This window comes from Myotis yumanensis, unplaced genomic scaffold (assembly GCF_028538775.1).
Source record: "Myotis yumanensis isolate MYYU_CA2020_CCGP unplaced genomic scaffold, mMyoYum1.0.hap1 SCAF_15, whole genome shotgun sequence".
Taxonomy (NCBI): domain Eukaryota; kingdom Metazoa; phylum Chordata; class Mammalia; order Chiroptera; family Vespertilionidae; genus Myotis; species Myotis yumanensis.
The window spans coordinates 19,673,963-19,746,051 of NW_027223766.1; the positions used below are offsets into that span (position 1 = coordinate 19,673,963).

At 40.5% G+C, this 72,089-nt stretch overlaps 1 protein-coding gene across 1 annotated transcript; it reads right to left on the reverse strand.

Moving 5' to 3' along the window:
- Positions 1 to 4,893: 4,893 nt before the first annotated feature.
- Positions 4,894 to 42,215, reverse strand: DNAJC5B (DnaJ heat shock protein family (Hsp40) member C5 beta). Its single transcript, XM_070392332.1, has 5 exons — positions 42,189 to 42,215; positions 37,344 to 37,471; positions 16,516 to 16,729; positions 13,121 to 13,292; positions 4,894 to 4,988 (listed from the first exon to the last, which is right to left on the reverse strand). The coding sequence occupies exons 2-5, from the start codon at positions 37,460 to 37,462 to the stop codon at positions 4,894 to 4,896; spliced, it is 600 nt and encodes a 199-aa protein (XP_070248433.1). The 5' UTR covers positions 37,463 to 37,471; positions 42,189 to 42,215.
- Between the last annotated feature and the right edge of the window lie 29,874 nt (positions 42,216 to 72,089).

Genomic DNA, 72,089 nt, shown 5'->3' on the forward strand with positions numbered 1-72,089 from the left:
CTCCAAGTGAGTTTCAAGCCCCTAATCTTGCCTCAGTCTGTTGTTTTTCGTGTGTGGTTTTTTTCCTGAGGTCTCAGTGTCCAACTGGACCTGGAGGAGCCAGATGTTGGCACAGGAATCTTTCATTTGACTGCAAGGCCATGGCTTAATTTTGTCACCCAGGCATCCAAGTGTTACCTCATCATAGAGGCTCTCCCCTGTAGAGACACAAGTGTGGGCTACTCTGGGAACACACACACACCCGCCAAAACTCCCAAACCCATCTTTAATCTAGAGGCCGTTCATGATGAGGGTATTTCTCTTCCTCAAATATCAGTACACACCTTTCTAATAGACCTTCTAACAAACCAAGCTCCCAAACAAGAGACTGCGTATTGTTTTCCAGGTGTCTGGCTACCTTTTTTTAAAACCTCTAACGCTGTGGTAACAAGAGAGTGACTTTTAAAGATGAAACTCACTAGTAGAACCCTTATTCCTTTGACTCTGCTAAAGCACTAAAGATAAAAAAAACAACAATAATGTTTCAATAAATTACCTTTCTATACATTCAAATAATGAATGTGGTCATTATAAATTATTTCTATTGGTCAGTACACTCAGAGAATTGTTTGAAAAGTAATTTTGTTCTTGCTTTCCCTATTAGCATTGTGATTATTTGTGCTTGAAGTTAGGGGGGGAAAGACATTTCTTTAAGAATATTCCATTACCCAGACTATTTCCAATCTCTTCCTCCCCCACCAGTTGTGTTATATTTATAATAGTTCGGTTTATCTAAAAGACCAGTAAATGCCTTTGAGACAGCATGGAGAGACCTAGAGAGTATCATGCTCAGTGAAATTAGTCAAAGAAAGACAAGTATCACATGATCTCACTCATATGTGGAATCTAAGTAACAAAATAAACTGATGAATGTAATGGATCCAGAGACATGGAAGCATGGAACAGAGTGTGGAATCTCAGAGGGAAGGTGGGGGAGGATGGATGAGTGGGAGGTAATCAACCAAGGACCTTGTATGCATATATGTATGGCCCATGGACACAGGCAATGGAGTGGTGAGGGCCTGGGGCAGGGGGTCGGGGCGGGCTGCAGGAGGTCAATGGGGGGGGGTGGGGAAGGGGATATATGTAATAGTTTCAACAATAAAGAATTATTAAAAATAAATAAATAAAAGACCAGTAAATGTTAAGGTGGAGAGTTGACAGTGGTGAGCAGAGAGATTAGGAGATAAAAAAGAGAAATGTTTAGGGGACAATGGGGGGGATAAAGACACATTTGTAATACCTTAATCCAGCGTTTCTCAACCTGTGGGTTGAGACCCCTTTGGCGGTTGAATGACCCTTTCACAGGGGTCGCCTAAGACCATCCTGCATATCAGATATTTACATTACGATTCATAACAGTGGCAACATTACAGTTATGAAGTAGCAACGAAAATAATTTTATGGTTGGGTCACAACATGAGGAACTGTATTTAAAGGGCCAGAAGGTTGAGAACCAATAAAAAATAAAAAGAGAAATGAAGGTCAAATGGAAAAAAGGTAGAAATGGGAGAAGGAGAGGGACAGGGAAGGGGATAGAGTACTGAGAAATGGGGAGGAGAAGGGGCAAGGAGACAAAGAAGAAACAAGTGAGGAGCACTGATCCATTACTAAACTTCTGAAGGTCAGAAGTTTGACAGTGTCACTGGGCTAAAATCAAGGTGGTAACAGGGTTGTGTTTCTTTCTGGAGGCTCTAGAGGAGGATCCATTTCCTTGACTTTTTCAGCTTTTAGAGCTGCCTGTATACCTTGACTCATGGCCCCATCCTCTTTCCCCTTGAAATCATATCTCTGACCATTCTCTGATCTTCAAGTGCATTTTTTTGACCACTCCTCTATAGTCACCTCTCTCCCTCTCCATAGCCAGGAAAGGATCTCCATTTTTAAGGACCCATGAGATTAGATTGAGCCTGCTTTCATAACCCAGGATAATCACCCCACCTCAAGGTTCTTAATAATCACATTTGCAAGGTTCTTTTTACCATGAGAGGTGATATATTCACAGGTTCTGGGAATTAGGACATGCGTATTTTGGGAGGCCATTATTGTGCCTACCACAGAGATCATGTAGCCTTCACTGGAACTCTCTGTAGGTCAGATGATCTTGTATATCCAGGCTAGGCCATACCAACTGTGTTTTAGCCTGCATGTCATTTGAAATGTAGAAATAGAATGTCATTTATTCTCAAAGAATTAAGAAATGCATATTTTGGTGAAGAAAAAATGCATATTTTTATTATGTTCTAATGTAAGACAGCAAAAATAAATGGATGAACTATAAAACTTCATATGAAATCCCCTAGTCAGGTAGCCTGGAGACCAGGATTAGGTAGTGAGCCACTAAAGTGGGTGGTTCATTTGACCCTGCATGAACCAGGGCCATGCAACCGTTGCTGAGGATCATGGTCAGCCTATCCCTTCTTTCCTCGATGTTTCTCTGCTAAGATGTTTGTGGATTCAGAATAACTGCTGGTGATTCCAGATGGCAGCTGTTGCCCCTTGACTCCCAAAAGATGTTTAAGTGGCCCCTCCTCAGATTAAGAGTTGATGATCCTTGTGTCTGTAGCTAAGGGACATTCTGTGTAATTCATTTCCTCATTCATAGGTATTCATGTGCTTGCATTTGCCACACATCATTGTAACTAGAAACTAGCCTTTGTGAGAAATATTGGTCAGGACCCCTTTAGGAATTTAATTTCACTGTTTGATTCTGATTCTGATTCATGCCCTTTTCTCATCTTAACCATTCTTGTACCAGCTCCCTGGGCAAGCTGGGAGTGGAAGTAAAAAACTCCGTGTGAGAGAGAAAAATGAGGTCTGAGAGAGAAAGAGAAGCCGAGCTTTGTTATGTGCAGGCCTGGTGCATGAAACTCATGCACTCAGGGGGTCCCTCAGTCCGGCCTGCTCCCTCTCGCAGTCCGGGAGCCCTCAGGGAATGTCCAGCTGACAGCTGGCCTAAGCCATCAGTCGGATACCCTTAGCACTGCCGCGGAGGCGGGAGAGGCTCCCACCACCACTGCTGCACTCACCAGCCATGAGCCTGGCTTCTGGCTGAGCAGCACTCCCCCTGTGGGAGCACACTGACCACCAGGGGGCAGCATCTGCCCCCTGGTTGTCAGTGCACATCATAGCAACTGGTCATTCCACCATTTGGTCGATTTGCATATTAGCCTTTTATTATATAGGATAGGCTTGACCTTTGCAGTCCTCAGGAAGAAAATGTAATGACTCAAATTATCCACAGGTAGAGCTATTTATCTCAGAGTTCTGAGCTCATCACTTGGGCTGTTAGTATTTGGTATGTTCATAGGTCTTGTTGAGTGAGAGTTTATATATAGAAGAAATTCACATCACATTTTCCTATGAGTACCAACATATACAAATTTATGCAAGATCACCTTATATTTGTTAAACACTTGACTTGTCAGAGTTCTTTAGCCTCACCTCTATCATCTGGTCTTATGAAGATGACAGCAAATATGAAAACAGAGTCATAGGGAGGTTAGCTATATTATTCTCATCTCACTTGATCAAAGGGATAGTTTATTAGAAATGAGATTAGAAAGTTTCTTTACTTTCAAGCCAGGGCCCTTTCTACTTGATTATGTTGATTTTTTTAAAAAATTCCAGTAACTCAAGAGTTAGAGCAGAGTTTTATTGACATCAGAACTGTAAGAGGTATCACACCAATTCTCACAATGTATATTTAACCTTAATTAACTGTTATTTGGTGGTAGGGGAATAAGAAACAGGAAAAAAAGACATTTCATAATATCATATAAAAACACAACAAGATTTTGAAAATGCAATGTCATAGAAAGATCTAAGAAAGTCCTTGAAAAGCAAACACTTTTGCTGCTGTACTGTTCAGAAATAGTACATAATGAATATCTGGATCAAGTAAGTAAATGTTAAGATGACCTCTAAGTTTAAATGTTTTACATGCACAGAGATAAACATTTTCTCATCAATATAATATAATCCCACCAAAAATGGGATAAGTGATATGCCTTTAAATGTAGGCTATAGAATTTAGAATTCTACCCTTTACCTCATGTGTTGTTGTTTTTCTTTAGTTTATCTAACCTAGGCCAGTTATGCAGAAATAATTTTTACATAAAAATGATCAACACATTGTTTGGGACTGGCTTGAGCTCATAATGATTTTCCAGATCATTTATAACATTGAACCAGGTTGGAGTTTTGTTTTTGTTTTTATGCCAGTCTAAAAGTACACACAAAACCTGTTTCTTCCTGGTTTTATTTGTCAGTTTTCAACAAATTAAAATTTTAAATCTTTCAAAAATGTACTTTAAAATAATATGGTTTGTCTTTTTTACCTAATAATTTCTTTCTGCCTCTTTAAATATTTCTCTAGCCATATTGAATATCGACAGGGGTAAAACCTCCACACATGAAAAATTCCTCCTAAGTTCTCATACATATTTTGCTGATATTTATGGCAAATGTGAATATTGCATTTAGCTAAATAGATGAAAAGTGGCCTTTGTTTCAGAATATTGTTTTAGTCTGTAAGGAGTGAGGTCTGGCTCCCATAAAGGGCAGGCTCCTAAAGCCTGTCCCGTGCCACTGCTTTACCTCATGCAAGGAGCATCAAACAACTCTTCACGTCTTTATTCATTGAAATGGAATGTTTCGTTAGGAATTCTACTCAAAGAGTAAGTCTGCATACTGAGAAAGTTGTGTTGGGAAAGTTATCTTTCCCTAACCTAAAAATAAAATACAAGTGTGGAAAAGTTCACAGCATTTCATGCCCCCTGTCCTCTCCCCATGACCACCTGGAGGCATGGTTGAACCAAGAGGAGGTACTGCAGACCCTCAATGGGCTCAATATTAAGAGTCTGTGCAATAACTTCGAGGTCCTTCTCTGATTAGCTGTGTTTTCTCATTTGCATTTGTAGGCTGAAGAACAACTGGAAAGTCCAAATCTAAAAATAAACAAAGCAAAACAATAAATATCCTCTTATCATGCTATGTTTTCTTTAATGGGGCAAGTGGTGGATATTTTTGTTGAAATGATGATTGGCAAATCAATTCAACTCGTAAGATATTGAGGATGGTTATCATTTAAAGGACTTCAGAAGGGAGGAGACACTGTCCTTACTCTTCTATGAGTTCTATCAATCATAGAAATATAAAACCAAAGCACTGAACCCAGCTTTCAGTTTGAGGCAATTGCTGAACTTGGTTTAGTTTTTACCATCTTATGGGAATGAGGATAGACCCACTACATATCATATAGACTATAATATATATATATATATATATATATATATATATATATATATACATATATATATATATATATATATATATATATAATGAAAAATGCCCCCTAGAGTTGTGCAGTGCACAATAGCATATAAGGCTCTCGTCGGGAGAGAGGCCAAAACCCAGAGTTTGCTTAGATAAAGAGTCTAATAGGAAGCTCCCTACATAAAGCCAATACTCAAAATGGTTATGTGCTCTGTAAATCTCCATACCTCTAAATCTGCAAGGAAATTTGTTAGTCTTGAGTTGTGTTGAGACATTTACTACATTTGCTGTTCAGCATTCACCACGTTTATAAACCAGAAAAAGGGCACCAAGGAAGATATTAAATTCTTCCTCTTTTTCACTGATCCTCACTTCCCTTCCTACTCCCTCTATATGCAAAAAAAAAAAAAAAGTCTCCACCTAAACCTCACACCTTATACAAAAGTGAACTCAAAATGGGAATAGATCTAAATGTTAAACATAAAACTTTTAGAAAACAATGAAGAAAATCATGATATAGGCTTAGGCTAAGAGTTCTTAGACATGACATCAAAAGCATAATCCATTAAAAACATTAATAAATTTTTCATCAAAATTTTTTCTCTGCAAAGCAGCAGGAAAAAAACACACAAACCCAATATGTAGCTATAACATTTTTGTAAAACAAACAAAACCCCCTATAGTTACACAAAATTTTTTTTAAGTTGTGATCCTTGAGGAGCTGGTGCCAGGAGGTTTATATAAACTTGCCTTTCTTTGACTCTGTACCTCCCTGTGGTGGTTAAATTTTTATGAGTATGTCTTACTTTTCATACAAACCTTCCCATCATTGGTAGCTTTCAAATGAGGTTGGGCCTCAGTCTGCTAGAAAAATTGTGGGGAGATGAGGGTTGACACCTTGGACTCCTTCCAATTCTAAAATCTTAGGATTTTATGATTAGATCCAACATAGGATAATAAAAAATCCTCTAAGTGAGAATATGTTTGCTATATTTTATTCTATTTCAGAATCACCAAAATAAAATAAGCAGAGCTCCAATGTCTTACAAGTGCCTTCTAATGGACTCAAATCTTTTTTTTTTTTTTTTTTTTTTTTTATAATAATTTTTATTTCTTAAAGTATTACAAAGAGTGTTACATATGTCTCCTTTTTCCCCCCCATGACATTCCCTCGGCCCCTACCCCCCGCCCCCCCCGTCCCGTGTCTTGTGTCCATTGGTTAATCTTATATGCATGCATATAGGTCCTTCAGTTGGTCTCTTAATCCCCCCCGCAACCCTCCCCAGGCTCCCCATTGTAGTTTAACATTCTGTTCAATGTTGCTCTGCTTCTGTATCTACACCTGTTCATCAGTCCATACTGGTCCCCTTTATTTGTCCCAGCCTCACTGGAGCAGTCTCAACCTCACCAGGGCCGTCAGAGCCTCACCAGGGCCGTTTCAACCTCACCGGGGTCGTCCCTACCTCACGGGGGCCGTTTCAACCTCACCGGGGTTGTCCCTACCACGCCGGGGCCGTTTCGACCTGACTGGGGTCGTCCCTACCTCACGGGGGCCGTTTCAACCTGACCGGGGTTGTCCCTACCACGCCGGGGCCGTTTCGACCTGACTGGGGTCGTCCCTACCTCACGGGGGCTGTTTCAACCTCACCGGGGTCGTCCCTACCTCACGGGGGCCGTTTCAACCTGACCGGGGTTGTCCCTACCACGCCGGGGCCGTTTCGACCTGACTGGGGTCGTCCCTACCTCACGGGGGCCGTTTCAACCTCACCGGGGTTGTCCCTACCACACCGGGGCTGTTTCAACCTGACTGGAGTTGTCCCTACCACACCGGGGCCGTTTCAACCTGACTGGGGTCGTCCCTACCTCACGGGGGCCGTTTCAACCTGACCGGGGTTGTCCCTACCACGCCGGGGCCGTTTCGACCTGACTGGGGTCGTCCCTACCTCGCGGGGGCTGTTTCAACCTCACTGGGGTCGTCCCTACCTCACGGGGGCCGTTTCAACCTGACTGGGGTTGTCCCTACCACGCCGGGGCCGTTTCGACCTGACTGGGGTCGTCCCTACCTCACGGGGGCTGTTTCAACCTCACCGGGGTCGTCCCTACCTCACGGGGGCCGTTTCAACCTGACCGGGGTTGTCCCTACCACGCCGGGGCCGTTTCGACCTGACTGGGGTCGTCCCTACCTCACGGGGGCCGTTTCAACCTCACCGGGGTTGTCCCTACCACACCGGGGCTGTTTCAACCTGACTGGAGTTGTCCCTACCACACCGGGGCCGTTTCAACCTGACTGGGGTCGTCCCTACCTCACGGGGGCCGTTTCAACCTGACCGGGGTTGTCCCTACCACGCCGGGGCCGTTTCGACCTGACTGGGGTCGTCCCTACCTCGCGGGGGCTGTTTCAACCTCACTGGGGTCGTCCCTACCTCACGGGGGCCGTTTCAACCTGACTGGGGTTGTCCCTACCACGCCGGGGCCGTTTCGACCTGACTGGGGTCGTCCCTACCTCACGGGGGCCGTTTCAACCTCACCGGGGTCGTCCCTACCACACCGGGGCCGTTTCGACCTGACTGGGGTCGTCCCTACCTCACGGGGGCTGTTTCAACCTGACCGGGGTTGTCCCTACCACGCCGGGGCCGTTTCGACCTGACTGGGGTCGTCCCTACCTCACGGGGGCCGTTTCAACCTGACCGGGGTTGTCCCTACCACGCCGGGGCCGTTTCAACCTGACTGGGGTTGTCCCTACCACGCCGGGGCCGTTTCGACCTGACTGGGGTCGTCCCTACCTCACGGGGGCCGTTTCAACCTCACCGGGGTCGTCCCTACCACACCGGGGCCGTTTCGACCTGACTGGGGTCGTCCCTACCTCACGGGGGCTGTTTCAACCTCACCGGGGTTGTCCCTACCACGCCGGGGCCGTTTCAACCTGACTGGGGTCGTCCCTACCTCACGGGGGCCGTTTCAACCTGACCGGGGTTGTCCCTACCACGCCGGGGCCGTTTCGACCTGACTGGGGTCGTCCCTACCTCGCGGGGGCTGTTTCAACCTCACTGGGGTCGTCCCTACCTCACGGGGGCCGTTTCAACCTGACTGGGGTTGTCCCTACCACGCCGGGGCCGTTTCGACCTGACTGGGGTCGTCCCTACCTCACGGGGGCCGTTTCAACCTCACCGGGGTCGTCCCTACCACACCGGGGCCGTTTCGACCTGACTGGGGTCGTCCCTACCTCACGGGGGCCGTTTCAACCTCACCGGGGTTGATGGACTCAAATCTTGATGTATGCTGCTTATCATTCGTCACGAGTAACTTGATATCCAAGTGACTAGTAGCTACTTTCAAGTGCCGTTTCGTAAACAACTTTAAGTGGGTCTTCTTTTGCAGAGCGGAAGAGACCATAATCCATTAATAGGATCAGAGTCCAGAAAGTATAGTCTTCACATGGAATCTTCGTTTACATCCTCACAAGCCTTAAATTGCACTAATTTTACCAGTAAACTACATTAAGTCTTTGAATTAGTGGAATAAAAGTGTGAAACTAACTAATGCACTTCACTTCAAATAAGGCATAAATTCTCATAATGAAATGTTAGACTGAGGAGCAGTGGTGGTGGATTTACTGCAGCTAATGAAAGTTAAGCTTCAGGGACCCTAGAAATATGTTCACATTTTTTGTAGATTTGCAAAAGTAAAATGTTTTAATCATAACAAAACACTGTCTCTTTCCACTTTACTTTTCCTCCATCATGCTTTTCTTCTTGATGAGTGGCAACAGAGGGGCTATGGACATTTTGGAGATTCGGTTAAGGGGAGATATAGTTGGGGATAGGTTTCCTTTGGGTTTAGTGAGGTATGATTTTGTGGTTTGCAGCAACTCTGTGTATAATTATTGGTAGCCATACTGGCATAGGGATGGCTTTAGGGATAAGCTTGTAACTCAGTATGCCAATCCACTTGTTGAGGGGGCACGAAGATTCACACCAGAGGTGGTGTCACACAATATCAATGTGTCGGTGGGCTCTGATCCTGGTAGTATTGGGTGATGGAGGGGAAACAAGGTTTGAAATGTGCAGTCAGAAAATGGTGTGTGGAAAATTTTTTCCAAATTTTATGTTATATATGAAATCAACTAATTTTCGCAGATTTGACAACAATCCCTAAAAATTTAGACATTAGCAATAATGAGTTGCAAAACTGTAACTTTTCTCATCTACAATCATAAAAACAAATTGATCAAACATGCTAGAAGAAAGAATTATTTTTCTATTCTTGTTACAGAAAATGATATTATGAAAGTATTGTTCAATGAAGAGGCATGCAAAGAATATGCACCCAGACAGCATAGGGTAAAAGTATTATAGAGATGTGCCAGGCACTTAATTAAACTATTGCTGTTTTTCTAGATTTTGTGATATTTATGTTATCTGTCAGTTTTTTAAAATATATTTTATTGATTTTTTACAGAGAGGAAGGGAGAGAGATAGTTAGAAACATCGATGAGAGAGAAATATCGAACAGCTGCCTCCTGCACACCCCCTACTGGGGATGTGCCCGCAACCAAGGTACATGCCCTTGACCGGAATCGAACCTGGAACCTTTCAGTTCGCAGGCCAACACTCTATCCACTGAGCCAAATCAGCCAGGCCTATCTGTCAGTTTTTAAGCTTTGCAGTTTGTTGTGATTTCTTCTTCTCATTCTAAATAAATATTTACTTTCTGAATTTAATTTTGCGTTCTTTTTCATAAAAAGGACTGTCCCCAAATTGTATAAGTTTAAAGCCCTACAAAACCTGGATTAATTCTGCATTGGAGCTATTAAGTATTTAGGAATGGAATAAAGCTTTTTCCTCCTGTCTAAATCTTCTTTGGGAGGGTGCTCTATTTTATTCGTCAGTTTATTTTGTTCATTATATTCCACTTATAAGTGAGATCATGTGATACTTAGTAATACAGTAAAATGAGATCATAATTTACTTAGTCTAGAATCTGACCTCTGCAATGGAATTGGTAGCTCTGGGGGGCATCAGAACTGAGAACAGTGAGAGACACATAGATTTATCACCAGTCACCCTGCAGGAAGGAAACCTGGGTGGAATTTGGCACCAAGGATGAATTTCTGTTCCAGAAAAGAAATCTGCAAAGAAGGTCCGCTGAAATGACCTTTGGAACTTAGATCTAATTTAAAAGAGGAAAAACTTTGCCTTGGCTGGTGTGTTCAGTAGTGAGAGCACCAGCCCACGCACCACCAAAGATTCGTAGGTTTCATTCCTGGTCAAGGGCATGTACTTGGGTTGCAGATTCCATCCCCAGCCCCAGTCAGAATTTTAAAAATTAAAAGAGGAAAAACTTTGAGGCTTTTCAAAGACATGTGGACACTGGATTTGTGATATCTAAGTTCAATTCACCTAGTTTCGGGTTCCACAGCATAAAAGACAAGTTAAAGTTGCTCTTTACAGTGGATGATGATGACAGTGCTCTCTTCCTATCCTCTGTCAGTGAGTGAGTACTGGGTAGGATTGATGGATATTATGGGAGGGCCTCTGAACAATGGGACCAGAGACCTCTGACATGATCTTTCAACATTTTACCTGCCTCAAAGAGCAGTTGGGATTAATACACTGGGCTCATCATTCTTAAACAAGCTGTGCCAAGGCCATTCACTGGCCCTTTTCTGAAGAGGAGTTTGCATATATGTATCTCTTTTTAACCCATGTATGAGTAATACTGCTTGCTTGTGCTTTTTGGTATTTATGCCTCCATTAAAAGACTTGTTCTTTTATATCCCAAATAAGGCAAAGGAAACTTAGGATCACATTTCACCTTGGGCCCATACTTTGACTCCAGGGGCAGTAATAAAAAATTGTAATAGCAACCCCCATTTGCTGGACTGGTCACCCAGCGGTCCCCATAAGGAGGGGTCACAGGTTACAGGGAAATCCCTTCCATCCTCTCTGACCCCCCCCCCCAATCCTAAAATGGTGTGAGACTAAGCATGATTCACATGATTCAAGACTCCTTCCTTGAAGCTGGAGTCAGGGTGGATAGTAACTAGATCAGCCATGGGCAAACTATGGCCCGCAGGCCGGATCCAGCCCGTTTGAAATGAATAAAACTAAAAAAAAAAAAAAGACCGTACCCTTTTATGTAATGATGTTTACTTTGAATTTATATTAGTTCACACAAACACTCCATCCATGCTTTTGTTCCGGCCCTCCGGTCCAGTTTAAAAACCCATTGTGGCCCTTGAGTCAAAAAGTTTGCCCACCCCTGAACTAGATACTACTTAGCATCACATTTGATTGGGAATAAAAGATGCATACAAGCCTTTAAGCAGTCTGCTGCTTGATGTCATGGAATTTGTTTCATTGTGATGAAAAGAAGCAGAGGATGGCCCTAACTGGTTTGGCTCAGTGGATAGAGCGTCGGCCTGTGGACTCAAGGGTCCCAGGTTCGATTCCAGTCAAGGGCATGTACCTTGGTTGCGGGCACGTACCCAGTGGGGGGTGTGCAGAAGGCAGCTGATCGATGTTTCTAACTCTCTATCCCTAACCCTTCCTCTCTGTAAAAAATCAATAAAATATATTTAAAAAAAAAAAAAGAATCAGAGTATGGTGCAGTCCAAAGTGCACCATTCCCAATTTCAACAGTTCTGACAACACTGGGCCACTGTCTGAATTACCAAGTAATTCTCTTATTTGGCTGTCCAGGGGTCTTTGTGATTTAGTGATAGTCCATAATTCAGAATAATGATGCATTCTACAGGAGAAAATGACAGTAGAATTATGGCTACAAGATAAAGGACAATGGCAGGTTTGACTCCAGCTTGTTTAAACAAAATCATTTTTCAGAGAATGTGAAATATTTCTGGTGTTGTAAATTCTGTGAGATTTTATCATTTGCTACATTTTTTCCTTATCATTTCTGGGCAAAGTGAACTTGAATAATCAAGTAATATTTCATGGATATATACATATATAGACATGTGGGGGTGGTTTAACAAAGGAAATAGCCCTGTTTACATAGGATAATATTCTTGATGCTGGTTTAGGGCAAGCTCTAAAGTGTAGGTTTGGAAGGAAGCTACCTTTCCCGGGAAAAAAGACTATGCTCCCCCAAATCTACCCAAAACTCATTATAAAATAATCAAAAAGAAGAGAAGTGACAGGTTGCTGACTTTTCTTGATGTCCATTCCCTTCTATTTGAATAAAGATCCTAAAGAAACAGGCTGAAATGCTTCTTCTGGGAGAAATTTCTACCTTGGTTCTCCTACCCCTGGGCACTCCCAATCCTCCCTGAACCCAGAGCTCACACTCTTGTAATAAGACCATGAATTATACTACCTTTGCATATTGTACTAGATCAGCATATTTCATGATTTCTTTCTAATGGTGTCAGGCTCTGTTTTTCTCTGTTGCTGCTAAAAGTAACTATTCTTTCATCCTCTGCAAAAGAAGTACCAAAGCTGACAGTCTATGGCAGTGGTTCTCAACCTTCCTAATGCCACGACCCTTTAATACAGTTCCTCATGTTGTGGTGACCCCCAATTTCATTGTTACAAATTGAACATAATTAAAGCATAGTGATTAATTACAAAAACAATATGTAATTATATATGTGTTTTCCGATGGTCTTAGGCGACCCCTGTGAAAGGGTCGTTCGACCCCCAGGTTGAGAACCGCTGGTCTATGGGGTTCTCCCAACTTGGTTGATGAATTTCTCTCACTTTTGTGATGACCATCACCATGGGACCTGGTGCTTGGCCAGGCCTATGAAGGGACACCCACTACCTCTGCTCTCAACTTACGCTACCTTTTTCCATGTCAGTCTTGATCTGCTCCTCAAGATCCTCTGGGGACACATAGAAGTCCTCTTCGGGCTCCGATGATTTGGGCCGGCAGCGTCCACAGCAGCAGTTGCAACAACAGCATAGACAGCAGCAAAAATAGCAGCCGGTCAAGAGGCCGATAATGACAAACAGGGTCTAGGAGAAACAGGAAAAGCAAAACAGGGGTGAGAGGTAGTGGGGTATGTGAGAACTCCAGAAATCAAGTGTGTACTCATGTACCTCCAGAGACCTGAAGACATTGATGTTTACCCTGCACTCTCATCTTTATTGCATGCAATTTTTTTAGTTCCCTTGGAAACAAATTCCACATAGAGGTTTGCCTAGTAAATGTCTTGTAGCCAAAGTAATGATGCATGACATTTTCTTCTTTATTCTTAAGTTATGGTGATCATTATTAAGAGTAAACCAAACAAAACAAACCCAACCAACCGACAAGCAAAAAATCTATAGGTCTCATGATCTAACCAAGAGGACAGAATCATTCTCACCAGAGGAGCTATTGATAGCTTCCCCTCCCCCACCCACATTCCTCTTAGTCTCTGCAGACTTTCTCTCCTCAGTATATCTTACCCTCTCCCCTGTCTCTATCCTGCCTGGCAGGGCTTTAGAACAGGTCCTGTTACCTCTGTTTTGGATGTTTAAGTAACATCGTAACTGGCTTCCCTGCCTCCTAATCCACCCTATGCGTTGCTGCTGGAGCTTCCTGAAATATATATAATCTCATGAACCCATGCAGCTACTCTCTGCCTCTCAGATAAGGCTGGAGCTTCTTGTTATGGTCATCTGGCCTTTGCCAACCCTTCTCCTGCACCAGCCTGACCTGTTCCTGCCATGGCTTTGCTCTCCCTGTGGAATTGTCTGCCTAGATGTACCCACCTAGCCATGTAACAATTACCCACTCCGTGTTTCAGAGTCATCTCAAAGATCCTCTCCCTGACATGTTTTCTGACCTCCCCCCCTTTATACTCCATACAGACTTCCACCACAGTGTTGCTTAAGTGGTTTACACATCTTTGAATCAGAATGCACATTTTTATCTAATAAAAGGAACAAAGAGGATAAAGATCACTGTGTGTGTCTGCAATTCTTCAGTGACTTAAGGTGGAATCTCTTAGGTTGAGGAACCTCACCTGCCCCATCCTGGCTTCCCAGCCCAGCACTCCATCTGACTCTGGCCCCAGTTGTGGGGTGGCTTGGAGTGAGGGAGCTTTAGTTAAACCCTCACACCTACCATCTTTTTGCTCTAAATACTCTACATTTTCATAGACTTAGGTAAATTACTCTAAAAATAAAACTGCAGCCCAGCCGCGTGGCTCCTTGGTTGAACGTCTACCTATGAACCAGGAGATCATGGTTCAATTCCCAGTCAGGGCAATGCCTGGGTTGCGGGTTTGGTCTCCAGTGTGGGGCAAGCAGGAGGCAGCTGATCAATGATTCTCTCTTATCATTGGTGTTTCTATCTCTTTTTCTCTCTCCCTTCTCTGGAATCAATAAAAATATATTTTGAAAAAACAAACCTGCAACACCCTCCCCCTCGACAACTGCCTCTAAGACCCTGCTGTGCAGTACTCTTGAGTCATTGCCCCAACAAGCTCCTCCTTTCATCCTTTAAAAATTTTTTACTGTGCAATTGCCAGATTTTCCTCTTCTCTGGAAATGTTCTTTAATTCACATACTGTTTTGTTCTTTAGTTGTTTCAAACTAGATTGCTTGTCTTGTCTTATCCCTTTCAATGCGTAGCACAGTACTAGGTGCAAGTAGGTGTCCAATGTTTTTAAAATGCATATTTCAATAGTACAGATTTACTCATACAGTGCATACTTAATACATGCTCACTGTGTGCCAGGCCACTCTCATGGGCACTGTGCAATTAGGCTTTGGCACAAGCAGAAGGGGAAGGTAGAATTTTTTGTAGCCCTATTTTTAAAAAGCCACATCAGGAATTACTTTATATACCGCTTATACTACTGGACATCTGCTTGTCTATGAATTTTGATCAATTTTGTCAACTTCCTGAGCAAAGAAACCTATTCTCGTTTTTATGCAGGTGGGCTCCCAGATGCAATCAGGTGCTAGTGTGCAAATAATCTAGAACTACAGATGGGCCTTCCTATGGGAGAAGTGTCATGCCTGGAGGTTAGGTCCCCAGGCAAGCCCACAAAAAGCCCATATTGTTATATGAATGTTTAATCTATCATCAGAAATGACATTGTCAGGAAGTACACTCTCATTCCAAGTTCCAGATCTGCGTGGCAGTTGTCTCCCTCCCAAGTCTTCAACAATAGAGAAAGGGGGTTTTAGTGGGAATCCTAGTTATCCCCAAGAAAAGGAAGTATGGGACTGCAGGAGGCAAATGAGGCTTGAAGTTGCAGACTCTCTCCATGCTTATGTACAAAAACATTCTCTTCCTGCATATATAAAACTCTTCAATTTAGCAATATTTATTTTAGTGGGAGAAAGTGGCAATCAGAATACCACAGAACATGCCTTTTTGGAAATCGGCAGCTTTATAAATTATTAATTACAACTCATGAATGTAAGTTCATATGATTTCACAAAATGTGTGAACTGCTCACATGTATGTGAATTGTCCAATAATATGCTGGTGGGCTATATATATGTTCATATGCAAATACATTTTTATCAGAAGATATTAAAACTCATAAACAAATATAAAACCATCACCAAACATACATATAGTAGGTATTCCTAGGAATCTGCACAAAATTACTGTCAAAAATCAGTTCTGATTGCACTAAGTCCTTAAAAATGTTGTCTTTTCTTGACCAGATATCTTTTTTCTCTCCTTCCCTCTCTCTGTCTCTCCAACTCCCTCTCTTCCACTACTTAATTCCCCCCTTTCTCCCACATTTCCTTCACTACCTCACCACAGGCTCCGCGTGAGCCCATGACATCATTACCACATACTCCCCCAAGTACTGTGTTTGCTGATGCATTCTGTGCTATAAATAGTAAAGTACATGGCTAAATTTGTTAATAATAATTTATTGGACAGTCATCACACTAATAAATTATTTTCCGTTTTGAGCAATGAGTTAGTTCTTAATTAGTCACTATGGAGGAGGAGAAGGCAGTCAGAATCAACCTGAAGCTTCAAATGCAAATATAATTAATGTCTGGAAGTATTTTAAGTCGTGCTGTATATTACAATCATTTGATGAGCTAAAGCAAAAACAATCCTCAAATAACAATTTTCCATCAAAGCTATATCTCCTTTTATTTACACGAGTTTAATAATATATAAGGTTAGGCTTTCTTTGAAATCGAGTCTAAAAGTGTGAATAATATCATGATCTAACAGGAAATTGGTTCTGAAGGGAAAAAAAATATGACTCACCTTTGCCCACCAACTTGACAGCATAAAGTAGGTATTAACATTTTCATCTCCAAATTGCTCGGCCACATACAGCCCCAGTGAGCCGTACTTGTCATAGATGATTCTCTTGGACATGTCGGTCAGTATGGTGTGGGCATTGTTGATTTCCTTAAACTTGTCAGCAGCAGCTGGGTCATCTGGATTCTTGTCTGGATGGTGTTTCAGGGCCAACTTTCTTTTTAAAAAAGTAAGGGAAATGTCATTTGACAAGAATTACAATGGCATTTTAGAAGGGCACTATTCATTTGTACATCCTTTATAGATCTAATACTATGAAATGAGCCCTAGCTGGTGTGGTTCAGTGGAGAGAGCGTCGGTCGGCTTGTGGACTGAAGGGTCCCAGGTTCTATTCTGATGTGTCTCTCTCACATCAATGTTTCTCTCTATCTCTCCCTCTCCCTCCCACTCTCTCTAAAAATCGATGGAAAAAATATCCTTGGGTGAGGATTAAAAAAATAAATTAAAAAATAAATACTGTGAAATGATAATGTTGATTTAACTGAGCAGGTGCTAATTAAATGTCTCTTGTTTCTTTTTTTAAAAATATATATTTTTATTGATTTTTTTACAGAGAGGAAGGGAGAGGGATAGAGAGTTAGAAACATCGATCAGCTGCCTCCTGCATACTCCCTACTGGGGATGTGCCCGCAACCAAGGTACATGCCCTTGACCGGAATTGAACCTGGGACCCTTCAGTCCACAGGCCGACGCTCTATCCACTGAGCCAAACCAGCCAGGGCAATGTCTCTTGCTTCTAATGTGCAGGTACAATAGTATTGTTTCTCCTCTCATATCCTCAAAGGGATTCTCAAAAGCATGGTTGTTGGGGCTGAGACATCTTGATGTTGGCAAATATTTGAAGTTTATTATTACCTAGAAGCTGATAAGTACCCCACCTCAACATGCAAATGCATGGAACTTTAAGAGCAACAGGACCAGTTTACACCAAAAATTTCATTTACAACTAGAAGAATTTTCCAGAATTAACAAATCTACACACCACATATTCTAAAAGTTAAATTCACCTATCAAACATTTTTCTAATTTATATTTCCTTAAATAAATACATTATAACCCCTTCAACGAATCTTCCACAAATCCCTTTTGTTTTTCTGAATAAATACTGTGACTTCCTTTGTATTCAAATGTATACACTTTACCTCTTTTCAAATAGGTCTTTCCACTTCAAATAATCCATAGAAATTTACTTGTGAGTAAAAAACCCTGTCTCTGTGGACCATAAAGTGGTTTGTAAGGGGTGTGATTATGCATTGTGCTGCCTCGTTTGTGTGTGTGTGGGGGGGGGGGGACGGAGGGGGGCTGATTGGGAATATTTTTTTATCTTCAGTTATACTCAAGTACAAATAAAACTATAAAATAGATATAAGAAGTGAGCTTATAATAGTCAGGCTCTGGCTGGTAGCCCTCTCCAGAGAGATTTAAATATTGATTAAAGCCATGTATAGAATTGAGTCTATAGTAGTTTTTCCAATACAAAGTCAATTAATTTTATGACTCTCTACTGGAAAGTCCACATGACTTATTCTCCCTACTGTGCCTATCATGGGTATATGTAGGAATACACCATATGGTTTTGTTTATTTTATCACTTTTAGAGTAAATTGTTTTTATTTTAATGCAATAATAAGGGCAGAAAAGTAAAGTATATCTTATAAAGCAAGCTATACAATAAGTAGGGGAGGGGTCACACCTATTTTATGAATGAAAGTATTGTTGGGTTAGGAAGTAAGGGAATAATAAAGTAGCTCAGTGTTAGGATGCTTAAAAAGTCCCAAAATATTTAAAAGTACAAATCTTGGTATGTAATCCATTCTAGCTTTGACCTCAGGATAAACAAAAAGAATAAAACAATGATGGTTCATTGTAAATTTGATTAACCAAAACATTTTTCATCTTTTTGAGAGATGTTTGGGTTATCTAGAAATTCTTATAGATGGAACCATTGGAGACATTTTTATGTGCAGAATTTATTATGAGATCTTGTGCTAATAGAACAAAATTCCTATTTTGTCATTTTTAAAAACTTTCATATTTACTATATGCCAGCACTATTGTAAGGATGTTATAAATATTAGTTCATTATTATTCACTACACTCTATGAGATAGGTATTATAATTTCATTTAACAAATGAAGAAATTTAGCCAACAAGAAGTTAAGTAACTTACCCAATGTCACACAGCTAACAATTAGAGCCAGGCTTTGAACACAGGCAATCTAACCCTGAGCACATGCTCTTAACCGCCAATATGCTGCCTCCTATATATGTTTAAACTTAGGAAAGTAAGGCACACAGAATGTTATTAGGCCATTGTAAGGACTTTGGCTTTTGGTCTAATTAATGTGGGAAACCATTGGAGTGTTTTGAGAAGGAGGGTGGTATGATCTGATTTTAGTTTCAGAAGAACCATTAAGTCTTGGAGAGGACAAAGGTGAAAGCAGGGAGACTCTTTTAGAAGTTTATAGTGATTCAGACCAGTGTGGTAGTGTAGAGGATGTAATGAGAAATGTTTGGATTCTGGATATATTTTGAAGACTAGCTGGATTGGATGTGAAATGTGAAAGAAAAAGAGGACCTACGGATGAATCAAAAATTTGGCCTGAGCAATGGGAAATTTGGAGTTACTGTTAAAGGGTTGGCAAGGAATTTTTTTGTAGTAGGAAATGGTTTGCTAGGATTTGGAATTCTCTTTTGCACACCTCTGAGATGCCTATTAGACTTCCAAGTGGAGATGGAGGTAGAGAGATCTATGAGCCTGGAGGTCACATGAGAATTATGGGACATGTATGTTTGGGAGTTGTCAGCGGGTAGATAGTATTTAGAGTCATGGAACAGGAAAAGATTCCCAAGAGAGTAGGTCCAACAGAAGTCCAAAGACTGAACTATAGGAAGGAGGAACCAGCAAAGGAGATGACAAAAAGAAAGACTAACTTGTAGAAGGAAAAAATCCAGAGAATATGGGATCTTGGGGTCCAGGTGAGCAAAGGATTTGAAGAAGGTCAGCTGTGTCAAATGCTATTGACAGGTTAGGTATGATGAGGATTAAGAATTGATCACTGGGTTTAGTTATATAGAAATCTTTAGTGACTTTGACATGTACCCCCCACACACACACACATAAACACATGCATCTATACACACACACACAATCTATATCTATATCTATATCCATATATCCATATATCTACATATCTACATATATATATAGATATATATCCATATATCTATATATATAAAAGCTTAAGTGACCAAATGGCCGAATGACTGGTTGACCGTTCGTTATGACATGCACTGACCACCAGGAAACAGATGCTCAACACAGGAGCTGCCCCCTGGTGGTCAGTGAATTCCCACAGCCAACCCCCTGCAGTGGTCCCCCCCCCCCCCCCCAAGATGGCCCTGATCACTGGCCCTGATCACCAGCCAGACCGAGGGACCCACTCATGCACGAATTCATGTACCAGGCCTCTAGTTATGTATATGTCTTTATATAGGGAAAAATAAAGCATAAAAATAGGCTCCTGGGATCTTTTCATTAACTCTGGCTTTCTTAGAAAAGAAAGAAAAATGGAAGGTTATATCTATAAGCACAATTAACTGGGTTTATATATGTACATTGGGATTATAGGCGATTCTGTGTTTTGTTGTTTGTTTTAATAGCTGAAAGTTTAGAGTTTGTTCCCTTAAATGGCTCATGACAAATTAGAAGGGGGGAAAGGAAGAAAAAAAGTCCTCCAACTTCCATGATACAACGTTCATCATCAAAAAACCTCATGTGGATTCTTTAAGCACATTAATTTTAATGGCTCAATATTCCTGGAATTCTCATTCTGTGCCCTGGAATACAATTGCAGCATTTTCCCTACAAGTTCCAGAGATCATGTCCAGACCAGTCAAATGCAAGAGCTGTTAACTTCTGCTTAGAAACAAAGAAATTCCTGGAAAAATGGCTCTTTACGTGCATTTCTTTGTTTCTGGTATTCAGTTGTAGACTGATACACAGGGCCCAAGAGTTGGCCAGAGAAGCCTGGCTTCCTGTCATATTTTAAGCTGCTTGGATCATTGTCAGCTCACAAGGGCAGATGCTCTCAACCATTTATCACATTCCTCTAACAATGGAGTTGGCAAAGTCAGAGAGCTGGAACACCTCCATTTGTAACAAGTCCAATTCTTGGTTGCCAGCAGCATTTTGACTCCTCTTGGCAGATACTCTTGGCTCTGAGGAATCCTCTGGAAATATGGCTAGCAGACACAGCTGCCAAAATTACACAATTGCTCAAGGAGATAGTTGATCAGTGACCCACCCCCTTAGGAATTGTCTATGGAACAAGAAATGTGTAGAATTTAGGGTTGAAAGGAAGTGCTTGGAGTACATTTAAATGTACCTTTACTCACTTGTTTTAAATGTATTTCTTATAATTTCTAATTTTATGCTTAAAAGTGACATAATATTAAATCAGAGCTTGTAATTCTAAATCTCTCTCTCCCATTAGTCACCTGTTAAACTGGTATAGCTATAACTAATATTAGAAGTAGCAACAATGCCTTTAATTTCTACTTCAAAACCCAATGACAGCTATAAACTGAGATGCATAGTGAATTCAGTGAGTTACAGATAAGCCAAATATAAGTTTATAGTTGTGATTTCCTAAGGCCCCTAAGAGCTATCTATTTTGAGGCAGTGGAATAATCCTAAGAATTGTAATGTTCCTCCCAGTTCTCTTCCTTACACCAACTAACACTCAGGTGAGATCTACCTACTACTCTACCAGTTTCTGAGTCACCTAAGACTTGATTCTGACCATGTTGCTCTAGCTCTAGTCCAAATCTATCTCCATGGGATTGGAATGTCAGGTTTTTCCTCTTTGATTTTCTGCAGTTTTTATGTGATGTGCTTGGGTATAATTTTTTTTTTATTCTGCTTGGCTTTTACTGGGCTTCTGATATTTAGGGATTGATATCATTCACAAACCTGCGAAGTTCACATAAATTATGCTTTCAAATGGCGTTCTCCTTAATTCTCTTTCTACTCTCCTTTCAGACTCCAATTGCATTTATCGAAGGCCATGTTAATGGATACTTTAATATATTTTATCTTTCTTGCATTGTTTCCTCTCCTTTTCTGATTCTTTCTGGCTATTTTTTCTGACCTATCTTCCAGTCAGCTCTCTAATCTGTTAAACCGTACCTTTGAGTCCTTGATTTTGGTCATTGTATCTTTTAGTTATAAAATTTATCTGTTTATTTTAAAAATCTGAAATATTTTCATAATTTTCAGTTCTCTCTGAAAATTCTCATTGTTGTAATTTATCTTTCCTGATCCTGGTAGTTATTTTTAAATCTATATCTGATCATTTTAATACCTGAGGTTTCCACAGTTCTGTTTCTGTTTTCTCATTTCTGCTATTCTTGTTCATATTGTCTTGGCTTGAGTACTTGATCATCTCTGTGTGCCAGATATGTATTTTAAAAACTTTTAAAGAAGTATTTGGAGAACTAAGATGTTATCTTATACCAGACAGCATTTTTATTCCCTATTTTCAGATGTCTGGAGGCACATACAAAAATTGGGATCATTTTAATCCAATATTAGGGATTGAGATTTTCTTGGTCAACCAGTGGCTCAAAGTTTGGTTACAACCAATGCAATACTGGTGTTTCCATGATCTGTGTATGTGTAATAAAGCTACAGTAAAATTTAGTAGCTTAGAACAACAAGCATTTTATTTATTTGCCTACAATGTTGTAATTGGGTTGGACTTGGTGGGGACAGTTTCTTGCTGTATCTGGCTTTGGCCAGGACTACTCAGTTGGAGACGAAGGATCTGCTTCCAAGATGGCCTCGGTGACTTGCTGGGAAGTGGTGCTGGCTGCAGCTAGAGTTCAGCTGGGGCAGTGGGCTGGGGACTTGCTTCTCCATGTTGCTTCTCCACATGGCTAGGAGAGATGCCTCACAACACGAAGGTCTCAGGGTAGTCATATTTTTTCAGTGGCTAGCTTAAGCCAGATTGCAAAAGTAGAAGCTGCTAGGCCTTTTAAAGTTTTAGTAAAATATCACTTCTGCCACATCTATTGGTTAAATCAGGTCAGAGAACCAGCCAGATTCAAAAGGACTCCACAAAGACATGAATACCAGGGGACATAGTTTGGGAGGCTCACTAAAGTCATTGTCAACCACAGATGGTTTACTTCCTTGCTGCCCTCTCTCCTGAGGGCACTTGGGAATCTAAGTAGAATTGCAAGATTCCCATTCTTGTTGGGCTAGGGTCCAAAGCTTTTCCCCCTTTGTAGAGTCTTGCTCAGCCTCTCAGCTTCTTTTCTCCCATATTATGACCTAGTCAGCAGTAATTCTTTACTCTCAAATGATTTTAAGATGTATATTTAGAAATAGAACGTTCCTTTTAGTTTTTCTAGTTGTTCTCAGCAGAAGGGAGAACTGATACACATTACCTAGCCAGTGATAACCAGAAACTCCTAATTCAGAAACTTCTGCTTACTTTGTATGTTTATGTTTTCTTCATTCAAATATAAACTGCGCAAAAAGCTTTAAACCACTGTTATATAAATGAGCCAAAGCACCTCTATGTTGACTCCTATGTTGTTCATTTATTTCTTTTTTTAAAAATTGTTTTTAGAGAGGGAGAAAGAGAGAGAGATAGAGAGAAAAACATCAATTGAGAGAGATACATTGATTGGTTGTGGCCCATAGGGGCCCCACCTAGGGATCGAGCCCACAACCTAGATATGTGCACTGACCAGGAATTAAACCTGCAACCTTCAGTGCATGGGACAATGCTCTGACCAACTGAGCCACACTAGCCAGGGCCTCTGTTTACTTCTTTATTGCAGGCTAAGACCCATTAGCTCAAAAGTCTACTGGTGCCAAACTCAAATTTTTATACATTCAAGTATTTTAAAAGTAACCCAAACAAGAAGATTGTTAGCTTTTTAGAGCCTGGCTGCTTTATATATTGCAAGACCTCACCCTACAGCTGCTGGCCATTGATAAGATACAGCCATGTGGTTATAAGACCCAAGCTGCCACGGCCCTTTGGAGCTCTCTGACTCCAAGACTTCTCACTAAGCTTCTGAGTGACATCACCTAGATCAGCGGTTCTCAACCTGTGGGTCGCGACCCCGTTGGGGGTCAAACGACCCTTTCACAGGGGTCGCCTAAGACCATCGGAAAACACATATATAATTACATATTGTTTTTGTGATTAATCACTATGCTTTAATTATGTTCAATTTGTAACAATGAAAATACATCCTGCATATCAGATATTTACATTACAATTCATAACAGTAGCAAAATTACAGTTATAAAGTAGCAACGAAAATACTTTTATGGTTGGGGTCATCACAACATGAACTGTATTAAAGGGTCGCGGCATTAGGAAGGTTGAGAACCACTGGCCTAGACATTGAGCCTCCTTCCCACCTTCTCCCTCTGTTGGAAGTGCCTTTGCCCGTTTCCCATTCTGAGGGTGGCCCCATGCTGTTAGTCTCTGAAAGGTCTCATTCTGTGAGGGGCTTCCCCTCTCCTGTGATCCTGTGGAAACACCATCCAATAAAGCATGTTGTGTGTTACTGGCTTTCTTGGTCACATCTTTTCCCTTGATCAGCCCTCAAGTCTTTCAAACCCCCTACAAACATTTCATGTATTTGTACCCAGTACAGTTTCACTCCCTATAAAAAGCTCTAACAACAACAACAAAAAATGCAATATGCTACTGCGAGCTGAAAGGAGAGTGTTAATGGGACTCAAGGAAGCAGGATCCACTGGTCCAAGATTAGTGTAGAGTCAAGGGACAGAATAGAATTTAAATAGCAAATAATGATGCCAGTACTACCTCTGCTGCAAATTATTTCAGAACACCTGATACCATAATGTACAACTCAAGTAATTGAATCATACCAAAAGCAAAGGGCCCCCTGAAGGCACATTACACAGTCCTATGATTTCTTCAAATTTACAGATGGAATATCTGAGCATCTCACCCCGGAAATTGGGTGTTGTCTGGGATCCACAGTCACATTTGTGATTCAAGACAGATTGCATGAGATAACAATAGGAACCATAAATGGTGATCTCTTTCAGAGAATTCGTCTTTTCCATTATGTAGAAACACATCGAGAGTCAAGTGCTGACCTCTAGTGGCGGTCAAGACAGGGACTCCACTGTACTTCAATGATTCCCTGGCAAATAATCCCAGATTTTTACTTGACTTTATGAGGCATTATGGTTGAGTATGTTTTTAATATGAGAGTTAAAAATACTTAAACTTTTGAAAAGTTAAAATTCCACTTGCTATTATATTTCCCTGATGATTAGTGATATTGAGCACCTCATGTACCAGCTGTATGTCTTCTTTGGAAAACCATGTTTATTCAGATCCTTCACCCATTTTTTAATCAGATGGGTTTTTGGTTTTTTGCTATTGAGTTGTATGTATTATATATATGATATTAAATTATTACCAGACATATAGCTTGCAAATATTTTCTCCCATTCAGTAGGTTGCCTTTTCATTTAGTTGATGGTTTTCTTTGCTTTGCAGAAACATTGTAGTTTGATATAATCCCACTTGTTTATATTTGCTTTAGTTGTCTTTCTTTTGGTGTCAAATACAAAAAAAATCATCGCCAAGACTGATGTCAAGGAGCATGCCACTTACGTTTCCGACTTATAATTTTATGGTTTCAACTCTTACATTCAAGTCTTTAATCCATTTTGAAATAATTTTTGTGTATGATGTAAGATAGTGTTCCAGTTCATTCTTTTGCATGTGGCTGTTCAGTTTATTAAAGAAACTGTCCTTTCCCCATTGTACATTCCTGGCTCCTTTGTCATAAATTAATTGAACTATACAAGCAGATTTATTTCTGGGCTCTCTTCATTGATCTGTATGTCTGTTTTTCTGCTAATACCATACTGTTTTGATTACTGTAGCTTCATAATAAGGTATGAAGTCAAGGATCATGTTGCCTCCAGCTTTGTTCTTCTTTCTCAATATTGCTTTGGTTAGTTAGGGTCTTTTGTGGTTCCATACCTGTTTTAGGATTCTTTGTTCTATTTCTGTGAAAAGTGCTTTTGGAATTTGATAGAGATTGCATTGAATCTGTAGATTGCTTTGGGCAATATGGACGTTTTAACAATATTAATTATTTCAGTCCATGAGCATGTAATATCTTTCTGTTTGTGTCTTCTTCAATTTCTTTCAACAATGTCTTATAGTTGGTTAATTTCCCCTAGATTCTGAAAAGGTTTATTCTGACAGCTTTTTTCAGATATTTGTAGTTTTTGTGGAGGATCAGAAATATGGAGTTCCTAATGCCATCATTTTCACTGACATCACTACCTATCAATAGTTTTAATATCTATATCAATTTCACTAAAATGTATTAAAATTTATAGAAACATATCCCTTTGAAAGTGTACTCTTATTATTTACTAGAGGCCCAATGCGCAAAATTCATGCAAGAGTAGGCCTTCTTTCCCCTGGCTGCCGGCACAGGCTTCCCTCTGGCACCCAGGACTCGGGCTTCCCTCTGGCCGCTGGCAGGCACCCAGGACCCGGGCTTCCCTCGCAGCCCTGGCTTCATCTGGAAGGATGGAAGGATGTCCGGAAGGACATCTGGTCTAATTAGCATATTATGCTTTTATTATTATAGATGCTTTTGGTATGCAATAGGTGTAACAATTTTCATTGAGGTCAAACAGTACTGTATCTTCATATTCTTGCTTTCAAATTTATGTTCACATAATTTCCTTATGAGTGTATTAGATTATTTGATTTGACCCCCATTGCTAAAGCACCCAGGAAGCATTGCTTTTTCTCGCATTTATTCATTTATGCCTTCATACATGCATTTATTCACCAACTAGTTATTAAGCACCTAGTCCATCAGGCATAGCTAAAGGTGTATGGTATATGGCAAGTAACATCTGCTGAGTGAAGCCATGATTTTTTTTAAATCAAAAGATGACTTAAGAAGCAGTTCGGCTCAGTAGTTAGTATTGCCACAAAAGGTGCATTACATTACCTTAGGACCTATAAGGACTCCCTTGTGGATCTAACTATTTTAACCATTAGATATATAATATGAACTTTGCTAGTAGATACCAGAATCCACGTCTATCCCAATGCAAGGAAAGATGTCACATTACCTGGTATGTGCAGTCATTCCCTAGGTGTGCTGAGAGTGAACCCACTGCCTCACACTCTCTGGAACTTAAAGCTTGGTGCTCATTCTGGATCCTTTCTCTACTTCTGTATTTAAATCCCAGTCTGGGACTAAGAACCCTGAATTTCATCTCCAGGCTTCCTTCTCAGACATTGACCTTTGCATCATCCTCCAATATGGCCCATCACTCAGGTTCTGGCCTTTGAATCCTTTGGATTCATGGCAGTTGTTTTAAACTCAGAAATGTTATGGTTAAGAGCAGTGGGCTCTGGAGTAAAGCAACCCAAGTGTCAGACTTGCGTGTGACAGCTACTTAACCTACATTTCTAAACCTGTTTCTTCAAGTGTAAAATGAAGACAATAGAAGTACCTATAATACAGAAATATGAGAATCAAATATAATAATGACTACAAATCACCAAGCATAGTGCCTGGCACATAGTAAGCATTGCATACACTAGTATGTTGGAATGTGATTTGTCCTCTGGCTTTTATTTTATTTCCTTTGATACAAATTGGTGTAAACTGTACTAAAATTAAAACTGTGTTCACTTTCTTGGGGAAGACTTCTCTAATCCCCAGTCCAGATCAGCTGTGTTTCTTATATTCTCTTGTGGAGCCATGCTTTTTCCTCCAGGGCACTGTATCTCATCCATAATTAGGCACTCATTTTTGTCATCATTTGATTAATTTCTGTTTCCTCCACTAGACCTCAAGTTACATGAGATCAGTAACCATGGTTTACTTATAATTGTAATCCCAGAACCTAGCATAGTGCCTGGGACAGGAGTAAATGATGGAATAAAGCATTAACTTTCATTTAAATGATTAATATGAATCCTATGCTCAAGTTAATCTATTGCATCCACAACTGACTCCTTTATTTGGCTTGTCTTTCAGTATGTATCTTTTAAACCTTACTAAATCTAACTTTCTATAAGATAAGCTCTTTAAATGGTACAAACTATAGATATGAATAGGTATAATATGAATAAGTATCCAATACTAAATAGGTATTGAGTAAATTAGTAAAAAAAAAAAAGTCATTGATCATTATGATTCTTGTGCCCAGGAACAATGAAGTTGAAGTTGCATGAAAAAATAAGAAGATCAAGTGGAAAAATTGTTATGGGAGGAGGGAGAGTATGCAAGAGCTGGAAGGTAACTCTGACTTGGCCTCATATTCTTTTGTTCTTAGTGGAAGGTTTTAGAATTCAGGAAACAAATTAGTGCTTGATAAAGATTAATTTCAATTTATCTTGTGAGCTTGAATCATCATCTTGCCTTGTAAATATTTACCATTCTTCTATTAGCTGTGTATTCCCCTGACATTCACACTTTATTCATCATCAGCCTCTGTTATGACCTGTAATTGCTAATAAAGATGGGTAAAAGCACCACTGCTTGGGGTTAATCACTATGGAAATGACACTCCTTCCTGCTCCTTGTGAAAATAACTTTTGACTCACTTTCGTCTACTCTGAGGCAACTCACCTCTTTAGAGATGGAAGATGAATTCCAGAAAGCTCCATGTGAAATTGAATGAAATAGAATAGAAGAATCAATTTAATTACTGCTGCTCTATATCAGGATAGAAATTAAGCTCATCCATGAGGCACAGAGATCCAGGTGCTGATGTATAAAACGAGTTCACTCTGATTTTGTGGTCTCTGATATGTTAAGGAAGAGTTTGATCTCATTCAGAAAGTAGGCCAGCATTTTGTTAGTTTCTTGCACCAAGGGAAAGCAGTCGGTCTCCCTTTTAAGCATCCTAATCTTGTTTTTATCTAACTTCAACAATGTACATATCAGTGTAAATAAAAACTAACATTGAAGTTATACGTGAGATTTTGAATACTCAAGATTCACATTCTCCAAATTGCATAACTGGCTGTATTTTCTACAGTTTTCCCTTCCTTATCCACTACTTCTCACTGGAAGGTCCCACAACTGTACAAAGTGAGCAGGTCCCAGACTGAAACCATTGCCTTTCCTTGCTGGTCTGCCCTCTCTATTTACTGGGTCAGTAAATGACTCCCTACCCAGCGAGGTGACAAAACCTTTGAGAATGATCCTGAAGAAACTGAGAATATAATCAAAGAGAACACACAGAGGCAAAATCTATTTGCTGACCAATTTGTTCTTACATTTGGTAACATTAGCATGGTGCTAGGGCTGGAAGTGAGAGGAAGACAAAGCACCGTGCCTTCCCTCAGAGAACTGATGGAGTGGGAGAGGCAGGAAAGGGAGGAACTAAAACCTCTCTGATGCTCTGATTGGACATCACAGTGGGCCATGGAGCACACGGAGGGCCTCAAAGAAGGCCCCACAGGCCTCCTTCCCCCAACCCCTTGTAATCATTTTGGGTGTAATGTTTGGGTCCCTCCCGCATTCCCTCTCTGATTCTAACTTTTTGCTTATATGCCCCTTAAAATTTTGAGAGACCATTCTCTCCACATTCTAAACTTGGTATCTAATCTTTTTGTTTGTTTATATGTTAATGTTCACCCAAAGATTATTTTTCCCATTGAGTTTTAGAGAGAGAGGGAGGGAGGGAGAGAGAGAGAGAGAAAGAGAGAGAGAGACATCTTTGTGAAAGAGACACATTGATTGGTTTCCTCCCTCCACATGCACCCCAACTGGGGCCAAAAATTGAACCTGCAACCCAGATACATGCCCTTACCTGCAACCCTTCAATGTGTGGGCTGACACTCTAACCACTGAGATACCAGCCAGGACAGTATCTAAATATTTTTATGAGAATAAACAGATGCAAAGAATACAAAATTTTCAGCATAGTACAAACATTGGCATGTTAAAATAAAACAGTTTTAACACCCTTTTAAATGTATGCAAAGGAATTTAAATGTCACAGAAATCTAAAAATACCCTCTTCTCCACCCCCCCCCCCACACACACACATACACATACTCCTAAAACAGTTTCCTTGCACCCAGGCCCTAACTAGTTTGAAGAATGCCATTCTACAGGGCTATTTCTATTACTTCTTGTGTATTTTTTGTATGACTTCTTAAGTATTCTTTGTATCACCCAGTACCCATGTGCCAGACCTTGACTAAACACTTCACATGTATCATCTCACTTAATTCTCAGCAGTCCTCTGAGCTCAGTATATTATCTGTATTTTGAAGAAAGTGAGGCTAAGAGATGGGATTTAAATCCAGATTTTTCTGAATTCATACCCTGTGCTCTTAACTTCTACGTTATACTTAGAATTCACTGCAACCAAGGGATTTTGGTGTTAAAATCTATGTGGAACACCTTGAAGAGAATGTGTAACTTCCAGTACCACTCCCAGCACCTCCTACCTGCTTTGCTTTTCTGCACAGCATTTACAGCATCAGATAGACTGTATGTTTTACTTAATTTACTTATTATTAAGCTTCCCTACTCAGCCAGCCCAGAATATAGGCTTCAGGAGTGCAGGGATTTTATCTTTTTGCCTAGCACATAGTAGGTGCTCACTTAATATTTGTTGAATAATGAACAGAACTTGCTGCTAGAAAGCCAATAATGGTGAGAGATTCTAGATATACTACAGGCTGCTAAGTGCTCTCATCATCCTTCTTGGCTTCTGCTATAATTAGGTAGCAGTATGAGGTATAGATCAAATCTACTGACTTTGGACTGAAGGATTTTTATGTACCAGTCAATATCAAGGAAAGAAGGATCTAATCACACACCTAAAGTGCTTGCTGAGCAGCAAGCTATATTTACCTCTTTCAAGTTACTAAGGAGAATACAGAACAGGTAGCCTTGTTTGTTATAAAGCTATGGTAGGGAGGTGGATGCATCTTTGAGCCATTACAGCCTACTGTTCATGGCTGGGAGTTTGAGCACATCAAGGCATGCTTGGAGGCCTGGAGGCAGCCTCCCAGAAGTCCACCAAGCCTGAAGAGCATTCCAGAAAGAAATCCACGTCATGTACCCTGCTGGGGCAGCCACTGCCGGGTAAATCTGATGAACCAGTGGGGCAGCCTGATGGAAGCCTATCTGGGGGTGGCAGAGACTCCTTGAAAAGAATGCCATCTCAGGAAAGAAAGAGCCAAGCATAATGAGCTTGACCTAGGAGCAAAGCTTTAGGGGTCAGAGAGGATGGAGAGTCTAAGTATAGGGTCATTACTGCTAGTCTCTGACTCACCTCTGAGCACGCGTTTGGTCCTTTAGAAAGAGATCTATAAGAAAAGATGGAAGGAGCTTATCTATCAAACTTTGACACTCCCTGGAGGCTCTAACAGAGGGTATCACAAAAAGGAGGGAGCTATCCCCTATATCCAGCCTCTACCTCTTAGTGGCGCACAGACCAGCAGGCACTGGTGATTCCCTCAAGTCTCCAGATGAATAGCATAGGTGGCTTCTTGGCCTGGGGGAGTAATTCGAACACTTGGTCACCGACTACTTAGCAAGGAGACCTGCTCTCCCTGCTGGGCCTGGTGGGGCCACAGAATAGCAGCAGAGCAGCCCTGCCCAGCTGAGAACCAGAGGAGCTGCAGCAGCAGAGCCTAGCATGCCGAGTTGTGCCTGCAGTTGACCATGGACGTGCCCACTGAGTGAATGAAAGCAGTGTCATTCACAGGGTGGAAATTTGGTTTGTTGGAGCAACACTGCTACATGAGGATGAACTCAGTCCTGGATCCTGGGAGACTTTCCCAGGGGGGACTCCTAAAAGGACTTGGGTGGTGAAGACTTTACAGGGAACTCAAGTTCTTGAGTCACTTGAAAAGGGCCAACGCCCGGTATTGGGGATTAGAGAACAAGCTTTGAGTCTCTTATTTCACCAACCAACCCTCTTGCCAATTGTCCCACCATTCACTAGTGTCTCTCTCCTCCTCCCTCCCCATCCTCCCCAGCTTCCTAACTCAAATTCCTTTGCCTCAGAGAGACTACTTAAATTAGGCGAAAGAGGGAAACACGCCAGTTTAAAGTTACAGCAAATATGTACAAGATAAGTAACTGCTGAGCCTTCGCAGGTGTATTTGATTAACTAAAATGTCTCCTTCAGACAGCATGCAAAGGGGGAGTAAAGACTTTTAGGCAGTGGGAGGATAGGGGAAAATATTTGCTTATCTCATGCAAACACTGTTATGATTAAGTGGTGTGACCCAGCCATGAAAAACTTGGATTAAATGAGCCTTAAACTTTAAGCTTCTTGGAATGATTATGCTGTACAATGTGAAAGGCAGATTTATTCCCTAACGAAGGCCATGGATGAGACTCGTACCACGAGTCTCACCCTGTGATATGGCACTTTTGACATGGAGCAAAACGTCACTTTATGTTGGATAAATGGTTTTTGAACAGTGGCGGCAAATAGCAGGATAATTTTAGACTTTTAAGGATGATGAGGATATCTATCCATTCATAACTGTACCTGGTATTTTCATTGTGCTCTTCCACAAAGAGCTCCACACACTTTGAGAAAAAATGATCTCATTTATCTTTACAAAGTCTCAATGAGACAAGAGCTTCAGTACATGATGGATTGACACAGAAGCCTTCCTCTTGTCACTGCTCCCAGATACCCTCTGAGGTAGCTGGGGACTCCAATTTATCAGCTAACAAATGAAACATGGTTATACTATTGTAGGGAAAAAGATGACATATGAAAAATAGATGCTTTACTCATAGAAAGATTTTATGATAAAGACTTATAAATAAACATAGGAAGGGGCTGAGCTAGGCCTATGAGGCTGCTATTTATGTGAATTTTTAAGGGAATAAAGAAATAGAAATATTGGTAATTTCCTTCCCAACTCTATACCCACACTTAGAGAACATTGCCCCCTTTTCTTCCCAGGAGTTGGATCCTACAGTTCTTGCTAAGGTAGTGGGTATTTGTGATTCCAGATCCCTAGTCAGAGCCAGCTAGACTTGGGTGAGCGTCTGACCCAGCTGGGTCTATTCGATCCTTGCTCCAGGAATTTGGAATAGGGGCATAGCAAAAACTGGGACGTGGGCAGAACAAAGATAGTTTCCCTCTCCCCATCTCTATCTACTTTTCTGGGACCATGGGGTTTTCCTGAGAAGCTATAAATTGGTTTTAAAAGGAAACCTAGATTTAAAACAACCGAAATATTTATCAACAGGGGACTGATTAAATCATGGGACGTCTATGTTATGGTACATGATGCTGCAGAATGAAAAGAATGAAACTTTTTATGAACTGATCATTCCTGAGAAAGATCTCCAAGGTATATTGTTAAGAGAACAATGCAAAGTGCAGGATAGGAGTTATAGTACACCACCGTTTGTATAATAAGGAAGGAAAATATAATATATGCTTAGACCTTTACCTTTAATATACTTATTATGTCAGGGCTTACGTCTATTATTTTATTATTTGTTTTCTGTTTGTGTCTTCTGTTTCTTACTCCTCCATTTTCCTTTTCTTGTCTTCCTGTGGGTTACTTGAATAAAATTTTCATATATATATATATATATATATATATATATATATACATATATATATATATATCACAGTCTACTGATATTCTACTGATACTCTTTTATCAATTTGAGTGAAGTGCAGAAACTTGACTCCCATTTGGCTCCCATTATCCTCCTCACTTTTAGATATAATTGTCTTGAGTATCAGATAATGTTATAATTTTTATACTAATCATCATATGTAATTTAAAAACTAATGAGGAGGATAATCTATTTTATTTACTCATATTTCTGCATTCTTCATTTTCGCTCCTTCCTTCCTGATGATCTAAGATTCCTTTCTTCATCATTTTCTTTCTTTATCTGAGAATATTTTTATTTTCCCTTAATTCCTGAAGTATAGTATCACCAAACACAGAATTTACAGCTGACAGCTCTTTATTTTTAACACTTGAAAAATGTTGTGTCACTTCTGGCCTCTGTTGTTTCAGATGAAAAATCTGCTGTCATTTGAATTGATGTTCCCTCATAAATAATGTGTTGTTTCTCTGTCTGCTTTTGAGGGTTTTGTTTTTTGGGTTTTTTTTTGTGTGTGTGTGTGTGTTTTTGTCTTTAGCTCTCAGAAGTTTAATTATGATGTGTCTTGGCATGGATTTCTTTAGATTTATCCTATTTATGGTTCACTCAGCTTCTTGATCTGTAGGTTTATAGGTTTGCCAAGCTCGGGGAATTTTTACTCATTATTTCTCTGAACAGTCTTTTGATGCCGCTTTCTTTCTTTCCCTTTTAGGACTCTAATGCTATACATGTTGGATCTTTTGTTACAGCCGTACAGGTTCCTGAGACTCTGTTGTTTATTTTCTGTTTATTTTCTCTCTGTTGTTCAGGCTGGTTAAGTTCCATTGATCTGTCCTCACCTTCGCTGATTCTATCCTCAGTCAGCTCCCTCTACTACAGAGCTCTTCTAGTTTGTTGAAGCATTTGTGCTATTTTCCAGTTCTGTAATTTCCACTTGGTTCTTTTTTTATAATTTCTATTTCTTTGGTGAACTTTCTATTTTTTTTCACTTGTTTCAAGAGAATTTGTAATTGCTTGCTGAATCTTTTTTATTAGAGTTACTTTACAATACTTACCAATAAATCCAATATCTGGTTCATCTCAGTGTGGAAGTCAGATGATTATCTTTTCTCATGTAACTTGTGATTTTCTTGGTTCTTGGTACAATGAGTGATATTCATGTGGACATTTTGGCTGTTGTATTAAGAGACTCTGATTCCTATTTATATATATTTTTTTTATTTTAATGGGCAGCTACTCTGGATTTAACATGCAGTTTCTAGCTTGTGGTCCCTAACCAATTCATCTTCTCTTTCTCCTTTCAGGGTTCTCTTTTACTTGTCTCTTGCATTGTTTCCAAGGCTTTTTAGTCTTGCTTAGCAGGGAGGATCAGAGAAAGACAACCCTGTACTGTCTTGCCCAGATGAGAAAGTCTGGATATATGCTTATAGAGGTAGGTGATCTCTCTAGAAGGGTACACAGGGAATTGCTTTCCCCTGAAACAGAACTTGGAGATCTGATGTATGAGGGAGATTTTTTGTATACCTGTTTGTTTGATCTCATTTTAATCAGGTAAATATATTATCTATTCAAAAATAAAAATAAAATATAAGTGAAGAAAAAAAATGTCTTCTAACTCAGCCTTGTTTTCAAGAGCACAACCAAGGATTACAACAGGTCAAGCAGCGTATGCATTCAACAGTTGGTAATTTTATTAAATTTCACTGACTTTTAATTTCACTACATTTTGACTGCTTTAATTCGGATCCCTGAATATAACAATAATATTATGAGTAGTTTTTCAGCCTGCTCATACACTTTGAATAACTTCCAGAATACAAATGTGTAATTTAGATAGAAGCAGATGCTCTTGGCAGCATACTAGTACCCTAATCAGCTGAAAAAATAATATTTGTATGACATTAAAACAAAATTAATAGGAAGATGTTGACTACATGAAAAGACTTTAGGTTGTAATTATTAAACTTGCAAACAGCTCGGCATAATTAGTGCCTTAATTAGGATATGACCTGAATTTTTAGCTTACAGAATTAATAAAGGCAATTAAAAGTCACATTTGTAAAGTGAATTTTAAAACTTACAAGGTAGTTAGTTAGACATCACTTTTTTTTTTCAATTTGGAGAGCATCTTTGTAGGTATTAAGCTTATAATACAATTACTTTAATTCCCAACTTCCACCCCAGCACAATGTCTCAGCACCAAAGCTTCAAAAGTCAAGTTTAGTGACCCTCGTTCAAGGGTGTCCAGGCACAGGGCTGCGCAGCTCCCAGGCACACACCTGGATAGCTCTAGGACCCAATAAAATGGCAAAGACTCTTTCTCTCCCCACTACCTTACGTGAAATATAAGCTGGAAGATTGACACTGACTTTGGTCAAACTTTACCATTTTCACAGAACTGTTTGGATTCAAATGGTAGTTTCCACCACTGTCACTTATTCTTCAACACATGCTCCTTGAAGGCCTTTTGGGTCCTACAGTTTACCACATAGTGAAGGTTCCAATACAAAGCTAAAGAATTTTTCCATCAATAGATAAAAAGAGAGAATTCAATAAATTTTGGTGGAGTAGTGATTTAGGAAAAAATAAATGTGAAATCATACCTTCATTCCTCATGTTAAACTCCAGATTGACCAAAGATTTAATTTAAAAAATGTAAAATCATAAGTGTACTAGAAGAAATGGGTTAATCCTATATAATACAAGGCTAATATGCAGATTGTCCCCTCAGGAGTTCGACTGGCCGCTATGATGTGCACTGACCACAAGGGGGCGGCACAGAACTAAGTAAGGCCTCGACCAGCAGCCGGCAGCCAGCGGAAGGAAGGCCCCAATTGGCCCTGATTGCCAGCCAGGCCTAGGGACCCTACCCGTGCACAAATTTTGTGCACCGGGCCTCTAGTATTTTCATAATATTGTAATTGGGAGAGGCTTTTTAACCATGACAGATAAGATAAAATCCATAAAGTAAATGACTAACAAATTTATCCACTTAAAAATTCTAAACTTACATACATCAAAAAACCCCATAAGTTTTAAAAACCTAATTCAGGGCCAAATAAGAAGTAACTGATTAAAAATAAACTTTCATTTATATTTTGATTCATTTTTCTTTCTAACAGCATAACTTTATTCCTCAATAAATAAGGACATAATTGAAAATGTACATCATGTTTTATGTACAAGGAAATTAACTCTAGGGAAAAATTAAAAGAATGTACATGTTTTTAAAAATAGCTAACAAGGTAATTAGAGAATAGCCATAGCATTAAAAATCAAAATATTTAATAACACCAGTATACTTTTATGATACGACCTTGTTAAAGTGAAAGAGAATATAGATGAATCCAATTTAAGTTTAAAATGTCTTATTTAAACAGGAAAAAAAGACTAGAAGGAAAAAAATATCAATGATAATTATCATTAGAGATAGAATTATGGATATATGTTATTTTTATTTCTGGTAGTTTCCAATTTTTCTATAATAAGTAAATTATTTTTGTACTCAGTCCTTTAAAAAATAATCCTTGGAGGTTTAAATAAAAAACTGTTTCAAATTTTCCCAAAAATAGCTAACTTGAAACTAGATCAGATATGAAAGATCAAAACTGAAGAGTTAAAAAGTATAGCATACAATATAGCAACAAACCCCCCTTTTAAAAAAAAGATTTGTTGAAACTATATTATATGGGTTATGGGCTTAATCACAACTCCTATTCATTCACAGTGAGATCTCTCTCTCTCTCTCTCTCTCCTCCTCCCCTTCCTACTCCTTCTACTCTTCCTCTTCCTCCTCTCTTTCCCTCCCTTTCTTCCCCCCACCCTTCTCTTACCCCTACCTCTCTCATTGTAGGCTTACAACATAGGCTGCCCTTTCCTAAGGCCCAGCATCATGAGACAGTTCTTTCATAAAAATCAGTGTTGGCCTCTCTATTCCTAACTGCCTGTGTTTATGGAACAGGGAACATGAGCTCCCAAACTGAGATTATCTGGTCTTAGCAGAGAGCAAATATCTTTAATTGAAGGCCCTTGCAAATCACAAAATAACCATCTCTAGTAGTACAGGATATGTCATCATTGAACTGCCTCTGTACCTGTAGGTTTTCTTAATTTCTTCATTTGATGCTCCCTTATGCAGACCAAGAATTTCATACAGAGCTTCTCCAGAGGTTGACATAGTCCGCTGTCTTTGGTTAGGGACGTTACATGCCATTTTCTCCTGCTGTAAAACCAAAAGGGGGAAGTAGCCATGAAGGTTATGCATACTGGATCCTAAAAGGAAGATAGTTCATGTCTGGCCTTTTGCAAAATGACAACCTGAAGTACATTTTTATACCAGCTGCAAAATGAGGGAGTAAAGGGTTAGGATTGCCAAAAGGAGAACTTCAAGTCAGTATGAAAGGCTACAGGCAGCTATACAAATGGAATACGGTTTTGTCCATATGGCAAAATAGAAGCAAGATGTTATCTAAGTATTCAACTAATTCAGAATTATTGAGAAACAATCCTCATAGGTCAGGCATGTGTAGATTTATTTTTAAATAAATCTGTAGAACTTGTAGAACTCCTTCCTTGTCTGCTTTCCAAAGTTAGCCAACAATGGAAATAATCATCCATTTTGCCTTGACCTATTGGCCTAACACAGGGCAAGAGTTTAAAAAAAACAAAAACAACTTTTTGTAAGTATTAAGGAAAAAATCCTGGCCTTATCTGGGAGCCAGGTTAGAACTGCTGGAGCTATGTGATACCAGAGGCCCCACAGTGCTCATGGGCTCTGCCCCTGAGATAGCTCCTTTCCCTGAAGTCTATCCGGAAAGAGTTGTGCTATCCCAAGTCCCAAGGACTATCTTCCTGCTATGTTCTGGCTCTAGGAAGGGCCAGGCAGAGTAGCAAGCACACTAGGGGCATTCCTGCACCCACCACTTGACCTCTCCACGCCTTAATGTCTTCACCCGTAACATAAGGATAAAAAAGACATCATAAGGACATCTTAAAGATTTAGAAATAATGCATCTGATATACCCAGAATATAGTAAGTTCAAAGGAAAATGTAAATATCTTTATTAAAGGCGGCACAGTGTATAAATCAGGGAGTGCACTGTAGTCAGACCCTCTGGGTTGGGTTGTTGGCCTTGCCATGACCCAGCTGCATGGCTTTCCCTATCTGTAAATGGGAGAGAAAAAATGAGCCTAAACACAAGAATTAAATCAATTAATATATTAAACAAAAATGAACACCATTGTTCATAGCAGAAGTATTCATAAAAGCTAAAAGGTGGAAACAACCCAAATGTTCATAAAGCGATTAATGAAAATGTGGTGAGTACATACAATGGGATATTTTTCTGTGATAAAAAGAAATGGAATCCTGACACCTGCTACAATATGGATGAACCTTGAACATTATGCTAAGTAAAATATGCTAAGCCAGTCACAAAAGAACAAATATTGTATGGTTCCTCTTATATGAGGTAACTTGAATAGGCAAATTCATAGAGACAGAAAGTAAAATAGAGGTTACTGGGGGCTGAAGGGGAGTGGGGAATGGGGAGTTATTGCTTACTGGGTACAGAGTTTCTTTTTTGGGATGATTAAAAAGTTCTGGAAAAATACAGTGATGATGGTTTAAAATCATAGTGATTATACTTAATGCCACTCACTGTACAACGTTCACTGAGTCTGGCATCTCAGGGGCCTCTAAAACCATCCTGATCCACCAGGCAACATTGGGCAAGCTCTGCTCTTGCCTGTGTTGGTTTGGTTATTAGCCTGCTGGGAGCAGAGCTGGAAAGTTGGTTCCCACCAAGCCCACCTGACACTGGGACGTACCCGTTGGGCTCTGCTGCTGTCAGCTCTATTTCTATAGATTCCCTAAGTTGAGCATGAGTGTCTCCACATCCCTGACAACACATTCTGGGCCCTGCTAGTCATTCATTCACATTCATTCACTGATAACACTTGCTACACAAGGACCAAAGCCAAGAGATAAATGATGATTTTCAAGGAACTTGTGGTCAGAGGAGCGGACAATCTAAGCAGTTTTTATGTGTGTGTGTTTTTCTGTTGCTGTTGTTGTTGTTGTTTTGCTTTAATGGTAAAATATAACATAAAGCTTACCAGGATAATTATAGATTTTTCTTAAATCACTGCACATAGTCTTCCTTTAAATTGAATGTGACTTCTAGGTATTTGGGGATGAATACTTTGGGGAAAATTACAAGGGAATATTAAGAGATTCAAACCAAACAGATTCAGATGTATTGTGTAGATATTACTAGTATGGATAAAAGGAGCAGTGATTCCCAGTAGAGGCACATGCCCGGGTTGTGGGCTCAATCTCCAGTGTGGGGCGTGCAGGAGGCAGCCGATCAATGATTCTCTCATCATTGATGTTTCTCTTTCTCCCCCCTCTCCTTTCCTCTTTGAAATCAATAAAAATACATTTTTTTAAAAAAGAAGCAGCAGAGATAAATTTGGGTCAACATGCTTCCATAAAGAAAGTGTAGCTAGCTAGTCAAGAGCACTAAGAAGAAAAGTATGGCAAATAGTTACCTTTGCTTTATCTATTTTTCTCTATATTCAGCATTCAAAAGAAAGTTGTAATTTGAGGGGAAAAATGTATTCACTCTTCATCTGTATCATGAAATAAGACAGATGTCAGGGTTCCCAAAAATCAACTGATAGTCCTAAAATCAATTTTAACAAGGCACAGACATACACAATCTTCACTTTGAGAGCATCCTACTCCATGACCAGCTTTAATTCCCTCATATTTGGGTCTTGCTGTCCCAGGAAAAAGATGTACATAGTATTGAAGATAATCTGCTAAACATATTATGTTAACACCCACAGCAGACAATTCAGTTACTTATTTTTCAAAATCTGCAGTGCAGGCCTGGTCTTTAGGGAGATTGCAAATTAATATGGGATGCAAAACTGATAGCCCAATAATGAAACTAGTGTTCAGGGTTAAACTAGTACTAAGTATAGAGGGCAAACTGAACGAGAAGGAATCTTCTGGAGGACAGGGATTCAGCTTTGAGTCCTGGCATTGTGCCTGGCACCTATTAGGTATGCAATAAATGTCTGTTGGGTAATTAAATGAAAGAAGACTTTCTGGTTTGGGGGTTGAAAGAAGAGGGACATTTTGACAGTTTGACTGGAACATTTTTTTTCTAAGGCTGCCTCCTTCAAAGTTATCTCAGGTGTGGAACAACAGAGGTGGGGTCAGTTGGGGGCTACCATTTCCAGAGAATAGTACTGGAAACAGCCTGGGTTTTATCCTTCCCTGTCCCATGGCCATCCCTCTACGCACTCCTCTTCCCAATGGAAAAAAGGAAGGCAGATTGCATCTCTCAAATAATTTCATACATAGAAACTCACACCAGCAAAGACATCATAACTGGCTATTCCTTTGTTTTATGTATTTTTTCAAATCATCTCTTCAATTATAAATCTAATCACACTGTAATCTGTACCTAAGTGAAATATGGTAGCTGACTTGCTCTGTGATGTGGGTTGAATAATATTCAGAATGGGTTGTTATAGGGGAGTTTGGAAATTTTTTATTCTATCTATCACCTTCTTTGCCTTATTCGCCAAAGATTTCCTTTCAGTCTTTAATCAAAGTTGGTCAATGTGGTTAGAGGTTGGCTAACTACAAACTGAAACACAAAGCAACCAAAAGACTGCAAGGTTGCTCTCTGCACATCCAACAGCAACAACTTCTACTTTCCCTGTTTCCTTGCTGAGCTAGAAACCAGACTCTTCATATATTATTGATATAGACAACATTTAGTTTCAAATTCAATAGAGTAATACATTGAAACCCTTAGTTGTTTTAATGTGTAAAAATATATAATGCTCTGAGAACATACAAACTACAGAGTAATAGTGAAAACATTCCCTAAAAACTCTCCTTAAATAACCTTAAATAATGGACTCATACCCTTATTTAACACCTTATATAAAATATATAATTTTATGAATTCTTTTTCTGTAGCCTTTGAATTCTAATATTCCTATGCAAAATTCAAGTCATTATTATTTATTCATAGTCTCTCATCCATAAGCTATCCAATGGAGTAAAAAATGTCATGTAGTTATTAATTTAATCTTGATCATCCAGTACTTGATACTTAATCTTCTGGACTTAAATTAGTTCTAGCTGCATTATAATTCATTAATATCATAATTTCTTAAAGCATTGATTACTATACAGTCACTACCAAACCATATGTTGTCACCCTGTCCCTTATAGGTATAATTGAAAGAAGATTCAGCATGCTGCTGCTGATAGGTATCCAATGCAAAATAAACGCATATTTTAAAGGTTCTACAAATGCTGTTCTAAATTCTTTACGTTCACTTGAAATGTTCCTTTCAAAAAAAAAAAGAAGCTTCATCTATATCTATTATGTGAATTCTGAAAAATGCGAAAAAAATCAAACAATGCTTTTCTTGGCAGGGTCCCTTCATAGTTGAGAAAAAGAAAATGGTCAGGGGAGATAATCATTAAACACAGCAAAAACTCTTTTGATGGCTTGGATTGGGGAAACCAACATGCTCTACTATTCTGTTATTACTTCTGTAATTCCTTCATAGGACTCCATTTATTGGAGAAAAATCTCCTTATTCAAATTGTGTATCTTAAAGCTAAACACACATTCAAAAAGCTAATTCTGTTTTAAGATAATAATTATTCCTAGCATAATTACTTATTTACTATTGAAAAATAATTCTCTCTTAATTGCGTTGGTACTTATATAAACAGCAACCTCAAGACACACAACTCAGAAATGTTACAATACGCACAGTACCTGTTCCTATAACTCCGATTCTGTGTTCTCAATCAGGAACAACGTGACGTTTTTAATTGGTCTGGAAATAGATGTGCAAAGAAATACAGGAAGGCAGAACCGAACGGATCTGTTCCATACCTGTTCCACTGTTTCAAAGCAAACAGTTGCTCCTTTCCATCGTTCCCATATGGAGTTAAGCAGGTCAATGGAGTCAAGTTACTTTTCATTTGTTACTCTCTCAGCCAATTGGTTATCCCTCTGGAAAACATAACAAAGAGAGAATAAAACATGCATGACCATAAAGGTTGCCGTTACAAGGCATCTAGTGATCCCAAAATAATGCTACCTCTATTTTGTTCATTAGTCAGCTGGTACTTGGTTTAACCAAATGCTACAATGGAACTGCCACCAGGTTTTCACCAGAACTTTACATTAAGAAAATGTGCTAATCTCCTGATATGCAAATTGAATTCTTATAATATTTTTATTGAGATATAATTGACAAAACATTATATTAGTTTCAGATATACAACATAATGATTGATTTTTTTATATATTGCAAAATGATCACCACAATAAGTGTTATTAACATCCACCACCTTACATAGTTACAAAAATTTTTTCTTGTGACGAGAATTTTTAAGATCTATTCTCTTAGCAACTTTCAAATGTGTAATACAGTATTAACTATAGGCACCATGCTATATATTACATCCCCATGACTTATTTTACAACTGGACGGTTGTACCTTTTGACCCCTTTCATCCATTTTGCCCAACCCCCAGCCCCCATCTCTGGCAACTGCCAATCTGTTCTCTATATCTATGAGTTCTGTTTTGGTTAGGATTTTTTCTTATCTATATATATAAAAAGCAAGGTGTCCCCTCGGGAGTTGGACTGAGAGACCTGGAGTTCTATCGCTCACTATGACATGTGCTGACCACCAGGAGGCTCTGGCCAGCATCCGGCAACTGGGAAAGGGAGGCCCCAGCCAGCAGCCAGAAGGCCCCGACCGGCCCTGATCACCAGCCAGGCCTAAGGACCCTACCCGTGCATGAATTTCATGCACTGGGCCTCTAGTTCAACATATAAAAGAGATTGTATGGTATTTGTTTTTCTCTATCTGATGTCACTTAGCATAATGCCATCAAGGTCCATCCATGTTGTCATAAATGTCAAGATTTCCTTTTTTATTTTAATAGCCAAATGAGACCCCAGTGTGAGAGAGAGAGTGTGTGTGTGTGTGTGTGTGTGTGTGTGTCACATTCTCTTTATCTGCTCATCCATTGATGGACACAGGTTATTCCCATTTCTTGGCTATTGTAAATAATGCTGAAATGAACATAGGGGTGCATATATCTTTGAAAATTAGTGGGTTTTTTTTGTTTGTCGTGGTTGTTTCAGATAAATACCCAGAAGTGGAATTGTTGGATCATATGATAGTTCTATTCTTAATATTTTGAGGAACCTTCATACTGTTTTCCAGAGTGGCTGAACCCATTTGCAATCCCACCAACAGTGCACAGAGGGTTATGTTTTCTCTACATCCTTACCAGCCCTTGTTATTTCTTACCTTTTTGATAATAGCCATTTTAACAGGTGTGAGGTAATATCTCATTATGGATTTGATTTGCATTTACCTGATGATTAGTAATGTTGAGCACCTTTTAATGTACCTGTTAGACATCTGTATGTCTTCTTTGAAGAAATATCTACTCAGATTCTCTGCCCATTTTTAAATCTGATTATTTGGGGTTTTCTGCTGTTGAGTTGTATGAGGTCTTTGTATTTTGGGGATATTAATCTTTAATTAGATATGTGATTTGCAAATATTTTCTTCCATTTGGCATGTTGCCTTTTCATTTTATTGATGGTTTCATTTGATGTGCAGGATTTTTTTTAATTTGATGTAGTCCTACATGTTAATTTTTGCTTTACTTGCCTTTGTTTTTAGTGTCAAATCCAAAATATCATTGCCGAGACCAATGTCAAGGAGCTTACTGCCTGTCTTTTCTTCTGTGAGTTTTATGGTTTCAGGTTTTACATTCAAGTTTTTAATCCATTTTAAGTTGATTGTTGTGTCTGGTGTAAGACAGGAATCCAGTTCCATTCTTTCACATGTGGCTGTCAGTTTTCCAAACATCATTTATTGAAGAGACAGTTCTTTCTCCACTATATATTCCTGGTCCCCTTGTCATAAATTAATAGGCCACACAAGTGTGGCTTTATGTCTGGGCTCTCTATTCTCTTTCATCTTTGTGTCTGTTTTTAATGCCAATACTGTATGTTATGATTATTATAGCTTTGCAATATAGTTTGAAATCAGGGAGCATGATACCTCCAGCTTTGTTACTCTTTCTCAAGATTGCTTTTGCTATTCGGGGTCAAAGTAGGTTCTTCTAAATTTTCTTTTCTTTACGTCTAAGGCTAGAAATAATCATTTGCTTTAAAGTTACTGGAAAGACCATGTAACATTAATAAGGAGAAAACTGTAATTGCTCAGTATATAATTCAACTATTTTTATATCTGAACATTTTATCCTAACCTTAGTCAAGAAGAACTGAATCACAGTTACCCACATCTTCGTCAAGGTGACTGAGGTGGTTTTAAAGAATTAAGGGATCTCTTGTTAAAACAATACCCAACTCTCAGATGCAAAAACGAGAGAATAGTTTCTGTGATTTCAGGTAAGATTCTACGGACAGAAAAAGTCTTAAATCAACTGAGACAGGTGTTACTCCTGAATTTGGCACAGTGGGTCTGTCTGGCTCCTGAAGCTCAGCAGAGTTGAAAGGTGCTGCTTAGCTTGACACCTAGCTTGGGGCTATTTTGTGTGAACATTTTAGCACTCTGATCTCTAGATGGCACTGTTTTGTTTTGTTTTAGATACAGTATAAAGGAACAAAAGGCTATTTCTCATAGATCCTGATTTCCAACCAGAGTTTAGGAAGCAGCCCTTTGTCATGCAGAGAATTAGGGGGAGGGGAGGAAACAAAAGACATTTAGATCTAAGTTCCAGAATCGCTGCAGCTTTAGGACAATGTCCTTTGATGAAATAAAAGTAGTTGATGGGTTAATGTGATGAGATTAAGGGTGACTTTTTTTAAAATTACAGTTTCTCAAATTCAGTGTAATAAATTATTTAGTAAAATTCATTATTTTATACAATTAACTTTCTTCTTAAATCATTACTTTTAATTTTTAAAATATTGAAAAAACCATGAGTTTTGAAATTTCTTTAAGTATTGCAAAACTCATAGGTGAAGTAGAACTGTAGCTATGTTTCAGAGAGCAAACACAGTTTCTTATTTATCTAGTCACTCAGCAATTACTCACCTACTAGGATCCAGGGGCTAAATGCTAGAAATATACTAGTAAACAAGACCAACCACAGATTCTGGGTTTGTGGGTCACAGAGTTACAGCCTACCAAGAGAGACAGATATTAATGAATGAATACTCAAATAAATATAAAAGTGAGACTTTGGAGAGATGCAACAAGGCCATGCAAATCAGTGGAACAAGGGAGATCAGAGAAAGCCTCCCAGAACAAAAATAACCAAGGAGGGATATGAAAAGAATTAGATGTTGAGGTTGCTGGTAGAATCAAATATATTCTAGGCAGGTGAAAGAGCATGGTCAATGGCCCTCATGCTAAAATTAGAGAAGTAAAAGAGACGTGCTGACGTGCTTTCATACATAGTGCATAGAATGGCAGCATATGCCTCTACAAATATGACTTCTGATATATCCTCTGAAGATACAGCCAGAGGTTAATGGGATCATATTCCACTTAAACAGGTGAGGCTTTCCAGAAGTGGTGAGCTTCAGTGATGTTTGTAAAAGGAAATAACTCATGGTAAGCCCATAAATAATTCCCCAAAGCAAAATGCACCAACTATATTGTAAAAGCATTGCCAATTAAGTCATTTGGGTTTGAAGAGGCTGACTTAGAAGATATTGCAAGATTGAAACAAAGTGGCCTTTCTGTGATGTAGAAAATTGGAGAGAGAATGGTGTGTGTGTGTGTGTGTGGGGGGGGGGGGTTAATTGCTAATTTTCCTGATGTATTCTATTTATGGAATCTGCACTACTCCTTTATTCACTACTAGAGGCCCAGTGCATGAAATTCATGCATGGGGGTGGTCCCTCAGCCCAGCCTATACCCTCTCCAATCTGGGACCCCCCCCCCCGGGGGATGTCCAACTGCCCGCAGGGATTGGGCCTAAACTGGCAGTCGGACATCCGGGACCACTGGCTCCTAACTGCTTGCCTGCCTGCCTGCCTGCCTGATCACCCCCTACCTGCTCCCCTGCTGGCCTGTTTGGCCTGAACTGCCCTCCCCTGCTGGCCTGATTGTCCCTAACTTCCTCTGCCTCAGCCTCCGCCACCTTGGCTTTGTCCGGAAAGACATCCGAAAGATGTTGGGAAGATGTCTGGTCTAATTAGCATATTACCCTTTTATTAGTATAGATTCCTTTTGGGTGCTTCTAGAGACATTGTATATACCTGTCTCAGTGATCGTATAGAGTTAGGGTTACTATAAGTAATGGCAAGTACATCAGCACAGAATCTGCAGCCAGTGCTAGACAAGTTTGAATATTCAACCAAAATAATCTATCATAAACATTAGGGTATATAGTCTTTCATTTAAACTTCCTATCTTAGCAGGTGCAAACACTACTCATTATGAACATGTGATGTGCAAGTGCACATGGCCCCAACAAGTAAATCCTAATCTAAACAGCCCAAAACAATGAACAAAGACATTATTATTGCTCTCATTATTACTATTACCCATCTACATTGTTTATCTATAATAATAAAAGTGTAATATGCTAATTAGACCAGACGTCCTTCCAGACAACCTTCCGGATGGGGCTGCAAGGGAAGCCTGGGTCCCAGGTGCCAGAGGGAAGCCAATGCCAGCAGCCGGGGGGTAGGAAGGCCTACTCTTGTACGAATTTCGTGCATCGGGCCTCTGGTATTATTATAATAAAACATGGAATTTAGGCCACCACTTTGTAAATTTCAAAGGGAAGAATCATCTGGGAAAGCTTTATTCTGTTAAATGAATTTAGAAAGAGGAAAGACAGGTGATAACTTTGATTTTATACAATTAAGAGGCTTTTGGTTACCATTCCGATGGCATCTCAGACATAACTACAGAACAATCCTGGCAATTCTTCTGTAAAATCAAGTGTTTATATTTCAGAAGAGCAAATTTGTTAATTCCTATTAGGCTTCATAATTTTCTGAAGTTAAAAAAATGTCCCTATTGAGGAAGGTTACAAAGAGGACGGAATTTTAATGTGCCTGATGTATAAATATGGAGAAAGCATAGAATCACAGAATGCTGAGCGGAAAGCACTAGATGGAAACTCTTCTTAGGGTCACTTAAAAAAGATTTTAAGAATTTTGATGCCTGGCCAGATTATCCCAAAGCAAAATCTTGCAGACTGGGGCCAGGCTCAGACACTTTTAGGCCCTGAGCGGTTCTAAAGAGCTGCCGGGTTGAGAGACACTGATAACCTCTTCCCTTATTCACTCCATCTGACGAGCAGAGAGCTCTTCAGTTAAGTAACATGGAAAACACCTGCCGACTAAGCAGCCCTCTGGAGGAATTTTCCATTGCCTGGACGTCCTAAGAAAACATTTACTGAAGATAATGGCTCCCATGTGATTAAACACAAAATAAAATTTGGCTTCACATAGTTTAACTCAAGAAGGAATATCCAAAAACAACATGCCTTTTTCTTAGACTCTAGGCAAGTCACTGTAAGCCTGTGTCTTTTCTGTAAAACAATAAAATAGGAACTCTTTTTATCTCTCAGACCTTTTGTCAAATGTCTAGTACAGTGTACCAAGAATGATACTTGGAACTTTTGTAAGCACAGATCTAACGATTGTTCTCTAGGGTTGGGGTTTGGACAATTGGTAAGTAGTTACTCTCTCTGTGCCGCTTCCCCGCACTGCCCCCACCCCACCTCAACACACACACCAAATCAGAACATGGTATGCTAAAGGTGCTTTAAGAAATTGCACTTTTAGCATAAGTGGTTGATCCTTGACCTACGAGCCAGGAGGTCACGGTTCGATTCCCAGTCAGGGCACATGCCCGGGTTGTGGGCTTACTCCCCAGTGTGTGTGGAGGTGAGGGGCCGGGGGGGGGGGGGGGGGGGGCGGGGGCGGGGGATTGCAGAAGGTAGCCGATCAATGATTCTCTCTCATCATTAATGTTTTTATCTCTTCCTCTCTCTTTCTCTCTGAAATCAATAAAGATATATTTTTTTGAAAAGAAAAGAAATTGAAAGTGCAATCTGATTAATTTCATTCCAAATCTACAATTTATCAGTGAATGGGATCCAGTGAATGGTAATTGCTCCCTTGTTATCACAGTGCAGGGCACTATGCTGGGGGTTGTGAGGGATTCAGAGATGGTGATGATGGTGATTAGAGTAACTAACATGTAACTAGATTATTTCATTGAAAACCTACAAAGTATAAGGTTGGTACGTCCACTTCCTGATTTTGCAGAGGAGGAATCTACACCTTCTGATAGTGAGGACAGTCTGGCAGAATGTTCATGGTTTCTAAAGCAATCAGGAAAGCTGTGTCCAGCTCACCGAAGGGCCTGGAAGGAGCAGGAGCAGAGCAGCTGGGAATGAATCTTGACAGTGGCAGTGAGTTTAGACTGTATCAGAGAGCTTTGCTTCAGGAGTTGACAGTCTCATTCCAGGGAACTGCTGCCTGCTGTACTCCCTTGCTTATCAATCTGTGCCAGATGGTGTGTGTGTTAAAGCTCAAGAAAAATAAAAAATAAAATGGAGTGACGGCTTTAAACAAGGAACTACCAATAGTCACGTTCATTAATGAGGCCCAGCGTGTAGTTCAGTGTCGAGGACAATATCTATTTGATTAAACAGAACTCTGAATGAGACCTGTGTTTACTGAAAAAATATTGACTTAGTCTTCTCTCCTGCTAGGAAACGTAATATGTATTTCACAGATGTGAAATTCAAGCACCTCGTTGCTTACTCACAGTAAGCAATTACTGTAATAAACCAAGGAGGCTTCAGGTCCAACAGATGTGTTTATTTGGCAAAATGTTTATAAACAAAACCTTGATCCTTGACTTTGCCAATAGTTGTTCCCTTTTCACATTAGCCCAAGATGACTCTTATGTTAAGTAGCTAAAAAAGATAGAAGACAAAAACTTTTGCTCAAGACAAAGTTCTTTCAATAGTGTTTCCAATATAAATAGTGATTGTTCTGCAAATTGTCATTTGAATGCGGCTAACCATGAGTGTAACCTACAAATTGTAGAGTGCACAGAAACCAAACTAGTTCTCATTCCTTTTTATTTGGCTTTTTAGTAGTAGTAAGACTGGACTAAAAATATATCTTTATCTTAACTCTAAGCACCCTTTCAAATGAATCCTCACCCAGCTCAAGTAACAGATAAATATTTGAGAGAAGGAAATGCTAAGGATGCCCTCTAGAAATTAATAACTGTACTTATATCACACTTGGTAATTTCCCAAGCATTCTCACATGTATACATTGTTTGGTACTCAATGCCCATTTTAAGAAAGAGATAACTGGCTAAGTGTTGTCATGTGACTTCCCTAAGCATGAACATGGATAACGAGAAGTAAAAGCTGGAACAGGAGTCCAATCTAAGTGTTCTGCGTGCAGATCCTGTTCTTTTATATCCTTGTTAAATAAAAAGGCTGAATTGAGCAATAGAATTGTATATGACAAAGGGGATCCTATCTTATTCATGTACATGGCCAAACAGCCCCCAACAATGGTCAAAGACCTAGGAAGCAGGGAAGTCCTGTCTGCCTTCTGGGCCCACCGCACCATGCAGACCATGGCCCTGCACCAATTTCTAGTGTCCACAGTAGATCTTCTCAGTGGTACATTTCAATGTTGTCAGATGACAGTGACCTTGTGCCTTTATTATAGATATACATTCTCCCTCATTTTATCAGTTTTCATGTTCAAATGAACCACTGGGGCCACTAAATAGTAGTCAACTTATTAGCAGTGCTTTTGTTCTTCAAGGCCTTTTTCTATCTTGTGTAGTAAGTGGGTGCTTTGTTGCTGACAACACGCTATTGGAAAGAACAGTCTAGCTCTCGGCTGAATGCCACTGGCTGGTCCCCAGAGCCGAATAGCTAAAACAGAGCCGCCTCTCCCAGGGGAAGAAGGTGGACAGGCCCCTTTCCAAATAAGTTGAGAAGTCGGGTGCAGATTCTTCTACAACTGCACACACACATCCAAGAGTTCTGGACACAGAGAATTAGATGGGCTCTGATGCTAGTGGTGTCTTGTCCCTGCTGCCCAGGGGGCACCTGCCCGCAGGCCTCAGAGCTCCAAAGCCAAGCCCAGTCTCCCCTTCCCAGGGCCCTCACCACTGTCAAGATTCCCATAAATGTTCCCAACTGCTCTACTTCTGCTCCTTTCAGATTCTTTGATGAACGTACAGTTTTCCTTAATTCTCCAGAAACCATGAACATTCTGCGGATCTCTCCTCACTGTCAGAGGGTGTTGGAAGGAGCTGGTCCATGACCACAGACACACAGCCTGGTCAGCTGGCCACCATCACCAGAGCCCCAGCACTGCCCATAATAACCATTAGGACCTCTGCAATCTCTTGACCTTCTTTGTTCGCTCAGGGCCAGGCCTCACTTCCAGACACTAAGTAGAACAATCTCGTGGAACCAATTTACAAGTAAAATGGCCCTGGAAGTAACAAGCTGGGTCCTAACACAAGGTAGCTCTTACCTTGGACACAGTCCAAACCTTCCCACAGAGCCAACCAGAACTAGACAGTCTCAAGATGGGGTGAGAGGATGAGTGACAAGTGCTTCCCCACAGAGGAAGCTGCAACCTTGCCCAGCACCTTTCTGTGGGTCTCCCAGCCCCAGGCCCCAGAGCTTGGACAGCGAAGTGGTCTCAATAGCCTTCTCTGTAACTTTCTTAGATGCCTGAGCAAAACACATAGTCCAACGAACAAATATTCAATTCAGCATTGGTTCTCACATTTAAAAAAAGAAAAAGAAAAGACTGGTTCCCAGAATCTCAAGTTTATAGCAAGGTAGTCAGCTATTCAGTGGGTCTGCATCGCCCTCTGGTGTTCAAAAAGAAATGAACTGTAAACGGGAGTTTCAACTTGGAAATACTCCTCAACCCAAGTCACCCTCCAATGTCCCTGACACCTTCCTCTCTCAGCCACCTGAGATTCCAAGAATTGCCAAGAAAAACACTCACAGAAACATTAGGGTAGGGCAAGCTTTGCCTAGAAGGGGCTCCGCCCTCTTGTTGCATTCTTCTGAAGCTGAAGTTTTGCAATAGTGTCGAGTCAGTGGGGGATATAAAATATAACCTTACAAAAATCTCTTTTGAAGCTTTTATCTGAAAAGAAACTTCGGGCAGTTGTTGAGCTTCTAAGGTCTCAGACCCATGCACTCATTGGCTGGGCCGGACAAGACCGGAGAGATCTAAGCAGCAAATTCTCAAATAGTAATGAATGTTCGTTAGCTGCTGTTGGAGGGAGGCAAAGGCCAAAAGATGTCCCCGTCCCCCGTCCCCCCCCCCCCCCCCCCCCCGCCTCTGGGTACATGCAGAGGTCCCAAAACAACAGGTCTTAGTCCGATTTTCCTTGGCTAGCAGGATAGAGAAAGTATTTTATTTAAAGGCAGACACACATGCCAGTCTGAAATGGTTCCCCTGGCATCCCACTCAGCAACCTTGACCCATGAGGCAGCTGAGTTTATAACCTCTGGTCACCACCTAGAAGAAGAGGCAACATGTCTTCACTTAAAAGCATAACCCACACTACAAGGCAGCCCACAAGAAGGGCCAGACGATGGTCCATAGAACCTCCAAGCTAGAGGAGTTAGGAGGGAAGATTTCTGGGAACCAGAGCACAGGGAACAGGGAGCTCCCCCTTGCAGTTCACACTGGGGAACTTCCACTTGCCTCATGCCCAAACTTGACGCTGGCATGACAGGGTATCCGTTTCCTAGCACTGCTGTAACAAGGTAGCACAAACTGGGCGACGTAGAACAGCTGAAGTGGACTCTCTCTCAGTTCTGGGGGTTGAAGTCTGAAATCAAGGCGTCAGCAGGGTTGGTTCCTCTGGCAGCTCGGAGGGCGAGTCTGATTCATGACTTCCTCTTAGCTCCTGGGGTTGCTGCAATCCTTGGCGTATGTACCTCCGTCTCTGCCTCCATCACTATGGCATTCCCCCTGTGTCTGTGTCTTCACGTGGTGTCCTTCCTCTGTCTCCTCTTCTTACAAAGACACCAGTCTATTGTCGTAAGGGCCCACCCTACTCCAGTGCAACCTCATCTGAATTTACACCTGAGTAACATCTGCAAACGTCCTTTTCCAAATAAGGTCACATTCACAGGTACCAAGGGTTAGGATGACCACTGTTAGTGACACAATTAAAACCACAACAACAGGACTGCAAAGTCGGGCAGATTTGGAGGTTATATTTAGGCCTATTCAGTGGTGTGCTGGGAAATGTTTAACCACCAGATTTCCAGGGGAGGAAAGGACCTAGTTTGCAGATTTTCATGCTGTAACTATTTCTTCCCAGGCTTATTTCAAGCTACTAACATGACATCTAGCTTGCAAAATTCCAGAAAATTTAACAATGTGTGGCCCTCATCCACTGGTGCTAACTGGCATGCCATTGGGCCTGTTACATTAAAAATATCAATGACTAAAAGGAGTTACCTATTAAAATGTTTATATATTTGCATATTGAGGCCAAGATGCCCCTACAACTTCTGAGTATCTATGTATAAAATGACTTGTTTTTTATGTAATTCTTATCAAATTTTAAATCTGAGCATGCCTCTAGGCCCGTGGTCGACAAACTGCGGCTCTCGAGCCACATGCGGCTCTTTGGCCCCTTGAGTGTGGCTCTTCCTAAGCCTTAGGAGTACCCTAATTAAGTTAATAACAATGTACCTACCTATATAGTTTAAGTTTAAAAAATTTGGCTCTCAAAAGAAATTTCAGTCGTTGTACTGTTGATATTTGGCTCTGTTGACTAATGAGTTTGCCGACCACTGCTCTAGGCCGTTCTGTTTTCTGGGCCACCCTTACCCTGAAGCAGCATCAGCATTATGCTCCTCTCAGCCTTTCCAGACACTCAGCCAACCCCCCACCTTCGATATCCCTCCATCCACAGGTTCCTTGTCCTCCCTATAGCTATCCCCAGGTCTGATAACTCACCCATATTCTCTCAGGGCCCTAGCACTCAGCTCTCATTCTCTCAACCCCAACTCCTGTCACTGACCTGGGGCCCTTCAACTCCCAGGTGCTCCTCCCAGCCAGCACCCCCTCCCTCACAGCTCCTTGTCCTACTCAGATATCCAGATGTCCTCCAGCTCTCAAACCTTCAACCCCAGCCTTATACTCTCTGCCCACCATTGCCTACTTCGTCAGCTAACTCCATAGCACACGTGGCATTTACATCTCACTAACACTTGTCAGCTCCCCAAATCTATCAACTGCGTCCCTTTCTTCAACCCTTTCCCTGTTGACTCCAGGGTCACCATTGTAACCATTCCCTTGTCAATACCCCTAATTCCTTTTACCACGCAAGCCAACATTCATTTGTACATCCACTGGTGTGGTGAATGTCGCCACCACAGACCCATGATCTCCAATCCCAGCTGCAACTGAGCCTTGCGTCTTTCTGTGTGTCTCAGGGGGGCCTTGGTCCTTTTACCATTCTCCACCATTCTCCTCCAATCTTGTGCCTCACTTTCAGCAGAAGACATTACTAGTATGTCCTACATCACAGGAGAAAATAGAGAGCACTCTAATGTTAACAGTGTGCTTTCACATAGGTTTGTTTGGCCTATACAACAACTGGGACAGGTGGACAGAGGAAGTGTTGTTATTCCCATTTTACAAACCAAGAAACTGAGGCTCAGAGGAGTTTCATGTCAACATCAGACAGTTACTAACAGAGCCAGGGGAGGAACAGACATCTCCCAATTCCAGGAATCTCAGGTGAAGCAATAAAGTGGATGCTTTGTCCAAAGGCACCAGCACGTCCTTGGCAGCCAGAACTAGCACCTATGTCTCTGGGTATCTTCCAAATTCTTTATCCACCTCTAGAGTGTGCTGCCTTCTCAGCAATGGTCTTAATGCCCTCAAAGCACCTGAACGCCACTTGCCCTTTATGTTTAGAAAATTAAGAAGTAGAACGATCTTGAAAGCAGTAAGAAGTTTTATCTTCCTTTCTTTTGAAAGTTGCCACCAGTGATTATTTCCTTGTGTAAATGTTTATCCAATAGAGTGTTCTCAGAGCCTTGGCTGAAATAAGGCCCCATTCACCCTTAGTTCCTGTCACCTGGTTCACAGACTCTGGAAACAACACCAGAGGAGATAGAGGGAGCCAAACTAGGGGTCTGACCTGGAAACGTCATCTTACAGAGCCCAAATGCGCGCCTGTTTGCTTACAAAAGTGCCATAGAGAACCCACTGGGTGGTGGAGCCTGGGTAGGAACATAGATCTCCCAATTCCAGGAATCTCAGGCCAAGCAATAAAGTGGATGCTTTGTCCAAGGGAACTTAAAGATGAGCTGATTTTCTAGAAACACATGATACACGCCAAAGCCACTTCCGTTGGGAATGGGGGCCATAGTGAGTCACTCGCTATACTGTAGTTCCAGACAGATAGGAATCGCAGCTCTTTCCCCAGCCTTCTGGTGAAGCATGCAGACCAAAGGGAATCTGCTGCTGTTCATAGAAAATGACTTCCTATCCCAATTTCTCTACCAATATTTTACTTTGTGCTGCACCTTCATCATTGTTACATCACTGTATGTGCTGCAGACGTGAAAGAGGTGCTGACCTCCCTTGTCATTTGGTGCAGTCTGCCCTCTCAAGCACTGCCTTGGAGACATGCTGTCCTTGAGCCTTCCTCCACTCAGGGTCAAACCTGAGGCTGCCCAACCCCCACCCCATCAGAATTGATATCTGTGGGGTACGCCAGGAGGCCTGGGAAATGGATGACTTGGCTTTTAACTGTGAATTTAAATAAGACACGCCCTCCTGAGTCTCAGATTCCTCCTCTTTAAGACAAAAGGTTTGCTATGGCCAAAGCTAACTCAGCAATAGTGGAAAGACTGCTTAGATTGTCACAAGCAGACTCGCAGGGAGCAACGCAGAGAGTGCTGTAGGAAGAGAGTAAGAGCAGTCTCCTTTAAATAATATTGATCTCGGGACTTACAGTGAGTTTTCAACTGGACAGCATTTCCAGAAAGTGCTAGTGGGGATGGATAGTGAGGAGCAGTGACATGTCAGGCATGAGGAGCAAACCAAGTGAAGGGAAAGCCCAGGCCTGTTCCTTGGGTGAATCAGCAGACAGTACATACCTGCAGAATTATTGATTCATGCACACTTTCAACTGGTTTTATGGGAAGATTTGGGGGAAGGATGGAACAGGATTAGACTAGCCCACGGGGACATTTAAGGGAATATGGGGTGTTCCTGGTGGCTCTGAAGACAGTGTTTTAAGAGGGATGTCTCACAGTACCTACCCTTGGCAGCCCATGGTGGCTCTGTTATCCTGTCCCTCCCACAGCAGAATGGGGTGGTGGGAAGAACACAGGGCCATTCTGAACAGTAAGTGATATCATCTATGCCAAGCATAAGCACATAGCTTTCAATAACGGGTAGGAACTATTAATATTCTATGGATTGCCTCAAAGGCAAAGGAAAGCAGAACCTTCCTAGTAGCTCTAGTTGCACTCACGTCCAATATGTTCATACAAGTGACGATAACAATGAGCCCCCTTCCCCACTACTGCCCTTGAGCTTTGACCAACAGATAATGCCTTCAGACCTGTCCCACCTCAAGCATGGAGCCTCAGGATCTGTGGGATAACAGTACCAGTGCAGAAAGGCAGTGATTACACCGGTGAAGAATGCCAAATGAAGTCATTGAAACCTAGATTAGAATCCTGGTTCTGCCATTTACTAGCTCTGCTGCAAGTTATTTCAACTCTCTGAACCTCGGTTTCCTCATCTCTTAAATATACAAACACTTGTTAAATAAATATCTAGAGAAAAATGGGAATAAAGGTACTTTCCACATGGGTCTTTGTGGCAATTAGAGATAATTACTAGGCCTATTGGTGATATTGGTATGATGGTTCATGTTATGTGTCCACTTGACTAGGCATGGAGTACCTAGATATTTGGTCAAACATTATTCTGGGTGTGTATGTAAGGGTATTTGGGGATGAGATAAACATTTGAATCAGGGGACTGAATAAAGCAGATTGCTCTCCACCTAATCAGTTGACAGCCTGAATAAAACAAAAAAACCAACTCTCCTGTAAGTAGTTATACACCACTTACCAATGGGGATACGTTCAGAGAAATGCATCATTATGTGATTTTTCTCGTTGTGCGAACATCATATAGGGTATAACATAAACCTATATCTCCCCAAGGCATGGGGAAAGAGAGCAGAGGTGACAGGGAAGTACAGAGCCCATCTACTGTGGTTGGTCAGTCTGGAGATGTACTACTTCCTGATGACATGAAGAGCCTTAAATTGATTTATATGGAAAGGAAATATGCAATGAAAAGAAACTGTATGTTCATCAACTTTGTTCCAGGTGAGAAAAGTACATAGGGCCCTAGGGAATATTTTATCTCTTCTTGTACAGACTTTGAGAAAGGAAAATAAAGGAAGCTAGCTTGGGAGGGTGTCAAAGATCACAATTTGGTTTTCTCGTGATGACCTTGACTACTAGACAATAGACACCTTGCAAGGAATGCCGTGAGGCCTTTGAGAGCCATCAATGACTTGGCAGGCAGGCAGATTGATCTTCTAATCAAGGCTTTCAGCTAAAATCTGAGTTGGGGAGAAAGAAGGGGGCCCAAACTATGAAAGGCAATAGAGGGTAAAATGTCCACAATTCTTAGAAAAAGACAATAGGAAGACTATCAGGAACAATACTTACAGCAACAGATGTCTGTTCACCAAAGTCTGTTGGATACCTAGGCACCCTGGTGACTTTAACAAATGAATGCAATTCAGGCCTCATATCAACTGACATGTCCTCTAAGAATAAAGTGTCTGAGGAGCTCTTGATCAGCCTTTTTGAAAGTTCCATCTCTGAGAAGTAGGAAAAATCTGAGCTTAGTTCTTACTTGCAAAGAACTAGTCGCTGATTGGCAGTGGGCTGTGACATTTTAGAATTTAGAACACCCTTGCTGTGGCTGGAAAAGTATAGGACTTTCAAAGCACACTTTACAAATTCAGAGAAAAGATGGGTGAAATATGAATCTGATAAGCCAAATACCTGCCACCATCACAGATGATTCCCAGGTAGAAGGAAAGTGGTGGGATGTGCTAAATTCTTGTGGCTGCAGGGGGAGTCCTCTTACTGCTGATCTGAAAAGAGATTTGTGTGAAAAGGTGGAAGGAGAAAGTCACCCTGAGTGAGACCATGAGTAGTTTAGAGCAGCAAGCACATCAAGAGCTGAGGAGAGTGGGAAGGAATGAAGACAGGCAAGAGCACTTTAAAACCATGTTTGACTTAAATATTCATCAATAGGAGGCTTGTGAGACAACTGTCAGTGTATATCCATGGTAGACATCAAAGGTAATGAAATAGATGTACATGAGCTGATATAAAATGGCTTAATACCGTTTCACAGTTAAAAAATAACAAGGCATAAGAGTGTGTATAGTAACCTCATAAAAAACAAAGTGGATACACACAGATAGAGAGAGCGTGTACATAATACATGTTCTCACATTTGTGTGCACGTAGAACGTTTCTGGAGAGTATGTAAAATGCAAAGTTCCAGGGAAGAAAAAGCCCAGGACTGGGATGCACTGTTTCTCAGAGCATAACATTTTATACTACTTAAATTTTTTTTAGTACATGCACATACAACTCTTCAATTAAAATCCTTCTCTTTCATTAAACTATGCTTGGGCCAGGATCACCAGTGCTGGGAGGGGCCCCCTGCTTTGAGCAGCTGTACCCTGTCAGCATTTAACACCCACCTCATCCCATCACCTTGGCGTCTATCTGCGACCAGTCTTCCCCTTGCAACCATTCTCCACACCACTTCCAGTTTGCACTTTCAAAAATTAGATTTACCTAAGCCAAGAAGTCCTTGTTGTCTCCTGTTTCCTATCGGTCCAAGTCTGGTTTCCTAAGCTGCCATTAGCAGGAAGTGATATGGCATCTATAAGTATCATTTCTGGGCCCAGGCAGAAATATGTCTATCTTTCTTCATTTATTCTCTGTTTGGCCCATGCCTGGTCCATCAACCAGGCCAATTCAATTCTCCTTTCTAAAGCTCTCTGAAGTCTACTGCCTTCCTTTCTCTCCCCACCGCCACCGCCCCCCCCCACCCCCAACTACTTAGACCAAGTTTATCATTTTGGTTTACCCTGCCAGCCTCCTGATGGTCCTTTCTCCCATCTTTTCCACTTCCATCTGTTCTCCATACACTACATTCTCTTAAAATCAGATAGTATCCTGTTACTCCCCTGACTATAACCCTTTAAAGCTGCCCACTGATCTTGAGCTAAAGCTAAAATCCCAGCTCCTTATCAGGGCCAGCCTCTGCCTCTTTCTCTGTGCCATCTCTTCCCAATTCCTTCCACTCTATACACTATCCTAGCTTTGCTTTTGTTGGTTCCTTCAACACACCATCTTTCCTCCAAGTCTTTGCACCTGCTATTCTTCTACGTCCTTCTCTCTGGTCTTCCAAACTCACCTGGCTCACTCCTTCAGCCACTCTGGTGTGGCTCAGTGGTTGAGTGTCAACCTATGAACCAGGAGGTCACGGTTCAATTCCCTGAAAGGGCGCATGCCTGGGTTGTGGGCTCAATCCCCTGTAGGGGGCATGCAGGAGGCAGCTGATCAATGATTCTCTCTCATCATTGATGTTTCTATCTCTCTCCCTCTCCCTTCCTCTCTAAAATAAATTATATATATATATATATATATATATATATATATATATATATATATGTATATATGTATGGTCATAAATAATAAGAATGTCGTGAGAAAAATCATAAATAGTGGATGAGGAAAGCTATCTCCCCTTTGAAGAGGAATCATGCGGGAATTCAGCTCTCAGAACAGAATTGCGTGAGTAAGACCTTAGAGGCAAGAAAGTTCTGGGCAAGCGAGAGAGTGGAAAGTGGAGGGACCTATCTGGTCCGTAAGCAAGAGAGGACTGGAAGAATGAGAGGCAGAGGCGAGGAGTGGCCAAGCAAAGCTAGAGAAGGTGAAAGAACTCAAAAGCCAATATAAGGAGTTCAGTCCTCGTTTTTCAAACAATGGGAAAACTGTTTTTGAACTGGCGAGTGACAATGTCTAGTACTTATTTTAGGAGGATGTGACCACCAGAGTGCAGAGGAATGCAATTGGGGAGCTGATGAGAGCCTGGCCCAGGGCGGTAGCAGCAGGCAGAACTGGCAGGGAGCAATGGATTCAAAAGAAATGTGGATATATAAAGCCCTGGGCTTGATGAGCAAATGCAGAAGAGAGACCCTGGGATCAGAGAGGACTCGTGATTCTAGCTAGAATAACTGAATATGCTGAGGTCATTGGCTGAGAGTAGAGTCAAAAGAGCAGGTTGGAGGCAGATAATTAATTAGATGTGGAACATGTTGACTTTTGGGTATCAGGTCAGGAAGCCCATTTCCATAATTAAAATCAGAAACCACCCGTTAGAGTTGGCCTCGTCCTTCCTCGTGTTTCCATGATTCCTATTTTCCACATCCCAAAGAAGCCCTGTGAATTGTTTGCCTTGCGTGCAAAGAAGGGGTTGTAAAAGCACAGGGATGGTGGACATAAGGTCTGTGAGTGGGAGAAAACCTATTGCACTAGAACTTGTTTTTTCTCCCAAGCTGGTGTCAGTCACTATTCTGTTTCTCTTCTTTCAAGAGTCCTCTCAAGTCCCAACTCTGCCACGATGAGCACCCCGAGCACTTGAGACAGTTTCGCCTCTGCTCAGCCCTGAGCCCTGGGATACTTTGAAATCCACAGTGCAAACACTTTTCAGTAGTTGTGCAGTTCTTTCTTTGCTTTTGAATTCTTCACAGATGTATTTCTTGTGTGCTTATCTAAATTCTTAAAGAGCCCAATTGATGCCACACATTTCATTTTGTTATTGTCAGAGTGCGTAGTCCGTATTATGTTTTCAAAGAATATAAATGAGATTGAAACTAACACTGAATTCATTTGAGGGAGGAGACAGGAAAGTAACTTCTTTGAAAGAACAGAGAATAACAAGAGGTAATGTGTTGGTTAATATGACTTTGCATTTTAAATATGCTTGAAAGGAGGAGAATACTGGCATTCTGATTACCAAGTGAGTTGTCTTCTCAACTGGTTAAAAAGTCTGTTTTCCTAGGACCACCTTTTGTTGATAAGCAATATTGGTAAAATAAAATAAAAAACTTGTCATTTACCATTAATTATACTCAGTTGTCTTGAACAGTGCTCAAATGGCAAGACTGAGGGTTGTCTTCCATTTCCTTTTAGTTGGAGGTCCACTTGTGTGGCCTTCGTGATGTTTGGGCATAATTCCTGGGCAGAAGAGGTGGGACAACCCCAGGTGTTGCCGGTGGCCCGATTGTGCATTTGTCATGATGTCTGTGGGGGAGGTAGGGTGAAGAGGCAGGAAGCTGGCTTTATGTTGTCAGTTGGCAAATACCAATAGGCCTATGAATATCACAGAGATCTCTCCAGCTGTCCTGCCACCAGTTTCTGGCACTCTACCATCAACATCACTATTTAATATGAAACACACACCCCCCCCCCCCCCCCAAATTAGGATCACCCTTCACTCTGTCCAGGGGCATTGGAAGAATGGGATCTACGACTCAGCTTTCAAAGGAGAGTGCAGTTGGGAACGGGAAAGGAAGTGACTCAAAAGTAAATCCGAGTCTACTCTCAGGAGCAGCATGAAGCATGCCTCTGGAGGTTGGCAAAGACAAAGGGAAAGGGCACTAGAGTATTTGCTTCACGATCCTGCCAAGGGCTCCATTCCTGCTCCTTTTAGTGCACTCTGTCCTCTGAGGTTCCCCAGGCGCAGGGTAAACAGCAGGAGAGCTCCGTCTCAGCCCTGGTAGCGTGTTGGCTCTGGGTCGCATTCCTTTCCAGACTTCACAGGCCTTGGGTTACAAAGGCCTCATTGCACAATTCTTAGGAGACTGGGCATGGGGGCTGGGCTGGGACGAAGGGGAGTGTCCTGCATGTGTCAGGAATCCAGGTGTGGCCAGATGCCAAGACACCCCAGGTGGTGGCAGCAAGAGAAAGAATCAAATATCTCAGGATCTCTGAAGAGGTAGCTTTTTTTTAGTTTTTGTTCTTTCAAAGCTGTTAAAAGATACTTGTCAAAATGCCTCTTATCAGATGACTTGACAGAAAAAATTTCACTTGCATACCTGTGTTTCAGTTTACTGCAGAGATTTAAGAATTCAAAACCCACAATGAAGACTCTGAAACTAAAGCTCATTTTATCCCTCCATTTTTTACAATCAGCTTTCGCTTGCAGTTTTATGCTGTAGTAAATGCAAAATTACTCAATATATTACACAACTTTTGAAATTAATATGGAAGCTGAAAGATGTTGCTACAGCCCTGTTTAAACCCTATGCCATGATGGAATATCCTTTCCTGTTGGTAATCACTTCATAAATCTCTTTTATTAAAGACAATCTGTGTGGAAAACCAGCAACATATGGGAAGATCCTTACAGGATATGCACTTTTTAGTTGGTTAAAAAAAAGTATCTAGTGGCCTCCAAAATATTCAGATATTTGGCCATACAAATAAGGTCTATCCGTGTATTCAACAATTCTTAATTTCATTTCATTTTCTTTAAGATTTGGGGACCTTAGGCTAATATTAATATATTTGCAATACATTCAATCAGAGAAAGCTCTGAGTATCTGTATCCAGGGAGTGCCCGGCTCACACTTACAGATTAATTGGAGATGCAAGACATATATTGCCCTACATAAAACAAACCGTGGATACATCTAAGGCAGCTCCTAAATTACCAAGTTAATTCCAATTAAAGTATTAATTTATGGGATAAATCAGGGAAGGCTTATTAGGAGACATATTAGGTAATAGGTCAATTACCATGGATGGTATAATGGCCCCACACCTGCCCCACATATCACAGACTAAACACACATACACATAAACAAAGTGATCTACCAAAGCCAGAAAAGGCAATGCCAAAGGAAGTCTATATATTTATTATAAAGCAAAAGCTCATTAATTGTATAAATGCTTCCCTTCTTCTTCCCCTCTCCCAGTGGACTACTTCTATTCAGACCTCAAGTCATAGTAGCCTTTCAGTTTCCCTGGATTTATTTTCATTGCTCTATCAGCCTTGTGGATAGGGTCTTGAGTGTCTTTTCTTTACCTTAACCCAGTGGTTCTCAACCTGTGGGTCGCGACCCCTTTGGGGGTTGAATGGCCCTTTCACAGGGGTTGCCTAAGACCATCTTGCATATCAGATATTTACATTACAATTCATAACAGTAGCAAAATTACAGTTATGAAGTAGAAACAAAAATAATTTTATGGTTGGGTCACAACATGAGGAACTGTATTTAAAGGGCCAGAAGGTTGAGAACCACTGCAGCTGTGGAGACTATGTGGAGGCTAGGAGAGCTTTGGTGAGTAGTGTCTGAATTTACCAATAACCACATCAAGGTGACAAAGTGAGATTTCCTCACCTTAGAAAATTCTAACTTGGAAATTAAAATAACTAAAATACAAATCAGTAACCTCATTCAGCATGAATTCAGAGCAGGGAGAATTGGAAAGGCCACCAGGCAGAGAGTGAGGGGACTTAAGCTTTAGTCTCCAAGCCAGCTCTAGCCAGCTCAGTGATCTGTGGAGACACTTAACCTCTCTGTACTGGTTCCTCTTCTGGAAATGACGTTGGAATGGATGATTTCTTAGTTCTCCTGCAACTCTAAACTTCTGTGGTACGTGACTAACACAATGGTCAGAGAACATTATAGTCAACACATATAAATGTAGATGAGTTAGGACATTCTGCATTTTATTATTTTAGGGTAAACCTAAACTTAGTTTTTAATGACTATAAAAGAAAAGTCTAAAACCTGGACCAATGAGGTTTTAATTTTCAAGGACTTAAGAGGTTGGACCATAACCTAATTGTGAAAATCATGGAAGTTTTTCTAGCTAGAAGTTGACGCTGTGCTAGAGTTAGTGTGCAAATACTTTTTGTTTTTATCCAGACCTCTGGATTTATTTACGTGCTTTGGGTTATTCTACTTTCACAGTGTGAGAGTATTGGCCTTACTCCTGAGATATATTTACTCCTGATGTGCTAGAGGCCAAAGGGTGTTAAAACTGTGTCCTGTGGATAGAGATTAGGTGCCCCTCCATTGCTGCTGAGGTCCCCTGTGGATAACTAATCTATCTGTCAGAACATTGGACTGCTGCTTCCACTGAAGAAGTGTGGCAATAAACTCAGATCTTGCAAGCAAATCTGAGCATGCTTCCTGAGCCTTGTACTGGGCTTTGGGGTCGCAGTGTGCTAAGACCTGAGGGAGGCCAGTGGGGATGAGTCAGGGCCTGGCACCCACCCCGTGCTCCGCCCTACTGGTAAACAGAACAGCTATTTGCCGTCACTTGGAGCCTCTCAGGACTCTAAGACTCCAGGAAGAAACAAATACTTTAGAAGCCAAAACCCCAAGGCAAGGTAAAGAAAACAGAACTGTCCACATCCCCAGCGATGATTTCACTGGTGTAAGTTTCTTAGAGGAGGAGGTGCTGGAGATGGTTCCAGCTGCACTGTTTTATTACTTCTCAACCATAAGGCCCTTCTCTTTCACTGTTTACAGGGGGTAGCCTTTTGCCTTTTAAGCCTTGAAATTTCAAAACCAGACTTTCGAATCAATCTCAGTTGCTAACCCTTAGTAAATTTTGTTTCCTTCTTTTATTACTTTTGTTTGTATTTTTTGGTACTGTCTTCTATTAAAACACTTCTTTTAGTTAACTTATTTTTTTGTTTAGTTTATTCTTCTCTGTCATTCTGGGGAGAAGTTATTAAAAGAAAATCATACTGATAAAGGAATAAACATCACTAAGCAACAAATATGGACTACTTTAGAAAGCAATTTTACACTGATCTCTTGAGATGCCAGTGCCTTTTGCATTTTCCCAGTGGTTGGGGAGAGGACAGTGAAGGGCCAACTGTCTTGGAAATGTCTTTGTGGTCTGGCATCATGACAAGAAATCTGGCTGTTAGAAGGACATGTCCCAGCTCTGCTTCTGGTGGGACTGCCTTTGACCTTTGGCCTGCTTATGTGGAATGTTTACATTACCCTAAGTATCTGGTGCACAATCTCTGTGCAGATACTGTTATTCCTAAACCTAGAGACACACTCACACTGTGGTCCTCTCCTCCTGTTCCTTTAGACACCAGGTATTTCTGTTCTCAGCTTAGCAAACTGCACGTACCTGAACTGGAGGCATGGCTTGCTGATTCCTTCTAACTCTGTCAGGTACAGTCTCACCTCTAATGTACCAATAGCTGAACCCCCTGTTACCTTTTTCTCAGTAGTCAGGTGGAGCCTGGGCTGGATATTGTGATGTCACAGATACAATCCTTGCTCCTCCCAAAGGCCCAGCTGAGAGCCTCTGGCTGTTGCACTCCTCTCCCATTCGTGGCAGGAGGTTGGAAGGTCAACCTCCTAATTTCTAAACTGACCCAGAGAATTCTAGAATCTTACTGTGGAGACCTGGTGACTAGATTCTGGTTTATCGCCCTTATTTTACAGATGAGGAAATTGAGGCCTCAGGTGGTTAAGTGGCAGGGCTAAACCTAAAACCATGATGCCCTCAGTGTTTGGACCCTTCTTGAACATACTACACTCACACTGGGCTCAACTCTCTGGATTTTGTCAACACCAGTTTTCTGGTAGGCAGCTGATGAGATGAATTTTACCTGAACCCACCATTCAAATAATTTGCATTATGGGAAGAGAACAGTCTCAGTGACAATCTTTAGTTTTTTCCAGTGATTTATAGGTGCCAGGAATCCCTATCTCTGGTTCTAGCCCTAACTCAGAAATTTCAAGCCACCAGATCAATTCCACTTTAACAAGTAATGTGACTTCTGCATAACCAATGTTTTCAATGAGATTTGACAATACTAGTAAGAACAAAGCTCAAAAGCCCAGGATTAATGTTGACTGGAGTGCCATATCAGGTTGTAGTATTTGTTGAGCAGGGAATGGGAAGGAACAATCAGTAAAGAAATATTCTCACTGGAACTTAGTTCTTTCTTCTTTTATACCCTTCACCTTTTCTAGACACAATCCCTATATGGTATTAAAAAATTATCTGCATTGCATGAGATGACTTGTATCTGTCAAGCTGGGGAATTGAGCTTTCAAAATCTCTAAAGAGGGGAACACACATTGCACTTTTATAATGCCAACAACTAACATTTTATATCATGCTTTAGCATTTACAAGCCATATTTACATATATCATTTCATTTAATCACCACAGCTCAGTGAGGTAAACTATTTTTTTAGTGCAATTTTATGTGTGAGAAAATTAGCTTAGAGAGGTTGTGACTTGCACATGATCACAAAGCTAATTAAGTGGAAGGGGTCATATTAACTACAAACCAGATCTTCCAACCAAGCATTTTCCCTACCACAGGGCTTCCCCAGGATGGGAGGAATTGTAATTTGGCCCCAGAACACAACTAAAGTCATTTGCATTAAGCAACCTTTGAGTAACAAAGGAGAAATTATTCCCACGGGTCATAAATACTGCTTTACTGACCTCCTAAATGTCATCATAAAAACTTAGAGAAATAGTTAATGAACACTAATTTCAAAATTTATTAATATAATCATTGCCCTTATGCTGACAATTCCACATCTGTGAATTCTCCTAAGGGAATTGTCATGGAATAAGAAAAATATTTAGCTATAAGACATTCTTTGAAGCATCCTATATAATAAAAACCTAATATGCTAAGTGTCCTGGGGATGTCAGAGAGCCGGTTTTGGCCCGATCCCACAGGCCCAGCAGAGGGACCTCACTGGTGCATGAATTCGTGCACTGGGCCTCTAGTTGTTTATAATAGAAAACAAGTTAAAAGCTCAACATTAGAAGAGTGGTAAAATTCTGTTTATCTAATGAAAATAATGTTGTAGATGAGATTTTCTATTAATCATTTATATGCCATCTTTGGAATATTGCCATCTACACCAATATCTACTTAACATTTTCCTTTAAATAAACTTGCACATTTTATTAAATTATTTTTAAATATATTTTTATTTATTTCAGAGAGGAAAGGAGAGGGAGAGACAGAGAGAGAATCCAATGATGAGAGAGAATTATTGATTGGCTGCCTCCTGCACACTCCCTATTGGAGCTCGAGCTCAAAACCTGGGCATGGAATGGAACTGTGACCTCCTAGTTCATAGGTCGACACTTAACCACTGAGCCACACTGGATGGGCAACTTGCACATTTTATTGAAATAAGAGTATTGAACCCTGGCTGGTGTGACTCAGTTGTTTGGAGCATCATCTGGTGTACCACAAGGTCAGGGGTCTGATTCCCCATCAGGGCACATACCCGGATTTCTGGTTGGAACCCTGGTCAGGAAGCATATGGGAGGCAACCGATCAATGTGTCTCTTTCCTCCCTCTCTAAAATCAACAACAACAACAACAATAGAAGAGTATTAAAAGGTACTTTTTATCACTATACTAGAGGCCTGGTGCACAAAATTCGTGCATGGGTAGGATCCCTAGGCCTTGCCAGTGATCAGTGCCAATCGGGGCCTTCCTTCCGGCTGCTGGCTGCCAGCCGGGGCCTTCCTTCATTCCGTGCCACCCCCTGGTGGTCAGTGCACATCATAGCGAGCAATTGAACTCCTGGTCTCCCAGTCGAACTCCGGAAAGGACAATTTGCATATTAGGTTTTCTATAGAGAGATAAGTGGAAATAAAGTATAATTACCTTAAGTGTCAGATAACCATAAAAATAAATATAAAGAAAACAAAGTAATGCTATTAATGCTTTGATTTGGTCCTGATACCTAGCAAAAAACAGGACTGATTTAATCAATTTGCAATTAATGCCCTTTATTTCTCTCACAAACTTTACCTTTCTGCATTAAAAATCTTTTTTTTTCATTACTGATATACTTCTGTCTCAATAAGGAACAGAAATGTGTGTCTGATTCCAAATCTCAGTTATGTATATTTATACATATTGGTATACTAAATAATTGTCACCTTCCAAAAGTGACCCTTTGATGTACCTTAGAAAAGAACATAGCTGCCCTGGCCCTGTAGCTCAGTTGGCTGGAGCATTGGCTCCATACGCCAAGGTTGTGGTTCAGTCTGGTCAGGGCACATACAAGAATCAACCAATGAATGCATATCTCTCTCTCTCTCTCTCTCTCTCCTTTCCCCTCTCTCTCAAATCAATATATAAAAAATTAAATTTTTTTAAAAAGAGCATAGCTGTCGCATAGACAGTTAGTATAGGAGAATCTATATTAACTCACCCTGATTTCCACTAATGGTTCTCAGGAACTGTGCACTGCCTAGGAAGCATTCAGAAACTTGTGGGTGTTTTTGGTTCTTGCAATAATGGAGGCGGGGGTGGAGGTACTAATGGCTTTGCTGGACAGGGGCCAGAGATATTAGACAGCCTTTGATGCCAGGCATGGTCCCAAGTGACCAGAAATTAACTGGTAATTCCAAGTGACTTTAAATGTCTTACAGAAAATCCAAGGAGGTGAAAAACCTACTGAGCCAGACCTAAATCCATTTAACACGTAAATGCAAAATTTTTACACAGCTTTAATATATGCAGACTTTTCTAGAAATTCAACTGCTTTGTACATCAGGGAAAACCATACTTTATTTTGTTCAGAACTTTACCAGAAATTGTCCATTGTTGATTTTGGAAAATCAGCATCACCAATGGCCATGCTGCTGGCAGTATTTGAGTCACCATGAAAGTCACCTGTGCAAATAGCCCGTTGAGTCCTCCATGGTAGTCAAGCCCAAGCATTTAACTCATTGAAACACGTATTCTCTTACATAAATTATTTTCTTTTCTTTCTCCTTTTGTCCATTAGACTAGTTTTTACTAAATTATGTACAGGCCATCTATGACAAGGGAAATTAAAATTTAGTCATTAAAAGGGCACGCTGGTTCTCATAGGGTTGAGCACCACTCGGCAATTCCAAGAAGTTATCTGAGACATTCACGGGCGTGCCTGAGGGTATCACTGTAATCTGCACATTCTTGATAAAGTTGGCTATCACAGTGCTATCTTCTTTAGCCTTGTTACAAGCAAGAGTATCTATGAAATTACAGGTTTGATGTACTAGTTATATTTTTTCAATTACTCAAAAAAGTAACTATTAAAAATGTTTAAAGTGTGTTCATGTAACACTAAAAAAAATCAGCTCACACATCAACTCTGGCACATATTAAATATCATGCTTTAGGAAATAACAAGAGTTTCCATTTTAATGATATAGAAGAATGACCATAAGATATTAGTGAACAAAAAAGATAAATTGCAAAAAAGTAGGTACCATTTTTTGAAAAAATACACATATTGGAGAAATTTTGAAAGATCTACTCCAAAATATTAACAGTGGTCACATCAGAATGGGAGACTATATCAGGAGTGTGATTCACTTATTTTGCCTATCTACCTTTTCTAAATGTGTTGCAATAAACATGTATTGTTCTTAAGTTAAGGGCTACTTGAAGTACATATACTTAGGAGATAAAACTGGAGGGAGATGTAGGACCTTTATGTTCATATATACATCTCTGTAGTGTTTGACTTCTTTAACAAGCATTATTGTTTTTTGCTGTTAAAAATCTAATAAAGTAGAAAAAACAAAAATATGGAAAGGACTATACTTGTAAATATAATGAATGAGTATCAGTTCTTCTTTAGTTGAAACAGAAATACAGGGTGAGTATGTGAAATACAGTAAGTATGTGAAACATAGAATTTATTTTTGTATTATTAGTTATTGTATTATTTTCCATGCAAACAACCGTAAACCAACTTTTGCCTCACCCTGTATAATAATAATAGATTTGTATATTCTAACTAGCTAAATAGCATAGTGTGAGGCCTGTATTCCGCATGCATCTTTCTTTTTATTTATTTGGTATCCAAAAATATTTATTACCATACCTATTCCTCCTACCACACAAAGTGGAAAGACCTATAGAGCAAGCAGAAATTCAGTAGAAGAAGCATAAAACAGCCCTAGCTGGTTTGTCTCAGTGGAAAGAGCATTGGCCTTCGGACTGAAGGGTCCTGACCAGGTTCCATTCCAGTTGAGGGCACATGCCCAGGTTTCAGGCTTGATCCCCAGTGGGGGATGTGCAGGAGGCAGCCGATCAATGATTCTCTCTCATCATTGATGTTCTATCTCTCTTCCTCTCTGAAATCAATAAAAATATTTTTTTTAAAAAAAAGAAGCATAAAACAAACTGACAATTTCCCTACTTCCATTAATATTTTTACTAGTACCCATGGATTAAAGAAGTAATTCCCAAAACTTTTTTTAAAAGTCACCTTGCTTAGAACAGAGCGTTCTCATGGCAAGATATACAAGGATCAAGTTCCCTTTTCCCAAAGTGATTTATCTCCAGCTAGCATCTCATGAAAAAATTAGATTCTCTTGTGTTTTATCTTGGCTGACCATGGACTTAATCCTTTATATTCTGCTGATGTATGGATTGCATCATTTCTCCTACAGCATAGGTTTCTGGAATGAAACGTGTGCCATTCCTGTTGGATGAGGTGGGCAAAGCCTCACAGCTGGAGCCCACAGAGGTGTCTGGTCCCTCTGGCAGTGGGATGAGGGAATACCACCATACGCAGGCATTCTTCAGGCTACATGAAAGTTACAGATATTGGGAAGTCAGAGTTCAAAGGCTTCTGCTCAGTTGTAGAAGGGAATTTTGAGGGGAAGGAGGGGAAATAGAAGTTTTGTCAAACTTAAAGCCAAAAATCTCTCAAATTGTGGTTTACAGACCACCTACACCAGAGCCACCCATTTTTCTTCAAACATAATTAATGTAGGTTCCCACACAAATCCCTGGATTTACTGCCACTGAATTTCATGCTTAAGCAAACCCTCCAGGGGATTTTGCTGCACTGGAAGGTTTGAGAACAATTGCTATAGGACAGAGGTTTCCAAACTTCAGAGCAGAACATCAGTGGCTGGAGTGCTTGTTAAAACCCAGATTGCTGGCCCACCCTCAAGCTTCTGGTTCTGGGGGTCTGGGAAGGCCCAAGACGTAATGTTAAAGATGGGGCTGCTGGTTGAGATCATTGAGAACACCTGCCCTCAGCCCAAGAAACTTGGGAGATTCTAAAAGCATTTCCAAATCCCCAGGAAATGCAGTTTGGGATCCTGAGTCTTCACCTATGAGAGAGTCAGAAATAACTTTCATATGAAGGAATTTTGTTCTTACTTTGTCTTTTTATTTTCTTTAATTGGGATTTTATTCCACAAATAGTTTTATTTTCCCACTAAAATACTTGCAGTCTCTCTATGTCCATCCATTCAGGACTCTCCAAGTTAAACAGAATCACTTTGCCTTTATTTTGTACCTTTTATATGTGAGAATGTTGATGAATGAACACAATTGATGTCTGACTTTTCAAATGACTGCATTAATTTGATTTCAGTGACCCACTGAACATGAGTGTTAACATAACAACGGTTACCAGGAGCTAGAGCTATGGGATAGGTAAGGGATATGCACACATTGTGGGCTAGAGATTTTAATTAAGCCTTAGTGACTGGAGCCGGACTCTTCTCCAAAGGATGTTATGAGATTTCGACATGATCCTGGAAAAGTAAATCTAAATCCAGGCCTTTTTCCAAGACAAACTACTTATGCTTAATAGAAATGTAAGCATGCCTGGGGAATCAGAAGGATATTTGTTGCTAATGTTTGTTCCCATGACACACTTCATGTACTCATAAAATGATAGTATTTTCTCAAAACAAAGGTAGTGCTGTATACCCCAGCATGATTCATCTTTAAGTTGCACTAATGACATTCGTAAAAGTAAGTATCGGCCAAGCTGCAATAAAGCATTTCTAGCCCAATGAAAGTAGTTTGAGTTGAATGCTTTAAAATTATTGGCTTTGAAAGGTTAAAATAATAAGTGATTACAGATCCAAGAAATACAATGCTCAAGTCATTAACAAAGATGTTTTATGCTGTATTGTAATTAGTCTCAGGGACTTCTTGGTTTAGATCAGTGGTTCCCAAACTTATTTGGCCTATCGCCCCCTTTCCAGAAAAAATATTACTCAGCGCCCCCTGGAAATTAATTTTTTTTAAATTTTAATAGCAATTAAACAGAAAGATATATGTATTAATGTTTCTACCTTTTTCGTAAAATATAGTAAAGAAAGGTGTAAATTAGAAACATTGAAGTTTGAAATTATGAAACTATTTATTGAACTCAGAATAGAAAAGTAATACAAAAAAAGTTAAAACAAATGCACCTGTGGCCATCACCGCTCCCCTCCCTGGATCGCTGCAGCGCCCACCAGGGGGCGGTATCGCCCACTTTGGGAATCACTGGTTTAGATCCTGTAAGGTGATCCCTATAGGACCGCTTTTGCAATGTGGCTCATCTCTGAAGAATAGAAAGTTCTATATAGGAACAGTAGCACAAACATTTTAGAAAATAAAAACATATATACGTTGTATTACATTTGTGTAATTCCATTTGGATGTGACTGCCTGGTCTTTTGAAAATGCTTTAAAGCAAACTTAAGACACATTGTGAAGATCTACATTCCCAAAGACTCATACTGCTCTAACTTTCCCACCAAGCCTCCTTGTCAGAAAATGTTTCTACTTCTTACACCAATGACAGAGGCTGACACAATCATGTCTCAGGGATAA

What these genes read in the sequence shown, in the direction of transcription:
- DNAJC5B (XM_070392332.1), bottom strand. Translation starts at nt 37,462, where the DNA reads ATGGCATGTAACGTCCCTAACCAAAGACAGCGGACTATGTCAACCTCT. An exon ending in TGTCAAGTTGGTGGGCAAAG is followed by an intron (nt 13,293 to 16,515) that starts GTGAGTCATATT and finishes TGTTTCTCCTAG; the next exon opens with ACCCTGTTTGTCATTATCGG. An exon ending in CAAGACTGACATGGAAAAAG is followed by an intron (nt 4,989 to 13,120) that starts GTAGCGTAAGTT and finishes GTTTATTTTTAG; the next exon opens with ATTTGGACTTTCCAGTTGTT.